Raw genomic sequence first — 53110 nt, forward strand, 5'->3', positions numbered from 1 at the left:
AAGCAAGGCTTCAATTTACGCATCTTGCAGTGAACCTACTCACGTTTGGTATATGCTATGAGCATACAAACTTGGGAGGGATTTTACACTATGCTTGAAGGATCTTTCATGGTGTACATGATACAAGAGGGCGTAAGTGCATACACGACAACTCTCTCTCATGTAGCAGAATTGGCTGGGAGCCACATTCGAACGAGTTTTCCTTTGGAAGTTCAACACAATTGGTGACAGTCAAATGACCAGGTTAGCCAAGCTTAAGTTTTTCTTATTTTTTCCATGTTTACACTTTACTTGGCAAATTACTATCATTGTGCAAAGCAAAGTGCTTTGGCAATTTTATACGAAGCAAGGCTTCTCCCTTGTGCCGAGATACTGCCCATTGATTTGGAATCAAGGGCATTGGCACCCAAGTTTGGGGAACTGACCAAATAGGGAATGTCAGCTCACAGAATCCCTACCAGTTTATTATGTGCAAGGCACTTATGGTTTTGGTTCTCACACTTGAGACTGTCCTAGTAGCCAAGGGCTTACGCTTTTGCATGCAAGGCATGCTAAGCAGGTGGCATGGAGTCCACCACTTCATGGATTACGCTTCCGCTGTCACACTCGCAACTCTGTCAAGGACAGACTAAGTGATGGATTGTTGAACATGATGGTTGGTTGCTATCAACACCCAAAAACACTAAAAGGAACCTAAATCTAGAACTTATTTCACTGGCAAAGTGCCAATGCTAAGTCATTTTCATACAATCACGACCCTGCAAGGCAGGTAGGTCAAAATGTGGTTGTGTTTTTCTGTTACCTCTCTCAATGAGAGAGTCATACCTGAAAACTGTGGAATGCTTATAGGATAAGCTACACGTCAAGCATAAGATGTGTAAAAGCACACAGATTGGGCACACACTCTAGAAATTTAAGAAAAATTCCTCAGCCCAGCATGTTTTTCTTCTCTCTCTCCCTCTCTTTAAGGGAAAAATAAAAAATCTTCTAAGAAGATTTTGATACGTGTTTTGCTCGTGAGTCAGCCTGAGCCAAGGTGCTCTAAGTCTCAGCTAGCACGTGGCTAAGATGCTACTCAAATTAGTCTTCATCGGTTCGTCCATTGAACACTAATTTGCATAAGGGCTATGAGCCACACCGGCTAAGAGCCATTGTCATGCCAAGGGTAAGACCCAACTATTGGCATTCTTTGGGGTGATTGTTTTCAAGATTGAACAGATCTACCCAGGGAAGTATACATCGATGTTAATGCACAAGCAAGAGTCTTGTCATTACGGATGTTTAGGGTGTCATTTTTGCACTACATGTTTTCAGTGCGACACTCAAGCTGAGTTTTTGATAATCTTCAACTCACAGCAGTTGATCTCTACAAGGAAGTATAGATGCAGCAATCAGTGATGACAGCATGGCTGTCCACACGAGCTAGGCAGTTCACTTGTGTGGATTTCCTGCTCTCTCTATAGCACTACGGAGTGTCTATGGACGTATTGTTTTGGGGTACGACCCGACAGGTGACTGCTACATCACCCCATAGGTATTGAGGATCATAGTTGATCTGCATTGAGGATCACAATTGATCTGCATTGAGGATCACAGTTTGATCTCTCTCAGTTAGACTTTCAAGGAAAGAATTCCGCAATCTACCACGCAGTAGCGGACAAACTCAACTTTTCATGTTGATTCCAATCATTATGTACACGGTTAACTATGTTGGTTGTCGTTACCTGCTAGTTGAGCAGTTTCTACAAAGGGTCTTACCAAGGGGTTTGACTACGTAGATTTTAACCAAAGGGGTTGGATTGCGAAGGCAACACCCACGGTTCCCATTGCAATGTTGTTTGTTTTTCAGGTAGGAGATGTGCTCCTCTCCGTTTGAATACTGGTAAGTGAACACTACGTTCAAACCTCCAGGTACACATCTATTAATTTGGTGTTATTCCATTTTTTGTATGCTTTGCTTGTTTTTTTTTCAAGACGTATAAGTACGCTTGAATGTTACAGAGCCATGCCAAGGGCATGTCGGCACAATGTATTTTGGGCCAAGTGTCCAATCTACTTTTTTGCCTTATTCTGTTATGAACCTACTTGTAGGGTTCGATTTGGCACATGTTGTCACATGGGATACAACATGGTCTAGGAACTCAAGGAGTTTGGTTTAGCCAGTGTGGAGCATGATAATGAGGGTCCCTCTCACTCGCGTCGCAGAGTGTTTGTAGTTACCTCCACACACAAGTACAGCTCGTACTTGATGGATGTCACTTTTCCTTGCATCCTTACTTGAGACATATTCCACATGTGGAGAATATGAGTCTCTGGGACTGACACTGGTGCCCAATTCGAAATGATGTGTCGCGACGAAGTCCCTAGGGGATGGTCGCATCCGTTCATTAGACCAATTGACACACACAGTATCAGGAACAATTTCAGTGGCCAAAAATTGTCGGGTACTAAGTACAAACTTGTTGTGATTACAAGTGCTGTGAAACCACCTTAACGGAGGGTCGTTTCTACATATAGCAAAGTATGCTACGTTCATGAGAATGTCTCATGGTTGGTTCCTAGGTGTGACCGGGTTGTCACATTCTATTATGGTCCAACTTTTGCTGCAAAGTATGCTACGTTCATGAGAAGGTCTCATGGTTGGTTCCTAGGTGTGACCGGGTTGTCACATTCTATTATGGTCCAACTTTGTTGCAAGATTTTCACGTAAGTATCATGGAAAGTCTCGTCATGGAATTGTGGTTTGGATATGTTTTTGTTAAATGCATGCACACTAGGTGTTATGGGCCCTAGTGTTTAACACAAATTTATTTGGAGCGGCATGCAAATCCATGGACTTTATTCTTTCTACACCCTTTTGCACTGCTAGTGCAATCTCTCTTGCAGATTTAGTATGAGTTTACACCCTGCCATACAAGGTGATGGCTGAGTATGGATGTTAGTGATTGGTTGCTGGAACCTCCAATCTACCTTCAACCTAGTTGGTTGTCTCCATTCCATATCGAGTATATGGCTGGATACTCAATGGTTGAGTCATAGTTTGTCGTCAGTCGTGGAAGACTGTCTGTAAGTGGTTGGGGAAAGTACCTCACTCTTACTGCTGTTATTCATCCCACGTTGGATGGGCATCTTAAAAGTATTCTATTTAGTACTAAAGGATATGCTAAGCGCATACGTTATTAAACCGTGCTAAAGAATCTGCTAAGAGCATACGTTAGCACAATGCATTCTGAATAGGTGATTCTCTCCTTATTCTAGAATTTGCTTAGGTTAGGTTTTCAACTTTGAACACCTGTTGTGGTGGGGTTGGATACCGATAGTTTCATAAGTCAAGGACTTAGTAGGTGTGCTGACAGAGTATGTTGGCATGTAACCTTTGTTAGGGGTGAACATGTGGTTCTGTGTGTTCCAAAATGTTCAGAAGTCTGACATGAGGACACTCCCTATTCTATCTTTTAGTAGCTATGAGATTTTCAAGATACTCACATGAGGTATCATGAGTTACCATTTAGATACGGGTGGTTGCAAAAGGACAACAATATTGAAAATCAAGATGTTGCTCTTGGTTTCATTGAACCTCCTCACTGCACCAGGTATCGGTCATATGGACAATTGGCCCGTGTAGAGGATGCCAATAAGGAAAACATCAGTGTTCTTATGAAGATACGACCACTTGTGTTTTCGAGGACGAAAACGCTTCTCCAAGGGGGGAGTAATGTCAGGCCAAGGGCAGGGCCAAGGGCCAGGACAGACATGCGGTCAAGGGGCGCTATCTTTAGAGGCTAGGAGTCTATAAATAGCACGGTTGGGTGGAGAGTTGAATGGTCCAGTCCCCCGCGGTCTCACAACTTCTCTTCAGCCTATCACCCACAAACGGATGGCCAAAGTGAGATAGCTAACCTTACGATTCTTGATCTACTAAAGCCTATGTCACGGAAGTAGATCAATGATCCCAATGGAAGAAGTACTTACCTCTTGTAGAGTATGCCTACAACAACACTGTACATACTTCTACGGGAAAAACACCTTTCGAGGTTATAGAGGAAAGATCAAAAAGTCCTTTGCTACTCAAGGTACATGGGAAGATCTTTGCTGCAGATGAGTATAGCCGGTACATGGGAAGATCTTTCACAATTACTATTGGTGATTACACAGAACAATGTGATTTTTTAATTGCACCATTACAATCCACCAATATCATTTTGGGCATGCTTTTTCGTCACCAACATAATCCACAAATTGATTACAGCACACACACAATGAATCTCACTTACAATGGCAAATATATTTTACTTTCTGTTGATGCATCACTTGCTATGTTTTCACTCATATCACACACACAAGCAAAACGTGCACTACAAAAGCATGACAAAGCATACATGATATTTGTTATTGAAGTCGAGCACACACAATCGTCTGTCTCTCACATGCATAATGATTTGATTTTTCTGATTGCTTTGTGAATGATTACCCCCCTTCTCTCCCACCCTCTTGAGGTAAATTAGATCCTCAAATTGAAATTTTTCCAGGATCACAACCTCCACACAGAGCACCATATAGGCATAGTCCCTTACATCAGCAAGAAATCCAAAAAACAAATCACCGAACTCCTAAACAAAGGCCTTATCCACCTTAGTGCATCCCCTTTTGGTGCCCCAGTCCTCCTAGTCCAAAAAACAAACAACACTTTTTGCATGTGCATAGACTACGGAGCATTGAACAAAGTCATTGTAAAAAACCGCTACCCCATCCCACGTGTAGATGACCTCCTCGATCGCCTACAAGAAGCCAAAATGTTTAGAAAAATTGACCTCAAATCTGCATACCATCAGATCCGTATGCACCTTAATGACATTTTTAAAACTACCTTTCGTACTCAGTGTAGTCATTATGAATTTCTTGTTTTATCGTTTGGTTTCACAAATGCACGTGCCACATTTGCTAGAATGATGCACAATATATTTCTTGATAATCAAAACTTTATTATTGTATTCTTTGATGACATTTTAATTTTCAGTCATGATGAGCACGAACACAAAACTCACATGCATATTGTCTTTAAGCTATTGCTTGAGCACCAACTATTTGTAAACCCTGACAAAAGTACATTTTTCCAAATACACATAGACTATTTGGGGCATATCGTCTCTACAAAGGACGTATCGGTCCACCCTCAAAAGATTAACATTATTAAAACATGGCCTACTCCCAAGTCTGTGCATGACATTAAATCCTTTTTAGGCTTAGCAGGCTTTTATCGAAAATTGTCCAAAACTTCTCCCACATTCCGATGACTTCCTTGCTTCACCAAAAAAAAAAACACCATTCAATTGGGGTCACAAATAGCAAAATCAATTGACACCCTCAAACTCCTACTCACCCATGCTCCCGTCCTACAACTACTATACTTCTCTCAATCCTTCTTTGTAGTTATCACAGACGCTAGTGACTCAGGTATACACGTAGTTTTAATGCAAAACGATCACCCACTCACTTTTGAAAGTCAAAAACTCAAACCATCTGGAACCAACTATAGCACATACGATAAAGAATTGCTAGCATTAATTCAATTATTTTACTCACCTTATTAGCATTGTATTTATAAGTAGGAAATCCTTTTAAACAAAATCCACAAGCTAAATTCTATTTGCTAATACCTCAAAATATTCTATTTTTGTTACGCTATCTTCCATGACTTTTTTACAACACTTGTAAATGTTAGGAACAAAATCCACAAGCTAAATTCTATTTGCTAATACCTCAAAATATTCTATTTTTGTTACGCTATCTTCCATGACTTTTTTACAACACTTGTAAATGTTAGGCACACATCTGTATAAATTAACTGCAACTTTGTGCAGTTTTACTTGCTTTTATTATACTTTGATAAATCATTGTTCTAATCTCTTTGTTGTTTTTTTTAATCAATTGCATTAACAGTACTTAAGGTTATTCTGTTTACACAAATTTTACGAGGTTACAAGTGCCTATCTTGCATGAACTTTACCACATAATTTTGATAATGATCTTCAAATTTTTAATTGTTCTCCTAACGTTTCTGATGTCGATTCACAAAGAGCTATGACGACCATAACATGGTATTTTCAGTGCAGCAGAGAGTAAGTCCTCTCCTTTTCCTTTTAGAAATTTGTGTGTTGATACATTCACCACATTATCAAATTACATGTGAACTATTTTGCTTGTTACCAATCAAATATCAACACTTATCTATAATTTAGTACTTCGTTACTTGAGTGTACTAACCCTCTCATATAGGACTCGGCCAAAAAACTCTTACCTCTGTCTACCGCCCCTATTCCAACAGAACAATACTACTATTCCACTTAGCATTAATACCCCTCATTCTTATTGTCACTCTTGTTTTTCTTTTAAAATTATTCACAAGTCATACCCCCCATCACAATACATGTTTGCCACTATCTTTAAAATTTCTTTTTTTCATTGTGTCGTATATAATCTTAAGCAAGACAAGTACTCGATGTGTAATTAAAACTCACTATTTAATCTTGAATCTCTGGTATACTCATATCACATTGTAGTTTACATAACACTACTACTCTGTTCTAGCATTTTTGGATGTATACTAATTTTCATTTCACCGCAGGGCATATTGTTTTCTTTCATACAAATGATACATTTTCATTGCATATACTTTGGTGCAAGTTTACTAACTACAACTCTCTCTTACTCTCATACGATTAATGTTTACAAAACCCCCTGATTCAAATTCTATTAGGCTATGCCCGTTCCACATACACAGGTCTACATATTTTCAAATGCAAAATCGCCCCCAGGTATGTACATCAAATACTTCACCTTTTTTTCTTTTACATTTTATGTATCTTTGTTGTCTTATAATTGAACAATCACACATTCATTGCTAACGTGAAAGCTTCTACTTGTACTGAATGGAATTTTTATGAGATAATTTCTCATTGAGCTATGCAACTACTCATATGAACTGAGGTGATCTCGGATAAATAGTCAATACCAGTTTGTAAGTACCTTGCTAGTCAAGCATGCTATAATTTGGTATCACATAAGAACTAAATGTTATGTATTTTATGCCTTGCCTTGTCCATTGGTCACGTGCGCACAGATTCGTTGGTTTAGGCAGTGTGTTAATGCTCATCCAGGTGTAGATCCGCTGATTTAGGCAACACCAATCACTAGTGCAGATCCGCCAGTTTAGGCAGCACATGGGCACACACCATCTTCATTACTTTCAATAACATTAGTGCAGATCCACCAATTTAGGCAGAACGACTCATTGGTGTCGATTCGTCAATTTAGGCAAAACCGATTACAAAATCATGTTGTAGTGACTGGCCACCACTGCACTTTGTATGATTTTGGTACCCGGGTACAGAAATGAAAGTGATTGGAATTTGAACTTGGATTTGGATTTGGATATGGTTTGTGATAATTGATTGGACTTGATATTTTGAGAATTGAGTGATTAATGATGACTGTGACCAATGATATCTTGATACATCACAGTATGACACATACTGCTTATTCTCGTGGTATGGGACACTAGAATATGCAATATGTGGATGACGGCAAGCATAAGCACATTTTTCTATTTAACTTTACAAGTTCTTCTTTTGACAAAAGTTAATTTTCAAACATTATTTTAACCTCTCTCTTTTGATAAGTGTGATTTATACGCATAAGCAAAGTTGTTTAATTTTATAACTTTTTCTTTCAATGTATGATACCTGAATACTAACCATTGCTTTTGACAAGTATGGTTTGCAGATTTTTTTTTTTAATCTTTGCAACTGAGGACAGTTGCTTTCCAACGGAGAGGTATGTAATGGAAATGATAATTGTAAATGATAAATTGTATTTCATGCAGCTGACAGGTGGATAAAGCATGACCGAGCTATGGGCTCTGCAAGGAAACATCACATCTATGTACATTTTATTATTCAAGTGCTCTTTATGAGCTATGGTCAATTATTGTCCAATCGACCAATGTGTATTCATTTTGAGCATTCAAGAAATTTATAAGTAAATACGTGCAAGAGGAAAATGCTCACTCTTGCACGGAGGGGAGATTGCACCCAGTGTCTGTGTTCTTCTTTTTCTCCTCTCCTCTCTCTTCTCTCTCGCCGTGCCTATGTAGCACTCCGCTCTAGGAGGTGCATCCGCACGTGCTTTCTTACTCTCTCTCGCTCTTTGTCTCTCTTTGTTAGCATACGATTTGGTTATATGCGCACACGATTGTGCAGGTATGTAGATTTATGATTATGTTGCTTGTAGTATGTTAGTTTGTGCATATTTTGCAGGGACACCACGCATCTGTTTGTAGCAATATCCGCAAGTCTAATGCGTACCTAATGATACCCTGATCGTAAATCAATCTTCGTAAATATTTGAGCATGGGTGAGCTTATCAAATAACTCATCCACTCATGGCAATGGATACTTGTTCTTAACAATAACCGCATTCAAGCCATGATAGTCTATGCACATGTCCATACTACTGCCTTTTTTCTTCACCAATAAGATGGGAGAGGCCCACGGTGCAGAACTGGGTTGGATAAAACCTCTATTGAGATAGTCAACAAGCTGACATTCCGCCTCAGCAGCCTCAAAATGACTCATTCTATAGGGTGGCTTAGTACTTACGGGCTTATTGCCTGCAACCACGTCTATGCTATGTTGCACAGCCTGTGCCGGTGATAACCCTAGTGGCAAATCATCTGGGAATACGTCTTTGTATTCCATTAATAAATCTTTTAACTTATTAAAAAAAAACTTGTTCAAAAGAGAGAGTAGTAGCCATAGGTGGAAGAGAAGAGAGAGTAACATGCGGCATTGAGGAATTTTCATTCAAAACATTATCAACATTTGAAAGAAAATGACACATGGAGTAACACAAAAAGAGCTTCTATTTCATCTTGAGAAGAGAGCTTCATAAGCTCGGCTGTACAAATGAGTGGAGAGGAAGTCACATCCTTCTCTCCCAACAGTACCACATGCACACCATTGGATTCGAATATCAAATTATTGTGCTCATAGATACGTTTAAGTGATGATCCTAGACTATGTAACCACTCTCGACTAAGGACCACATCTGCCCGCTCCATATTCATGAGTTTAAAACTCAAGGATGTGTGATATCTTTGAATCTCCAATCATACATCCTTTACTTGAGTAGCCCACACCTCGGCATCATGGCCGTTCATCATCGCTACCTTGTAATGGTGGGAACTAATTCTGGGGCAACTTGAGCCGCTTCACTAACTTATCGTTAATGAAATTATACAAAGCACCATTGTCCACCAATATCTGCACCTTGTGCCCTTGGATAGCCCCATGCATACGTACCAACTCATGTGGACCAAAGGTCGACTACCACATTAAGGCCGTGGTGATGTCAATGTCGATGTCTGAAAACTGCTCGACAACAAGCCTTGGTGAGAAGCTGTTAAATTCGATAGCAATTCCAATTTTTTTTTAAATCAAGCAAGCTCCACAAAAAAATAGGGCTTTCCGAAAAAGGTGCAGCAACTGCTGTTAATACGTGCAACGTGACCTTGTTTGTAGTCGTCTAGAGAGTGTGTGGCTTCGGATTGCCGAGCTTGGGTAGGGGAGATTGTTTGGGGTGTGCATGCCCCTTAAGAAACTTAAGAGTCACCACCCCTTGTGACTATGGGCGGCCACAAGTGGGGAAAAAAGATACAAAAACTTCAAGCAGCTATGGCGTGCTCTGTTGCTTGTGCTACTGCAGAGCATCATAGCCGGGTAGCCTAGGAGGCATATCTCCAGTGCCTACAGAATCAAAAGTTGTTATCCGTGCCAACTCGAATCCGTAGACACCCTCTGCAACCGGTTTAGCAATGGTCAAGTTCGACCTCCCCCCTATCCAAGGGCTCCTGCACACAGATTCTTCCGCTTCATCCTCGTGCTCCTTGCTCTCCACGACCAAGAGCATGCAAAAGCTTTCTAAATTTAGGACCACGCCTTCCTTTTCCAAGAATAGCCTGAAGCTTTGATACCAATATGAGACCTAGGGGACTGACATGGTGATCCACCTCCTTGCCACCCTTTATATAGGCCCTTTGGCTCCTAGTCCTAGCCCGTTTTAGGACCCCACTCCACATTGACAGTCCAGGCCCTTGGCTTAGGTCCATGACCCCCTAGGTTGGCCCTTGGCACGACAAGATTTTAGCGTGGAGAAATGCGAACAAAAATTTGGACCACTAACCTCGTAAACAAGTAGACGTCACCCCCAAGTGTGCAAAGAATGATGCTTTATCTACATGAAAACCATGTAAGTAGTTACACTTTTTGTCATGCAATGAAAAAATGACACAAACTACATACCATATATAATGCACACTATATAAAGGTGCCATACAGAAGTATGGTGGAGAGTCGGCTCTGTGGTCTCCTCATAAATTGAAAGGAATGGAAGTCATTCCCTTCCCAGACACCAAGCAAACACATACGCATGGAGATTTGGATGCAAATAAATAACCTTTACGACATGTTGATGTAGATTTTTCTTCATCAGTTTGTAGACGCTCTGGTTGTCGATTTGCAAAGTTTGTTGTGAATGTTGATAAAGTATGTTGTGGCACAAAGGGCAAGAGGTCAATGCAAGAAGCATTGCATTTATTGTGCTTGTATGGATCATATTGAATAGTAAAAATGTCAATAAAAAAAGTACCTTGACAACGTTTCAGCATTATGTGTATTTGACGTGACTTATATAAAACGCAAATATTTTTGATGCCTTACTAAAGTCTTTAGTAGCCCAAATTCTTTCATGTGCTTCATCAAGCATGATGATAGAATACGTTGAGAGCTAGCTATCCACAAGCACTTCACTTAAAGGCATTGTCATATGTAGTATAGAATCCTACACCACGAGATCCCTATGTGAGATGTTGCGCTTCTTGCTCTCGCAACTCTCTCCTCTCTTTGCCTAAAACAGCACTCTGAAATGAACCATCTAGATTTTTAACGATTTTCATCGGTGACACCTTGTTTGTCCTCTTGAGAAAGCTGGCTCACCCTCATTGGGCTCAACTTCAAGCTCCTCTTGATACAAGAGTCTAGATCCATCAGCATCATAATTGGGGTAATCCCTCACATATGAGACCCTTGATGCTATTAGCTGCTTAGCTTCCCATCTCTCAGATGGACTCATTCTCTTTAGTGGTTGTCTGAAAGTGGCCATCCTCCTCTGTGATGATAATCCCTTTTAATCCTTTGCAACATGTTAAAGGCTGATTCATAGTAGAACGATTAGATTCCTTGTCCAATTAAGAGCTTCTATTTATCAGTAGAAGATCCTTGTCTTTTGGTCCACATCCCTCATGGAAGGCCAATGTTATTCCAAGTCATGGAAACAGCCTTAATCCATACCTCTTGACAAGATCTTTTGCATTAACAATCATATGTGTGGCAATTTGTGACACATACACAAGCCCTTGCTTTTGATCACAATGCCCACAAGCTGCACAAAGCGACCATGATCCATGGCATGCAAAACCCTACTTCAGTAAAAATTGAAAGCTCAAGTTCCTATGGCTGATGCCCTTTGAAGAGCTAGGGTATCTATCATCTCTATTTCTCCTGCTTCAGTCTTTGCGCTCATCATCGTCGTCACTGGCAGCATATCCATTATATCTATTTGTGTAATCATCATGCTCTCTGTGAGTCCTTTGATGAGCATCATGTCATGGTCTTTTTGTCTTTCATACTTTCTCTCATGTCGCGCGTATCTATCATGACTTCCATCATTGTGTCGATGATGTCTATTGTGATCATCATCATCACTTCTGTGATTTCTACCGTCATGTTCACTTCATCTATCATGTTTACCATCGCCACTTCTTTTTGTTGTTCCTCTTATTTCTACTTAGCATCATGCTCAAGCTCCTCTTGTTGATCTTTGATTCTCTCGCTATCATCAGGGACAAAAAGCCTAGGGAAGCCAAATCTGTTGTTTGCTATCCACTACAAGACCAGCCTTGCTAACTACACTCAACTGACAAGGAGCAAGGTGATTACTATTTCACGCGATAATCAAAGCTTTGTTGGAGCACAACAAAAGCCTTCGCTGGAGCGTAGCCACTACTTGCTTTTAAGTGGCATATAGCTACGTTAAAATCATGGGCTGCCATAATAATCAACAATTCACACAAGGCCAAGTGGCTCATTCCATGACTGAAACCGCTTGCACATGAATTACTATGGTACTTCAAAACATCGCTTTTTTTGATGTGGTGTGGAATCTTCAGTAGACTGCCCTCCTCCCATAAATCCACCCATAAAAGCTGTGTTAGTGGTGCATCCTCTCATTCAACTCCAGAGTGAGGCTATTAAAGGAAAGTCTTGCTCTAAAAGTAGCGTTGTTAATGAACTTTGGCGTTACTATTCATGTGCGTTTCAGAGTAGCCATGGTAATCTTGTCTCTCACCTCGACTGTTTTACCACAGTTGCTCATGCGCGAGGGCTTTGAGAAAGTGAACTAGTCTTACGTGGTTGGCCTTGGCAAGGGTCTTTACAACGATGTTAACAATAAAGCAAGAACAAATTGTAAAACTACCTGTGAGCAACAAGCAATGGAAAACTGTAAAGATTGAAATGTACTACTAACCTGGATAACGAGCAATGGTATCGTCTGACTTTGAAACACTGAGGATTCCACTATGGTTGAGCTACAACAAAACAACATGAGTAGTTAAACTTATGTGTCATGCAATAAGAAAAAGAGAAACAATATAGATCAAATATGCGCGTCACACAGAAGTGCCATACAGCAATTTGGTGGAGAGTCGGCACTACGTCTCCCCAAAAATCATAAGGAACAGAAGCCGTGCCCTTCCCCGTAGACTAGTTGTGTCGACCAAGCAAGCACATAGACATGGAGGTTTAGAAGCAGGTTACAAACCTCGAAGTTTGCTTGTATCTCCGGAATGTACAATGCTATCATATCCTTGCATGACTATCCCCACCTTCATCCCCTCATTTTAATCACGACCATGAAAGTCTGCAAGCTGCACAAAGTAGCCATGATCCATGTCACATGAAACCCTATCTACGTAAACATTGAATGGCTCAATTTTTCTGTGATGGATGTCCCTTTGAAGAGCTATTATATTGATCCCTCCTACTTTGCATCCATCATCATCATCATCTTTACTAGCATATCCATTGTATCTATCCCTACGATCATAATGTTCTCAGTCATCGTGTCAATCGTGTCTACTGTGAGCTCCATCATCATCTCTTTTGTGACTTTTCTCTTATGTTGACTATTGCACTCACTTCTGCTTTCATGTCTACCATCATTATAGCTTCTATGTTATTCCACTCCTTTAAAAATAGTTGACTATTGTGCTCACTTCTGCTTTCATGTTAACCATCATTACAACTTCTATGCTATTCCACTTCTTTAAAAACAGTTCAAATGACTTGGACTGCCTAGAGCGTATGGCCGTGTAACAATAGATGCCGACTTCACTCATATTGACCTCGGTGGCGACGACCATAATGTGCTGAGAATAAGGCAGAGCGAGAGGATATCAAGCTCTTGCTTCACAATGAGAGAGAGAGAGAGAGAGAGAGAGCACGTTCCTGAGAAGGCGTTGAATGATGTGTGAGATGTGCTTCATTTGATCGACCAAAATCAGAGAGAGCCGCTTTCAGCTCACACGAGAGGATTATTTCTAAAAGCGATCCTGTCCACATCGATGCTAAACACCAACCCTTCACAAAGAGTCCGTCCCCCCCCCCCCCCCGCCCCCCAAGGCCAAAAAAGGCCTTAGGCCAACCAAGTAAAAAGCATCGTAGGCTTACCAAGTAAAAAGCATCGTAGGCCTTAGGCCAACCAAGTAAAAAGCATCGTAGGCTTACCAAGTAAAAATTGGCTCGTCCGGCAGTGTGAATTGGCTGCAGCGTGGAAAAGGGATGTCCAGGCGAGGTGTGCGCCAGTCTAAACCAATTGGCAACAAGAAAGGCGAGAAGTGGACCATGGCAACCAGTGGCGGTAAGCCTCCTGCCATTCTACATGCATTGCATGATGCCATTCACGGCAAGGTTTTGCTTCATGCTCTCTCTCTTCACACACGCACACGATCAAATTTCTGATTGGAAGACGGCCAGTCCAGGAAAATTTCTGTGCAAATAGGCCAAGTTATGAATTCATGGACGCATGCTTTCCCGGAGTATGTATTGAGATGTGGCTCTCTTGCATGGCACCCCGCTGAGCCATGGCCTCAGCTATGTGCAAACAATTAGACACCAAGCCTAAGATGCTGTAGACTCATCTATCAACTGCATCATGTGTGTGAGTTAGATTTCTTGACAGGGGGTTTTGAGGTACATAGATTTGTCCAAATGACTTGAAATTTTGCATGCAAGCTTAATAGGGCTAGATGATTCTATACCCAAGAGGGTTTGCCAAAATAAAGCTCCTAAGTGCACTATGTGACTTATAGCGCGATATAAGACATAAGTTGCACACTTTCAGTGATTTTACAACTGTCTTTAGTTCCTTGCCCTCCCCTTAGTCTAAAAAGCTTAAGTATCAAGTTTCACTTCAATTGGAATTTGTTTGACCTCAGTTGGACACTTAGTTCCGTTTCAGATAGCAGGTTTGAACTGACTCTCCACCTTTTATGCATCCAAATGTTCCCAAATTTGATGTGCAACCTTCTTTTTGTTTGTTTAATGCAATGGTAATGCTCAGCTCTCAGTTTGCACCCAACTGGTAGTTTCCTGTCTTATAGCGCGCTATAAGATGAACATAATAGTTTTGGCACAGTTTTCCACTCTGTCTTGCTCCAGGTGTCTTCACAAGGTTATGAAAAGTCCATATGTCAAGTTTCATGCAGATATGATTTTATTTGCTATCCCCTTTTTGGCTTTGAACTATTTTGACATAACACTTGGAGTTTCTTTGTTGGTAACTGTATTTGTTGATTCCCAAATTCTTCAACACTTGATTTTTAAGGTTCAAAGATCATGTAGAAGACTCACTAACAACTCTTAGCACTCAATTGCCTGTCAGGTAGCCTAAAAGACATATAGCGCGCTATAAGTGTTTTTGGCTATCTGGCTCCTGTTTCTTACTTTTATTGGTTGCTGTGAGTTCCCCTGGTCTCCCTGATCCCCAATATGAGTTCAAGTATCAATACCCCTTTCTTTCACTCTTGTTTGGACAGGTTCTCCCTTATGGTTGTTTCAACTCTTTTTGTTTCCGTTTCGTCGCAATTGTCTGCGTTGTTTCAAGCGCTGGATCCAAATCCAAATATATGGTCAATGTGCATCCTCTAGGGATGTGTAGGGTGGGTTTTGCTTTCAAGGCAAGCAAAAAGCCTTGTTGTTTTCCTTTTTTGTTACTTTGCGTTTTTCTTAGTGTTTTTTCCACATGAGCACTTCACAACCTTAACCAAACAACCACAACTCAAAACCAAAACTCTAAACTACAATACCTAACTAATCCTATCTAGTCGCAGACCCTTGGCAAGACGCTGGCTTCCTGGCTATCTACTAGACCTCAAGATACCCTCTCCTGGATCTTCTCTAAAGGTTTCAAGCTCTCTCTAGCCTAAGCTAAAGCAAGCTTCCATCACGCAAGTGTCGTAGGCTTCCTACTTATGGTCTTGTGTCCCCGGCAACGGCGTCAATGTTGCGGGAGCAACTCACACCCGAATAGTACAAAACACACCTCTCAACAAAATGTCAATCGAGGCCACAAGTGACACGGTAGGTGCACGTAGACAATCCCGTTAGCTTGTCAGGCTAGGACCAGCCCACACATACACACTTACAAATGGTTCAACTTCTGAACTAATCATAGATCTCTTAACTGCACCAAATGTCTTGCGGATGCCTAATCACTGTCAAACACCTTAAACGAGGTCGGAATTGCACGAAACTCAAGACACACCATCCCCTCACTAGGACAATACTATCCTGAAGTCCTTAAGTCAAAACCCTAACCCTAACCCTAACCCTCTCAAATACAGTCACACTATAAGACAGGTCAGAATTCTGGAACTCCGCAAAACCTAACTCTGAAGCTATCTACACGAAGATAATCTCGCCGTGGTTCTAACAAGTACTTGATCATCGAAAACGGAGTTCGTATGAGGTACTTACGACCGTTTGAAGCTCGTAGCCGACGGACTCTTTCTGTGCGCTTCGCGTGCAATGTTGGCTATAGGTGCGTAGCTCTCGGCGAGGCTACAGCGTTGATGTGGTCGGCTCGTCAATCGGATGAGGTAGTGGCGCGTAGCATCAAGATGAAGATACACAAACTCTCACTCTCTCACTCACGACACAGAGTTCTCGTAATCCACTTATCAATTCAAAAGTTATTGTTTACAAATGACCTAAGTGCCTTATATACTAAGGTCACTTGGTTTCTCAAAAGAGATAAAAAATGTAAGGTTAACCTACTCAATATTTACAAGTTGGAAATGCTTTTAGCATCCCGGCTTCCGTAAGATCAAAATGAAAAGGATTACAAGGTTCTCCCATAATTCTAGAACACGTCTTTGATTAAAAGAGAGTTCAAAAGTAGACGAGGCTTATTACAAGAGAAATTGAAGTTACATATGGCGTAGTTGTCCTAGGCTGCCAACACCAACCAACCTTTCTACGTGGCTGATGCAAGAGCTAGAGAAAATCCAGCAAGATGTAACGTACCACATAGTAGCCAAGAGCACCTGGTTGGCCACTACGACCCTGCCAGCAAGAGAAAGCCGCGCTGAGCTCAAATGCAATAACTTCCTCCGAATAGAGAGGAGGAGAGGAGCAATCTGTTGCTCTGGTGTCAAATCCAAGCCAACCTAACAACCAAGATATTGTATAGGTGTCCCAGGGGGATCCACCTAAAACCCTCTCTTGTTGACCAGTCTGGCGTGGGAGCACTGCCAACCCAGAAAGCCACTGTCTTCCTCCAGTTGATCAATGCCCCCGACGCACAACAGAACACCTCAAGAGCCTGCTCACACCTATGTAGATTTGCCTCTTGGCCCTCCAAGTACAACCTTGAGTCATCTGCAAACTCTGCATCCAAAAGCTCCTCTTCCTTGGTGGGCAGCTGTAGGCCTCTCATACCCACCTCCTGTGAAGTCAAATATCTGCTCATTGCCTCAGCGTAGAAAAGAAAGAAGAAGGGGGCAAGAGGACATCCCTGTCGAACCGATCGCGCGAGCAAAAAACGATCCCCTCTTCCCCCTGCCAAAAGCATTTGACTGTGAGCACGTCTGTATAGAGCTGACACCCCCCTGATCCAAGCATCCGAGAACCCCGTGCGATGTAGAGTGCCCTCTAAGAAATCCCAATCCACTTTGTCATACGGCTTCTCAAAGTCGAGAAAAAGTACGATGAGGTCCTCTCCCTTGAGCTGAGCCAAGGCTGTCGCCTCCCAGAAAGTGAAGATGTTGTCAAGGATGCTATGCTCCTTGACAAAGCCTGTCTACGTCCCATGTATCAGGCTCTCTAGCAGCGGCTGGATTCTCAAACTTAGAGCCTTCGCCAAAATTTTGTAGGCTGAGTTGAGAATGGTGATGGGTCGCCACTGCCTCATCTCGTCCAGTGATCCTCCCTCCTTGGGGATGAGAAAGATCAATCCTTTGCTCAGATTGTCAGGCATCTCACCAGTGTGCAGAATGTACTGATAAGCGCTACACAAATCGTGACCAAGCACCTCCCAATACTCCAAAAAGAAGCCCGGAGTCAAGCCATCCTCCCCTGGGCAACCGCCACGTGAGCATCATGAATCTCATCCGGCTGGAGGGGTAGCTCAAGCCTATGGCGCATCTCCTCAGTGACCAAACAAGGCATCTGTGTCCACACCTGCTCTCTGCATGCATCTCTGCTCTCTGGCTGAGGCTCAGCTGACAACAACACGCGGTAAAAGTCAATAGCAACTGCACGCATATCCTTCGGCTCAGTAGCCAATGACCCATCGGGCCTCCTCAATTCGCTAGTACTGGTGCGCGCATGTCTAGGGCCCACAGTCTCGAAGAACTCACTAGTAACTCTGTCTCCCACCACAGTCCATTGAGCTGTCTGACGATGGTATGCAAAGTCATGGCGCCTCTCCTCCACTGCAATGAGCTCCTGTCGAACCTGCTGCATCTGCTCCTCCATCCAGGGGCTGCCAGGGTGACGCTCTTGCATCCTCTGCAAGGATGCAATGCCCCGACGGAGCTGCCTCTCCTCTCTGGTCGCAGCCAAGCGAGCGGCAACCTCCTAGAGAAAGAAACAGCTAATCTCTGTAAGACCCATGGCCACCCTATCAGCTGGGGTGCCCTGCCTGTCCAAGCTCTCTGTCCAAAGCGTCTCAACCTGCTCTCGTAGCTCCAGTAAGATCCTCTCAGGGATGTGCAGTGTGGTACTACCACTTCTCTGTGTGTTTGCCACTGTAAGGATCACTGGTGCATGGTCAGAGAAGGCAGTGCCTGCCAGAATGCAAACTGCTCCTCCACTGTCACAAAAGTGGTCACTAGCATAAAAACGGTCGATCCTCGACAGATTCACCCCTCCTACTCTCCTGTCTGATCGAGAGAAGGAGAGGTTGTCTGTTGGTGGTATAAATCCTGCATGTTGCCATACATCGGATATCCCCATGGTCATACATAACTTCTCCCAAGCTGCCAACTCAGCTCCATGCACTGTAACATGGCTGCCTCCCATCCTGTCTGAGGGGTCCTCCAACATGTTGAAGTCCCCCCAGCACACCACTGCTCTGCGTGAGGCAAGGACCCCACTATCTGTGCCCAAAACTCGGCCCGACCACTCGCATGGTTGGGCGCATAGATGTTAAAGAAGCCCATAAGACAGCCCTGCACCTGCAAGGTCATCCATTGTGCCTTGCCTGGCACTATAATGCCCTTGCCCACAATGGCCGGCTTCCATGAATCCGCAATAGTCATACATACCCTGCCCTAAATGCCCCCTAACCCAAAGCCAGCTGACCAAAAAGTCCCAGAGTGGCCCCGCAAAATCTGACCACAACGCCAAATATGGCTATCACATAGATGGTACTCTGCAGCATGAGAATGTCAATCTTGCCTCCCACAAGGCATCTCTGTAACTCTTGTCGTAATCCCACATGGGCTTGGATGGGGAGTAATCCGCATCCGAGTGACCCCGAGAAAGGGTGTATGCATGTGCTGTACAACCCAAGCCCATGTAGAGCGTGCAGTCCGTAAAGCAACATCCGCAGACCAAGAGTCCTCATAGGCATATACATAGCTCGAAGTGCTCTGAGTGTCGGCAAAGAGGTAAGCCAGAATATGCCTACATCCCGATGTATCCGGGGGTGTCACACAAAACTTGGCCAGTGGCCAGAGTGTCTGCAACATGTCTGTCACCCCTAGATCCGCTGTATGATGTGAGAACTCAATAGCCTGGGCCTGCAACCAATCCAGGACTGCCTGCAGTGTCCACTCAGTGTGATCCTGGCCCCACACTGGAAAGTAAAAGCCAGCAGCTGTGTCCAGCGCCTTTGTGCCTCTGGCTGCCAACAAGACCACATGTGCTCGGAAGCACGCTGCCTCGTAGTCAGCAGAGGGGTCACCGAGGAACCGGGTAAAGCCGTAGTCGAAAAAATCCCAGCATCGACGAATGTCAAAACAGGGACGTCCTAGCGGGACTGCTGCAAAAGGTGAGGCCTGTACCAAGAGCGGTCTCCTCAAGTAAGGCTGTCCCTCGAGCTGCACGGCTCGTAGCGAAGGTACTACCCAAAGAGCGCCGGGCTGTCGATTAGTGTCCAGTCCCTTGTGTAGAAGGAGGCTCTCGAATCGGGTCAGGTGAAGAGCCCGCAGTCTTAGTGGAGGGTGACGGGTCGGCAGGAGGAGGGGGAGGTGGAGGTGGATGTGCTGCCGAAGAGGTGTGGGGGGAAGGCAAGGGTGGGGGGGCTGTTGGTGGTGAGGCTGAGATGGAGGCAGGCTCCTCTGTATCCTTTTCCTGCAGAGGGTCAAAATGGTTCCCTGTCGGGACCCACTGCTGCTGAACTGGCGCAGGGCGGCCACCAGGTGGGGCAGCATGGCGAGCTCCTCCCTGTCGACGGCGGCCGTGGACCTACTACCAGCCCTCTGCTGCCTGGGCACTCGCCTCTGCAGAGGTGCTAGCCTGTGTGCCCTGTGTACCTGTATGCTGTGAGCACTACCTTCGGGAGAGAGTGGGTGTCCCGAACCAAAACGCATACTGTGGGAATGCCTGCTGCCTTGGTAGCAACTGAAGCTGCCTTGCGTGGAGTCTCCAAGACTGTTCCGATCTCGGAACCAATCCTGGACAGAAGCGGGAGGTATTCTTTCCTCAAGCTAGGGAAGCAAACCGAGATGGGTAAATCTGCTTCCCCGACAAGAACGTCTGTAGCTGGGTCGAAACCATGGCGCCACTGTCGAAAATGAGCCCTCACTGCACGAATGGCCAGTGGGCTCATCGAAATGACCTTGGCAGCCGTCTCGGAAGTCTCCAACTCAATCTGGTAGTACACGCGCCCGAGAAGCTGAATCTCGACGATCTTTCCCACCTCTGCAACGAGATGGGCCTGAAGGAGGACTTGCACCTCCCCTCTGCTGGGACGACTGCCAATGATCTTGCAGATGACGGAGGTAGCCTGAAGGCGCTCCACCTCTGCTGCGAGGCTCGCTTGCTCTGCTGGCGATAGAGCAAGTCGGATGGAGGGCTCGGCGGGGTCGGACGAGGGGGCTTCATCAGAGTCCCTCTGTGGTGGAGCACGAGCGTCCATCTGTGTCTGCTGCTGCAAGTGAAGTGGAAGCTTGCTGCCAATCGAGTCGTCTTCAGACGGAATAGCTGAAGAAGACCCAAGAAACACTCAAGCAGGGCGGGGACGGGGGTTTCTGGTATGGCGAAGCGGGGACGAAAAAACCCCAAAAAAGGGGGGGCTGTGGACTGTAAGCGACGCGCGGGGGGGGGGGGGGGATGGGGGGTGGCTGCAGGCTAAGGGCGCTGCGGGAAAGGGGGCTGCGGGCTGCGAGCGAGGGGGGCTGAGGGGAGAGGCTGCAAGCGACGAGGGGGGGGGGGGCGCCTGCTGCAGGCTAAGGGCGCTGTGGGAAAGGGGGCTGCGGGCTGCGAGCGAGGGGGGCTGAGGGGAGAGGCTGCAAGTGACGAGGGGGGGGGGGGGGGGCGCTGAGCGGGGCTGAGGGCAGCGAGGAGGGCGGCGTGCAGGGAAGGGGCAGCGATGGCGTGCAAGGAGCAGCAGCAGGGAGCGCCTGGTGGGCTGACAGTGCTGTGAAACAAATCTTTAATTGCACTATGATAGATCAGATGCCTCCACTGTTACCTTGACTGCTGCTTCAGTTCTAGGTATTTGTCTTGACTATCTTTGAGTGTTGTATATTATGATAGCATAGAGTTTAAATTTGTTTGATCAATAGTCCCAAGTGGTTACAACCCAAAATAGCCTTTGAAACCTACAATTTGAATTCAGGTCTGCATGCACTAGATAGTGGCCTCAATAGGCTTGCAAATTCAAGCATGTGTGCACCTAACGATGGCCTTATTATGCTTGCATTGAAGTCTAAATTTGAATTCAGGTCTATATGCCAATTGCCTTTGAAAATGATTGTGTTCTGAGGCTCATATCTCAATATGCTTATGTTTCTGGCATTTCATTTCAGAAAATGATGGTGTTTTGAATTCCAATTCAATTGATCATGGGTCCATGAATGCGGACCAGCTTGCCCATGGCCAGCCAAAGGTTTTTCTTGATGTTGCAGTCCTACATGACGATTCACAGCCAGTACGCAAGTTTGTACTCCTAGAAGAAACTGGCATGGTGGAAGAGCCGTACGTGGCAGAGCGGGCATGCATGGATGACAATTCCACCAATGGAAGCATCCAATTTTGTAGGTTATACGAGGTGTCAGAAAGATCAAAAAGCTTGTTGATACCACCCACGCAGCTGGAGCCAAAGAAAAGCAGCCCTACAAAACCCTTTTTCAACAATCCGAGCTTGGGTGTGGAATCCATCCTCAAGACACTATTTAGAGCACGAGGAAGATCAACCTCAACCAAAGGGGTAAAGGCCTTTACATGATGGGTTGCATGTCCATCAAGCTCTAACAATGAAGCTCTATCCTTTACAACAGGGCATAGCTTTTGTGAGAATGATATAAACTTAACCTACGATAACCATGGCAATCTCGACTTTGGACAACATAATTTTTCAGAGTTGAGAGGTTGTTTTGGCAAGGCTGTGAACAGATCAGAGTTTGATACTTTCAGCTTTAAGTGTTCGTCGAAGCCATTGGCCATAGTCAAAAGTGACGATGAAGATCTGGCACTGTTTGAAGCCACAGATGTAGCAGTGGATTGTGTGCTACTTCCATGCAGTGCAGGGGTGGAAATGGCTGAAAACAAGAAATTTATGGCAGCATTTTCGTATCCGTGTACTCAGACAAGTATTACCGAGGCTTACGAGGAGCTGATTGAGGGCAAGGCTGACCATGGCATAAAGAAGTTATATGCTCTTCTCAATTTGGAAGATGGTGCTCTCTACCAGAAATTGTTTGAAGTCTTCCGAGCATTTCATGATGGGACTTTGCTGTGCTCCCCAGGAGCCCTTGGGATGTTTGATGATGTCAAGTGCTATTACAAGTGTACCACTGGAAAAGGCTCTAGTGGTGGGCCAATAATACCCACTCACTTGCCAGGGTATGTGGTTGGTATCCATGAGGGTGGGGTTGTTGATAAAGATTATAATCAGGCCACCTCTACCGATTCACCTGCCTTTGTCAAGGTGTACTCAGAATTTGTACTACCAAGACTTCCACCTAGAGAGAGTATTTTCTGGACTGGCTGGGACCTTCAACCATTTCTTAGATGGCTAGAGAAGCACCACTTGATGTGGGGAGAGCCAATCAAAGAGTATAACTTGATGGAGAGGCTAACAAAGCTGATGCAAGGATGGAGCAGCTGGAGCTTGCTGAACGGAGGAAAGATCGAGGAGGAGGTGAACATGACAGTTGAGACCACACCACCACCAACTTTAAAAGGGCCAATTCATTATTGATTGTTTACAGAGGTGGCTGTTTTATACATACACACACAGGAGTTTGTTGTAATTTTATGCCAAGAAACATGGGAGTCTAGTGTACAAGAGTTAGTACCTCTCACTACCCCTTGTGTAGGGGCTACCCCTTGAGTAGGGGCCATGTAGTTTTTCATCTAGCCCTATTAAGCTTGCATGCAAAATTTCAAGTCATTTGGACAAATCTAAGTACCTCAAAACCCCTGTCAAGAAATTGCGTTACTGAAACGAAACACTAAAATTGACCCAGAAACCAAAGAAAAAGTTCAAATTGAGTGAAACTTGACAAGAGGTGCTAAAAGAGCAAGTTGAACCAAGAATTGGTGTAATGTGCAGCGGATGTGAATGATGGTGCAGCTCAGGATGTGTGCTCAAGTCACGCTTAAGGTTCCTTTTAATGAGATGAAGGGAGAGCCTTCACCTATTGCAATGAGAGAATGTTGTGCAATGACCAAAACAAGAAGGCAATGAAATACTGTGCGTACAAGTGCATGAGAGTGCTAAGGAGAGAGAGAAAGACACGACACCAGATTGGGTCCCAAACCCCCCTCCAAGGGCCCCCCACACCGTTATCGATGTGGTATTTGCTTTAGATTGCACAAATGTTTGGTACAATGACTGAATGCTGTGAGTACTAAATGATGCTATGTCGAGGCCAACGGTGGTGCCGACGATGATGAGACTAGGGCTGAAAACTGAATGCTTTGAATGCGATGCAAATCTGCAACTGTCGTCGATGACGGGTTGATCTGCTGCCGATGCCAAGGACGGTGAATGCATGCAAAGTCAAGGGCTGAAATGAGGCTAAATCTGAGACTGAATGGACTGTCGTGATGGCTGAAAATTGTCCGTGCCGATCCGGGTCGTGGCAAGCTCTCGTGGCGAGGATCTGCTACGGAATGATGAGGTTCTGCGTGGCGAATGGGCTGAAAACTGAGATCAACGACAGATTTGCAATGGCTTGCAAAATTGATGTAGATCTGGTACTTCGTCGCGGTGACTCCGATGTGGCAAGGCTGCAGCAAAGGGGAAAACGCTGGCTGTTCTTGCGGGCTGAATCTGGTGCTAATCCCCAAGCGGCAGGGCTGATGCACAAACGCTGGCAGATCTGAGGTTCTTCGGCTGTCCTTATCCAAAAACGCTGGGCTGATGCATAAGGGCACAACCGCCAGGGCTACTTCAATTGCAGAAACACTGGAAGCTCCTGCTGGGTTGAGAACGCTAGAAGGACTTGGCCTCTCTCTTGCGATCTGGGCTGAAGTGTGGCGCTGGCGTTGAGCAGTGGCTTTTAGGTGCACCACGATCTCAATAATTAATTAAATGGAATGTGAACAGTCACTCAATGCTTATAAGAGGCCGTTCACACGGTAAATGATCCAGTGACTTGGGTAAGGGTAAAATGGCTTGCAGAGGTTCTACTGCTCATGCTATGCTACTAGATGGATGATATCATGCTGTGGGTGTGCAATCAGAGGGTATGCAACTAAATCTAGTGCATTGGTGATGCATGGCCGGAACGGCTACAGGTTGCCAGATGCACTGCCTAGGCTGTCCTAAACCCTAGAAATGGTGTGTCAGCATGTTCATGTACACATAGGGTTAGATGTGCACATGACAAGTGGAGTCAAAGGTCAAAAATCACCCCAGGAATAGACTTAAATTCTTATAGCGCGCTATAAGTCTTTGAAGCTAGAAAATGGGCCAAAATCAACATTGAACCTCACAGCAAGGATCTAGACACTCTTAAGGAGTTTATAGAAACTTTCAGAGCGGAATTTTTGGGACTAACTTTCCAGAAACAGGAACAGAGGAGCAGACAGACCAAACTTATGTATACAACGGATAATTGCCATACAACGGGAGCTCACAGGAGAAATCCAGGTAAGCTTCAAGTTTGCAATACAGCTTTGAGTCTCTTATGTATTTAAGATCAGGAGCCTTTTTTAAGTCAGGAGCTAAAAGTGTCAAAAGTCAAGTAAGCACAACGTCTACTGAGGAGAGTGTAAACCAACTTGACTTAGAACCCTTAACCGCTATACAAGAAGGATCTAGTACGTCCTCTGACTACTCATCCTCCGACATGGCTTCTGAAGGAAAGGGCAGGAGTGTTTTAAGTGGTGACATGGGAGGAGGGACATCTAATCTCTTCGAGGAACAAAACAAGATAGAGTTAGTCTTTAAGTACCCTAACCGACATGGAGCAGCCATATATCATGACAGCAATGGTAATTACTATTACCGCTGTGGTGATGTTCCTGGAATGGCCCCTGAGTTTGTAGGCGCTTACTACAATGCTGATTGTTATGTGGACTTGAAAGGTTCCCAGTACCGAGTTGTAGGAGATCCGGACCTAGTGGACGAGTTTGGAAACATAGTGGTGAATGAGGAAGAGTTTGACGTTGCTGAAAAGCAACCGGAACTTCCTATGACCTTATTCAAAACCGCTATTTGGGTAAAAAGAATCTTTACCGACCACTTAGGAGATGGGTTATACCGAGGACAACCAGAATTGGGAAGCACTTTTTACAAGTGCATGGACCCTGTACTAAGAGAATTGACGGAAGAGAAGTATTTGTATATCTTTGAGGATAGGAGTAAACCAGGATATCCTAGTCTCATAGTAGACAAGTACGAGAGAAGGTATTGTAAGACCATCCAAATAGATCTTCATAACTTTAAGATCAATGGAGTATCGGTGTCAACACTTGACCCAGACGCTATAAAGCCTAAGAGTGTAGAAAAGGTTGATATAGATTTCATGGATGAGTCCGTAAGAGAGACAGAGCATACAAAATGTGAGAAAAGCATTCCGAAGGAGTCTACTAGAGGAAAAGAAGGAGTTGTGATAGCAGGAATTGATTTTGCTAGAAGTGCAGTAGCTATCACTTGTGGTTTAATCTTGTCAAGCCCTTCTAAGCCCAATTTCGTGGCCGCATCAGCAGATATGTTTAATGTTTCAATCTTTCACTTTTCATTGTGTATTTCAGTAGATAATATGATATTGAAGAGTTTGTGACACGTTGAATATTCATATGAGCTCCCCAAAGGAAAAGAATCGTGGCATGGTAAGGAACCACGTTTCGAGCTTCATAACTTGGGCGGTAGTACATCCACTTCAAAGAATGAGGGTTTAGAACTGGGTGGGGGTTTGCTTGGACATCATACGGAAACCCATACTTGCACTTTTTATTGTTGTGTATGCGACATGCGTCATGTCACACGTACATTTGCTTCTTGAGGACGAGTTCACGAAGCATCTTTGCATGTGTGTCATTGTCAACCACAACAGGGATATGAGCACAAATCTATGATGCTGCTTGGTCAATGTTATTTGCATCCACCCACAGAATGATATGTGCATGGAGGGATCCTCTGTTTTGGATCTCATATCGCACAAAGTGGTGGTGAACACGACCAAGGATTTGGTTTCCTTGCAAGATATAGCGATTCATGAAATGTTTTAATCGATTATGAAAGAGCAACACACATTCAACTGGGCAATCTTTCCAAGAGAAGTCAAAGTTGAACATTTTAGCTATTTTCTCGATTGTGTTGACTTCACTCCACCTAGTAGTAGTGACTTCGTTTGCCGTGAATGTAATGAATAAGTTTGGTAAACCCCATGCATCAACCATACTTTCGTTTGCCGTGAATGTAACAAATAAGTTTGGTAAACCCAATGCATCAACCATACTTATCAAGTCCTTCAAAGAGCGTTTATGCCAGGATGGAGTGCCAACAATTATTGCAGGATGGTTGAAGTGAAGTATGTTCCGAATGGCCTCTTTGTCGTTCGCATTCCTGTGTGCTTTCTTCTACTTGTCAATATCTCGTTGCAAAACAGTAGTGGTTGTGTTGTTCGTGATTAGAATCGCTTGTTTGAGTTGATATATTAACAGGAGATATGGCTTGTGTAATGTATACAAAGAGAATAGGGTGTGGATCCTCATTCTGATGTAGTCGTTGAATCGAATCCGTCCATTGTATTAATCATGTCCAAATGAAAATAAAAAAGGAAAGACGGTATACTCTATCGTGATGTCTTTGAAAGTTGAGTTTCGGCTTGGTAAACCATTGTACATGAAGGATACAACACGATGGAGAAGCATATCTTCATTGCAAAGCTGTATAGAGCCAAACTCATGACTCAGTCAATGTTTGCAAAATTGAGAAATTGTTCTCGTTTTGTACCTGATCCATGAGATCAAATGGTTGCAATTCTGCATGACGTCAGATCATTTCACCAAGATCATCTTCAGAGAGTACGCACAATCCTATTCTCTTGTGCGAGCGTTTGACCATACACTTGTATCGTTGCAGTATAGGGTTGTTTGTGATATTGTAAGCAAGGACATCTGAAATGACTGAGGTAAAAAGGTCATGAGCTGTAGATTGCAAACTAGCACCATACGACCAAGATATTAATGGATTGTCCAGCAGTGACCTGCGCTCTAGTAGTCATCATGCTATAGCGTTTGTAGATTTGGCCACACTGATTGAGATGTCGATAATGTTGAGCAATTGGGTGTGCAATTGTTGTGTAGAGAGAAGTCGATGTATGTAGTCTGGGACATGGATGACAATATACTGTGAATGTGAATTGGATTTTTTACAAGAAGTGCATGTCATCCATGAGTATTTGACTTTTGCATGTTCGAAAGTGCCAAGTAACAAAACTGAAGTGAGGCCTGCAGGACTTTCCATTTCGTTTCTTTGGCGGGATCGTTTATCATCATATGTGAAGTCTATCGCCGCGCATAACGGACATATTTCTATATTGTGGACAAGAATGCCCCATTGTATTGTCCAATCTGTGTCTAGGGCAATAATTTTGAACCATGACTTAGCATATGAACGGTGAGCTAGTTTCAATCTGATTGCAGCTCGGTCCCTAGCTTTCTGATGCTCGAACTGTAGTCTCGCCCTCCTTGAGATCCTCATACTGAGATCTAGCATGGGAAAAACCAAGACATAGGTAGATTGACATTAAGATTTTAGGAAAGAATGAAACATGTACAAATTACATTGACTATTGCAATACATAGCTAGCTTGCATTGATGAACTATAAGAAAAGTAGTGTGGTTCTATTTTTAACATATTCAGACAATGATCAAGTTTCTGTTCAATCAAGATCAATCATCCGCAACATTTAAATCGTCCTCTGTAATGCATCTATTAAAAAATATCAAAACTTTTAAAAATATAAAATATTTATAAATTAATTAAATTCAAGTAACTTTGGATTATAAAAATCTAAAGTAATTTCTCTTTTTTTCTGGTCAATCGCACTCATCCGGTGTGCGAGGTGACAAATAACGTCCTTACGAGCGCTCAAGGTTGCTGGCCGCACTCGAACGCATGACCTGGGTCACGGAGGTCGAGTACTCAACCAACCAAGCTAGCTCCTTTGGACTAAGAGAAATTATCTTACTTAAGTCCTCATTGTGCCACCTCCCGTCTTTGCTTTGCGAGCTTTGTCAAGTACACATTAGTGTATGATCCTCCTCCTTGAGAAAAAACTCCCTCTCAAAGTGGTCGTCCACTCTTTGTAGAGGAGACGACCAAAGAGTCCTTGCACACCCCTTATTCTCGATTGATACAAGAAAATATGACCCCCTTTTAATGCTTCTATGATTTGAGGTGAGAAGAATTATTAAATGCCTTCCTTACATGTAAGGTTTTGCATGATTTCTATAAAATCAATTATTGTACTCTTTCAAATACATCGTTACTTAGTCTATAATATCTTCCTTATTACTTTAGCAGCCTAAGATCACTAAAAAAACACAAGACCAAGAAGAAATAAAAATACCAACGTGGTAGTGCATGGTTAGGCGTGCATTTTAGAATAATCTTCCAACTTTCTCATTGGGCGAGGGCTTGGCATGGGAGGTGTGTGGATACTCATGTAGGTTGAGATGGGGGCGAAAGTTGCATTCAAAGACGTGGTGTGTACAAAAGGCAAGGACATATCCAATGCGATATGATGGGTTGCGGTTACTAGGAATTGCTCATTGAAAATCAATGATATAATCTCACTATCCTACTTCTTACTACTACTACTACTACTACTAATGCTCACAAGTTTTATTAATAGGAATCTTTTTAGATTCCTCCTCCTCCACTTTCGCAAGTAAAATCTATCCCAATTCCTAGCAACGCCCACCCCTCTGTCGTTCCTTCGGTGCCATCTCTCATCCCCTCAATCCTCTTTCCTGTTATACAAGAGCTTGTAGCGTGCACTCTCTGCGCCCTCCTCGAACTCCGTTGCCTCTATCTGTTCCCTTCGGCTCTGTCCCCTCACCAACACCAAAACCTCTCCCATTCACTCTACACCCTCCGCAGCTCTCAGCGATGGCTCCTGTTGAAAACGATGCTTGTCATGTTGTGGGTAGCACTGCCCACTCCCCAAAAAACGATGCCTGTTGTTGAAAAGAAAACAATGCTCGTTGTTGCCTCCCTGGATCTTGCAACTAACCCTGGCGCACGCACATAGCGCTGCTCAGCCCGGGCCCCCATGTCCCTGCGCAGCTGGCTGCCTAGCCTCCCACCACGTGCCCATTTCTTTTGCCAATTATGGTCTGTCGTTTGTAGACGCTCTTCTCTTGTTTAGTGCTTATCTAGTAGCGAGAGAGAGATTGTCTCTGCTGTGCTGCACCGCATCAACCTTGAGCGCACAGAGAGAGAGAGAGGGAGTGACCCATACATTTGCCCACGTGGAAAGAGCAGAGCAGAGAGAAAGAGGAGGAGGGTGACCCACGCGAAAAGAGAGAGACAGAGAGAGGGAGAGATTCTTTTCTTTTTCAATGATCAAGGCATCTCCTTAGATTCAGCTTCAGGGTCCTCCCCTACTCTCATCACAATAAAATTTCAAAAAACTAACTCATTGAATTCATTAGTGTAGAGCGCATGTGCCTAGACAACATAGTACCTCTAAGAAATGGTTCATGAAGAGGATCATTTGTCTAGAAATTTAGTGGGGTGAGGTCTCACTTATCACCATAATCCATTAACTAGAAAAATCACCCCACCAACCATGTGCCACCATAATCAAGAAAGAGCTCTCAAAATGTCAATCTTTACCACGTCTAGACTAGGTAATTATTCCCATGTTGGTAAGTGCACTGTCATTTTAACAAATGCATGGAAGTCATGCAACCAACACGTTGCCTGAGCTTGCTCTTCCATCATCTCGACTAAACCAGAGTGAATTTTAACTTCTTAAAATAAAACCAATAGGCCCACCTTTTTGACCGGCCAATGGCAAAGGCTTTAGTGATCTATTGAAACTTTTACCTTAGGTCAAAGGTTCTTGGGTGACCCACTGAGCTTCTTCAAATGACAAGCCACAAAAGAAAAAAAAGACTCTCTCCTTCACACTGCCTTAAACTTTGTGTTTTAGTTTTTAGTTTTCTTGGGCTACCTTACTAATCATTCAAGAGGGGGGGCGTTGCGGCTTTAATCTTCCCATTTTTTTCTCTGTCTTTAGAAAAAATGTATTTATTTATTGCTAATCATTCCACGGTGAGTGTCATGGGTAGTTGAGATTGGCTTTTGAAGACTGACATAGAAGACTCGAAAAGAGAAACATCCCCCATCATCCCCCCCCCGGGCCGCGCGACGCGACGAGAGAGAGAGAGAGAGAGATTGAGATTTCATTATCGACCTCAAAGGTCAAATATAACCCATGGGACCAAACGAAACATATCATGAGGTCAAATATGACCTATGGCTTAAACTCGCAAGCTTGTGTGGGGGGCATATAGTGTAGAATCGATGAGACTTCTCACCGGTGCCCCAACGTCCCATTTTGCATTCTAGCGAATAAGAGTTGAGCCGGATGGAAGTGATAGTGCATATGACACTCAAAAGGGATGGGCTCAAGCATATAAGGGCGGGTGTAGTTTCCTTGCTCGAAGAAGAAGATACAGGGACAAAGACATGTACATATATGCTAACGAGTCAGGTAACACTATACCTCTTGTACATAAGCAAGCTTTTGATAAGTCAATAAAGAGATAGAATGTACATGATATTCGTAAAAGACTCTCAAATTGAACCTAATGTTTTGTCAAATAAAAATAAAGAAATAAAAAGGAATTAGAGTTATCTAGCTTCCTAAATGGATTCCAAGATATTTTTATTGACGACATCCCTAATGAACTGCCTCCAAAACGAGGGGATGATGACCATGCAATTGAGCTTCTGCCACCACTAATAAACCTCCTTATCGAGTTTCTCAAGCTCAACAAGAGGAGATTATGCGGCAACTGCATGACTTGGTTGAGAAAGGAATGGTTGGACCTAGCTCATCTTCATTTTGTTCACCAGTTTTATTAGTGCAAAAGAAAGATGGAGGCTATGCGTTACTAACTCACTACGTGAGAAAGTAATGTATGAATTTCATGCTCCTCCTTATGCAGGGCATAGAGGAATTAAAGCTACCTGTTGGCAGGACATTTGGTGCAGTTAAGAGATCTGTGATTAATTCGAAAGTTGAACCATCTGTAAGTGTGTATGTGTGGGTTGGTCCCAGCCTGACAAGCTAACAGGGTTGTCTATGTGCACCTACCGTGTCACTTGTGGCCTCGATTAACATTTTGTTGAGAGGTGTGTTTTGCACTATTCGGGTGTGAGTTGCTCCCGCAACATTGGCGCCGTTGCCGGAGACACAAGACCATAAGTATGAAGCCTACGACACTTGCGTGATGGAAGCTTGCTTTAGCTTAGGCTAGAGAGAGCTTGAAACCTTTAGAGAAGATCCAGGAGAGGATATCCTGAGGTCTAGTAGATAGCCAGGAAGCCAGCGTCTTGCCAAGGGTCTACGACAAGATAGGATTAGTTAGGTATTGTAGTTTAGAGTTTTGGTTTTGAGTTGTGGTTGTTTGGTTATGGTCGTGAAGTGCTGATGTGAAAAAAACGCTAAGAAAAACGCAAAGTAACAAAAAAGGAAAACAACAAGGCTTTTTGCTTGCCTTGAAAGCAAAACCCACCCTACACATCACTAGAGGATGCACATTGACCATATATTTAGATTTGGATCCAGCGCTTGAAACAACGCAGACAATTGCAACGAAACGGAAACAAAAAGGGTTGAAACAACCGTAAGGGAGAATCTGTCCAAACAAGAGTGAAAGAAAGGGGTATTGATACTTGAACTCATATTGGGGATCAAGGAGACCAGGGGAACTCACAGTAACCAATAAAAGTAAGAAACAGGAGCCAGATAGTCATAAACACTTATAGCGCTATATGTCTTTTAGGCTACCTGACAGGCAATTGAGTGCTAAGAGTTGTTGGTGAGTCTTCTACATGATCTTTGAACCTTAAAAATCAAGTGTTGAAGAATTTGGGAATCAACAAATATAGTTACCAACACATAAACTCTGGGTCGTGGCAAGCTCTCGTGGCGAGGATCTGCTACGGAATGATGAGGTTCTGCGTGGCGAATGGGCTGAAAACTGAGATCAACGACAGATTTGCAATGGCTTGCAAAATTGATGTAGATCTGGTACTTCGTCGCGGTGACTCCGATGCGGCAAGGCTGCAGCAAAGGGGAAAACGCTGGCTGTTCTTGCGGGCTGAATCTGGTGCTAATCCCCAAGCGGCAGGGCTGATGCACAAACGCTGGCAGATCTGAGGTTCTTCGGCTGTCCTTATCCAAAAACGCTGGGCTGATGCATAAGGGCACAACCGCCAGGGCTACTTCAATTGCAGAAACACTAGAAGGACTTGGCTTCTCTCTTGCGATCTGGGCTGAAGTGTGGCGCTGGGCTCTCCAATTATACCCCTTGCTGTAGGTCGAGCAGTGGCTTTTAGGTGCTCCACGATCTCAATATTAATTAAATGGAATGTGAACAGTCACTCAATGCTTATAAGAGGCCGTTCACACGGTAAATGATCCAGTGACTTGGGTAAGGGTAAAATGGCTTGCAGAGGTTCTACTGCTCATGCTATGCTACTAGATGGATGATATCATGCTGTGGGTGTGCAATCGGAGGGTATGCAACTAAATCTAGTGCATTGGCGATGCATGGCCGGAACGGCTACAGGTTGCCAGATGCACTGCCTAGGCTGTCCTAAACCCTAGAAATGGTGTGTCAGCATGTTCATGTACACATAGGGTTAGATGTGCACATGACATCCCCTCCTTTTCAAGGTGAGGTACTGGTACCGATCTGTACGGCCACCAGTGAGTCAGCCAAAAACTGCTCAGAATCTTCGAAGTAGACTTCGCCTGCCCACTCTGCTGCGTGGGTGTCGCGTTACTTGAACTTCATAAAGGTTTGCAATGCTTGCTTCTTTGGGCCGCACTGAAAGCGATGCCAAATACTCGGAGTCTGGACCTTGTCTTCAATGCCGTCTATGATCTCGCGTCCATCTGCGTCCAGGAGCTCCATTGAGGGTCCATCCCGAAAAATTGCTAAACACAAAACCATAAACGCATCTGTCCAATACAATAAATGAGTGCGAAACTGAATCTTTTGACCTACACCTATCCACTGTGGCAAACCACAAAGGGAATACCAATGCTTGTTGGACAAGCGTGCTAATGCTTCGACTGTGAATGTGTCACAAAATGCACTTATCTTTTCTAAAGTGAGAGACACAAACAACGCAAAAAGACTAAACAAGAGAGAGAAAAATACTCCCTGATGGGGTACTATTGACCTCGACTTGGGAGTCAAGATCGGTCCTGCGTGACTGATCGAATCTGCAATAGGGTTAGCTTTTCGAGATACATTCAAACCACCAAATTGCTCACAAAACTGGAACCATCTAGCTTGACGGTCACCCCAAGTTGTACTCGGTACAGCCTGGAGCAACTTGAAGGCTTGATGCTCCTTTCGAACAATCACTTCTTTCTGGTGCAAAACATGTATGTCGTGCTCAGAGAGAGACTTTTTCATGATGCTTTTCTTGTTCTTTTCCATGCAATGATTGGTTCTTTTCTAAGTGTTGAAAATGTTTGCAAATTGAAGCTATGCACGTACGTGTTTTCACCTTGTGCAACACACTAGAGTGAGAAATGACTGGCACAGATGGAATGCTCGTGTCACAGCGAAGAACCACATGAGGTGATCTATTCACTGGAAGAGAGAGAGTGTTTTCTTTCCAATTAATCTGTGGGTTATACTCCTTAAACCACTTAATGCCAAAAATCACATCACGTCCAGTGAGAGGCGAAATCACAAAATTTCGTTTAATGCAGACATTTTGAATAGCCACGGTCACATTCATACATTCATGTGTAAACGAAGTGTGCATGCCAAGAGCAAAACCGTAGACCTCGATGGGATCTATAGCACTAACTTCTAGGTCTGCACTCTTCACAAGAGAGTCACTAATCACATCATGCATACTGCCAGGATCAAACAAGATGACAATGCGTTCGTTTTTCACACGACCATAACACTGCATGAGAGACTCATCTAGATGATCATGAGAAACTGTGGACACATTAGTTTCTCGTTGTATGACACTAACAAAAGATGTGGGTTCTGTGGGTTCTCTAGGTGCCTTAGGTTCTTTCTTTGGACAATCTTGTTTCATATGAACCTTAGTGTGACATTCAAAACATCGACCTTCTTTCTTATATTCAGTAATCTCCTCTAGAGTTAACCTACCTCCTACGATACCTTGAGCAGATTTTTCATCAGGCGTCAACTTAGGGGTGTCCTGAGTTTAACCTTTCCCTTAGGTTCATTGTGAGTGTTTTGTGCTCATGAAGTAGAAGAAGATGGAGAAGAAGAAGAATTACCGTTCTTACCATTGTTCTTACCAGTCTGTTGGTTCTGAGAATTCTGCGGGGTACTTGACACTTTGATCTTACGGAAGCCGGGAGGCTAAAAGCATTTCCAACTTGTAAATATTGAGTAGGTTAACCTTACATTTTTTATCTCTTTTGAGAAACCAAGTGACCTTAGTATATAAGGCACTTAGGTCATTTGTAAACAATAACTTTTGAATTGATAAGTGGATTACGAGAACTCTGTGTCGTGAGTGAGAGAGTGAGAGTCTGTGTATCTTCATCTTGATGCTACGCGCCACTACCTCATCCGATTGACGAGCCGACCACGCCAACGCTGTAACCTCGTCGAGAGCTACGTGGCTATAGCCAACATTCCACGCGAAGCGCACAGAAAGAGTCCGGCTGCTACGAGCTTCAAACGGTCGTAAGTACCTCACACGAACTCCGTTTTTGATGATCAAGTACTTGTTGAAACAACCGTAAGGTAGAATCTGTCCAAACAAGAGTGAAAGAAAGGGGTATTGATACTTGAACTCATATTGGGGATCAGGGAGAACAGGGGAACTCACAGCAACCAATAAAAGTAAGAAACAGGAGCCAGATAGCCAAAAACAGTTATAGCGTGCTAAATGTCTTTTAGCCAGAGATGCATACAGAGAGCAGGTGTGGACACAGATACCTTGTTTGGTCACTGAGGAGATGCGCCATAGACTTGAGCTACCCCTCCAGCCGGATGAGATTCATGATGCTCACGTGGCGGTTGCCTAGGGGAGGATGGCTTGACTCCGAGCTTCTTTTTGGAGTACTGGGAGGTGCTTGGTCACGATTTGTGTAGCGCTTATCAGTACATTCTGCACACTGGTGAGATGCCTGACAATCTGAGCAAAGGATTGATCTTTCTCATCCCCAAGGAGGGAGGATCACTGGACGAGATGAGGCAGTGGCGACCCATCACCATTCTCAACTCAGCCTACAAAATTTTGGCGAAGGCTCTGAGTTGAGAATCCAGCCACTGCTACAGAGCCTCATACATGGGACGTAGAAAGGCTTTGTCAAGGAGCGTAGCATCCTTGACAACATCTTCACTTTCTGGGAGGCGACGGCCTTAGCTCAGCTCAAGGGAGAGGACCTCGTCGTACTTCTTCTCGACTTTGAGAAGGCGTATGACAGAGTGGATTGGGATTTCTTAGAGGGCACTCTACATCGCATGGGGTTCTCAGATGCTTGGATCAGGGGGTGTCAGCTCTATACAGGCGTGCTCACAGTCAAATGCTTTTGGCAGGGGGAAGAGGGGATCGCTTTTTGCTCACGCGATCGGTTCAACAGGGATGTTCTCTTGGTCCCTTCTTCTTTCTTTTCTACGCTGAGGCGATAAGCAGATATTTGACTACACAGGAGGTGGGTCTGAGAGGCCTCCAATTGCCCATCAAGGAAGAGGAGCTTTTGGATGTAGAGTTTGCAGATGACTCAGGGTTGTACTTGGAGGGCCAAGAGGCAAATCTACATAGGTGTGAGCAGGCTCTTGAGGTGTTCTGTTGTGCGTCGGGGGCATTGATCAACTGGAGGAAGATAGTGGCTTTCTGGGTTGGCAGTGCTCCCACATCAGACTGGTCAACAAGAGAGGGTTTTAGGTGGCTTCCCCTGGGACACCTATAAGATATCTTGGTTGTCAGGTTGGCTTGGATTTGACACCAGAGCAACAGATTGCTCCTCTCCTCCTCTCTATTCGGAGGAAGTTACTGCATTTCAGCTCAGTGCGGCTTTCTCTTGCTGGCAGGGTCGTAGTGGCCAACCAGGTGCTCTTGGCTACTATGTGGTACGTTACATCTTGCTGGATTTTCTCTAGCTCTTGCATCAGCCACGTAGAGAGGTTGGTTGGTGTTGGCAGCCTAGGCCAACTACGCCATATGTAACTTCAATTTCCCTTGTAATAAGCTTGGTCTACTTTTGAACTCTCGTTTATTCAAAGACGTGTTATGGAATTATGGGAGAACCTTGTAATCCTTTTCATTTTGATCTTACGGAAGCTGGGATGCTAAAAGCATTTCCAACTTGTAAATATTGAGTAGGTTAACCTTACATTTTTTATCTCTTTTGAGAAACCAAGTGACCTTAGTATATAAGGCACTCAAGTCATTTGTAAACAATAACTTTTGAATTGATAAGTGGATTACGAGAACTCTGTGTCGTGAGTGAGAGAGTGAGAGTTTGTGTATCTTCATCTTGATGCTACGCGCCACTACCTCATCCGATTGACGAGCCGACCACATCAACGCTGTAGCCTCGCCGAGAGCTACGCACCTATAGCCAACATTGCACGCGAAGCGCACAGAAAGAGTCCGTCGGCTACGAGCTTCAAACGGTCGTAAGTACCTCATACGAACTCCGTTTTCGATGATCAAGTACTTGTTAGAACCAGGGCGAGATTATCTTCGTGTAGATAGCTTCAGAGTTAGGTTTTGCAGAGTTCCAGAATTTTGACCTGTCTTATAGTGCGAGTGTATTTGAGAGGGTTAGGGTTAGGGTTTTGACTTAGGGACTTCAGGATAGTATTGTCCTAGTGAGGGGATGGTGTGTCTTGAGTTTCGTGCAATTCGGACCTCGTTTAAGGTGTTTGACAGTGATTAGGAATCCGCAGGACATTTGGTGCAGTTAAGAGATCTGTGATTAGTTCAGAAGTTGAACCATTTGTAAGTGTGTATGTGTGGGTTGGTCCCAGCCTGACAAGCTAACGGGATTGTCTACGTGCACCTACCGTGTCACTTATGGCCTCGATTGACATTTTGTTGAGAGGTGTGTTTTGCACTATTCGGGTGTGAGTTGCTCGCGCAACATTGGCGCCGTTGCCGGGGACACAAGACCATAAGTAGGAACCCTACGACACTTGCGTGATGGAAGCTTGCTTTAGCTTAGGCTAGAGAGAGCTTATAACCTTTAGAGAAGATCGAGGAGAGGGTATCCTGAGGTCTAGTAGATAGCCAATAAGCTAGCGTCTTGCCGAGAGTTTGCGACAAGATAGGATTAGTTAGGTATTCTAGTTTAGAGGTTTGGTTTTGAGTTGTGGTTGTTTGGTTATGGTTGTGAAGTGCTGATGTGGAAAAAACGCTAAGAAAAATGCAAAGTAACAAAAAAGGGAAACAACAAGGCTTTTTGCCTGCCTTGAAAGCAAAACCCACCCTACACATCCTTAGAGGATGCACATTGACCATATATTTGGATTTGGATCCAGCGCTTGAGACAACGCAGACAATTGCGACGAAACGGAAACAAAAAGGGTTGAAACAATCGTAAGGGAGAATCTGTCCAAACAAGAGTGAAAGAAAGGGGTATTGATACTTGAACTCATATTGGGGATCAGGGAGAATAGGGGAACTCATAGCAACCAATAAAAGTAAGAAATAGGAGCCAGATAGCCAAAAACACTTATAGCGCTATATGTCTTTTAGGCTACCTGACAGGCAATTGAGTGCTAAGAGTTGTTGGTGAGTCTTCTACATGATCTTTGAACCTTAAAAATCAAGTGTTAAGAATTTGGGAATCAACAAATACAGTTACCAACACAGAAACTCCAAGTGTTATGTCAAATTAGTTCAAAGCCAAAAAGGGGATAGCAAATAAAATCATATTTGCATGAAACTTGACATATGGACTTTTCATAACCTTGTGAAGACACCTGGAGCAAGACAGAGTGGAAAACTGTGCCAAAACTATTATGTTCATCTTATAGCGCGCTATACGACAAGAAACTACCAGTTGGGTGCAAACTGAGAGCTTGAGCATTACCATTGCATTAAACAAACAAAAAGAGGGTTGCACATCAAATTTGGGAAAATTTGGATGCATAAAAGGTGGAGAGTCAGTTCAAACCTGCTATCTGAAACGGAACTAAGTGTCCAACTGAGGTCAAACAAACTCCAATTGAAGTGAAACTTGACACTTAAAATCACTGAAAGTGTACAACTTATGTCTTATAGCGCGCTATAAGACAATTGAAAAATCACTGAAAGTGTACAACTTATGTCTTATAGCGCGCTATAAGTCCCATAGCGCACTTAGGAGCTTTATTTTGGCAAACCCTCTTAAGTGTAGAATCATCTAGCCCTATTAAGCTTGCATGCAAAATTTCAAGTCATTTGGACAAATCTAAGTACCTCAAAACCCCTGTCAAGAAATTGCGTTACTGAAACGAAACACTAAAATTGACCCAGAAACCAAAGAAAAAGTTCAAATTGAGTGAAACTTGACAAGAGGTGCTAAAAGAGCAAGTTGAACCAAGAATTGGTGTAATGTGCAGCGGATGTGAATGATGGTGCAGCTCAGGATGTGTGCTCAAGTCACGCTTAAGGTTCCTTTTAATGAGATGAAGGGAGAGCCTTCACCTATTGCAATGAGAGAATGTTGTGCAATGACCAAAACAAGAAGGCAATGAAATACTGTGCGTACAAGTGCATGAGAGTGCTAAGGAGAGAGAGAAAGACACGACACCAGATTGGGTCCCAAACCCCCCTCCAAGGGCCCCCCACACCGTTATCGATGTGGTATTTGCTTTAGATTGCACAAATGTTTGGTACAATGACTGAATGCTGTGAGTACTAAATGATGCTATGTCGAGGCCAACGGTGGTGCCGACGATGACGAGACTAGGGCTGAAAACTGAATGCTTTGAATGCGATGCAAATCTGCAACTGTCGTCGATGACGGGTTGATCTGCTGCCGATGCCAAGGACGGTGAATGCATGCAAAGTCAAGGGCTGAAATGAGGCTAAATCTGAGACTGAATGGACTGTCGTGATGGCTGAAAATTGTCCGTGCCGATCCGGGTCGTGGCAAGCTCTCGTGGCGAGGATCTGCTACGGAATGATGAGGTTCTGCGTGGCGAATGGGCTGAAAACTGAGATCAACGACAGATTTGCAATGGCTTGCAAAATTGATGTAGATCTGGTACTTCGTCGCGGTGACTCCGATGTGGCAAGGCTGCAGCAAAGGGGAAAACGCTGGCTGTTCTTGCGGGCTGAATCTGGTGCTAATCCCCAAGCGGCAGGGCTGATGCACAAACGCTGGCAGATCTGAGGTTCTTCGGCTGTCCTTATCCAAAAACGCTGGGCTGATGCATAAGGGCACAACCGCCAGGGCTACTTCAATTGCAGAAACACTAGAAGCTCCTGCTGGGTTGAGAACGCTAGAAGGACTTGGCCTCTCTCTTGCGATCTGGGCTGAAGTGTGGCGCTGGCGTTGAGCAGTGGCTTTTAGGTGCACCACGATCTCAATAATTAATTAAATGGAATGTGAACAGTCACTCAATGCTTATAAGAGGCCGTTCACACGGTAAATGATCCAGTGACTTGGGTAAGGGTAAAATGGCTTGCAGAGGTTCTACTGCTCATGCTATGCTACTAGATGGATGATATCATGCTGTGGGTGTGCAATCAGAGGGTATGCAACTAAATCTAGTGCATTGGTGATGCATGGCCGGAACAGCTACAGGTTGCTAGATGCACTGCCTAGGCTGTCCTAAACCCTAGAAATGGTGTGTCAGCATGTTCATGTACACATAGGGGTTAGATGTGCACATGACAAGTGGAGTCAAAGGTCAAAAATCACCCCAGGAATAGACTTAAATTCTTATAGCGCGCTATAAGTCTTTGAAGCTAGAAAATGGGCCAAAATCAACATTGAACCTCACAGCAAGGATCTAGACACTCTAAGGAGTTTATAGAAACTTTCAGAGCGGAATTTTTGGGACTAACTTTCCAGAAACAGGAACAGAGGAGCAGACATACCAAACTTATGTATACAACGGATAATTGCCATACAACGGGAGCTCACAGGAGAAATCCAGGTAAGCTTCAAGTTTGCAATACAGCTTTGAGTCTCTTATGTATTTAAGATCAGGAGCCTTTTTTAAGTCAGGAGCTAAAAGTGTCAAAAGTCAAGTAAGCACAACGTCTACTGAGGAGAGTGTAAACCAACTTGACTTAGAACCCTTAACCGCTATACAAGAAGGATCTAGTACGTCCTCTGACTACTCATCCTCCGACATGGCTTCTGAAGGAAAGGGCAGGAGTGTTTTAAGTGGTGACATGGGAGGAGGGATATCTAATCTCTTCGAGGAACAAAACAAGATAGAGTTAGTCTTTAAGTACCCTAACCGACATGGAGCAGCCATATATCATGACAGCAATGGTAATTACTATTACCGCTGTGGTGATGTTCCTGGAATGGCCCCCGAGTTTGTAGGCGCTTACTACAATGCTGATTGTTATGTGGACTTGAAAGGTTCCCAGTACCGAGTTGTAGGAGATCCGGACCTAGTGGACGAGTTTGGAAACATAGTGGTGAATGAGGAAGAGTTTGACGTTGCTGAAAAGCAACCGGAACTTCCTATGACCTTATTCAAAACCGCTATTTGGGTAAAAAGAATCTTTACCGACCACTTAGGAGATGGGTTATACCGAGGACAACCAGAATTGGGAAGCACTTTTTACAAGTGCATGGACCCTGTACTAAGAGAATTGACGGAAGAGAAGTATTTGTATATCTTTGAGGATAGGAGTAAACCAGGATATCCTAGTCTCATAGTAGACAAGTACGAGAGAAGGTATTGTAAGACCATCCAAATAGATCTTCATAACTTTAAGATCAATGGAGTATCGGTGTCAACACTTGACCCAGACGCTATAAAGCCTAAGAGTGTAGAAAAGGTTGATATAGATTTCATGGATGAGTCCGTAAGAGAGACAGAGCATACAAAATGTGAGAAAAGCATTCCGAAGGAGTCTACTAGAGGAAAAGAAGGAGTTGTGATAGCAGGAACTACGATGAGAGCTGCAGTAAAGACTCCTAGTACAAGTATGGTAGCAGAAAGGCCAGAAACGAGACATTTGGTCTATACAAGACCAACACATCCACCATCACATGGAGTGACTGTCAGAGCACCGGCAAGAAGAGCACTTGTAGTAGGAGCTCCAGCAGAAGAGTGCATGGGAGGTATGGCTCCAGATAGAATGTTTGGAGATCGATGAGTCAGACCATCCTAGGTAGCGAAGTGGGTGAACAAGAAATTTTCTGGTTCAGGAGACCCCTTTGGACATGTGGCCAGCTTTATGCAGGTCATCGAGGCTGAGAATATCACCGATGCTAGGACGCAGTTTCAAGGATTTGGTATGACCCTAGAGGGAGACGTAGCGGATTGGTTTCAATCCTTGAAAAACGTAGAATTCACAAGCACGGAAGAGTTCTATGACGAGTTCACGGGTGAGTTTTCCGAAAGAGGTTTAGAGCATAACTCTTACTCTCAAATTATAAACTTCGAGCAGGAAAACAAGGAGTTTGTAAGAGGCGCTTCCAGAAGAATGAAGAGGTATGTAAAAAGATGTCCAGTAGATGAACTTCCGACGGAAGCCAGAATAGTCAGTCGATTTATTCGAGGGTTACGGAGTGAGGTACTGAAAAAGGACTTGTACCTAAAGAAGTGTGGTACGTTAGACGAAGTGACCAAGGTAGCAATAGACATGGTCGATAATTGTAAAATTTTTGAGGATGAAGCAGAAAAGAGTGGTGACAGAAAGAGTTTTACTTAGAGCGATACATCTTCAGTTAGAACTGCTAAAAAGACGGATGTTGTGGTCAACTATGAACAATTGACTGAAGAGCTCTTGAGACAAGTCAATGCAGCAGCAACGGCAACCGTACCAAAGCCAAGGAGATGCTATAGCTATGGAGGGGACCATTTATCGAGAGATTGTCCAACCATACCGCAGAGAGCCCCTAAGTGGTGTGATATCGAGAAGAAATTCACAAACCACACAACATACGAGTTTTTTTACAATAAGGGCTATATGAGAGAACGACCACAAGAACAACAAGTACAACCAAGACCCAGATACATGCCAGGGCCAACTCATTATCTGGCAGGAGTTGAGAAGCCCATGCCAGTGCTTGGAGCTCAACCACCCTTGCCAGGAGAAACACAGGTAGCTGTTAGATACGCTGCATCTGCGGAGGAAACACAGGAAAGAGCGCTAGTGCCAGCATCATACTATGAGGAACAAGGAGGTTATAACCATCCGAGTTATCCACATTACGAGGAGGCACCTCAACCTGAAGGTTGGAAAGAGGAAGGTGGAAACATCTCTGAAGTGCCAACATCAAGAAGAGAAGGATCCCATAACTGGGAACCACAACCTGTAATGTTTATAGCTCCAGGAGGACCCAAGCCTAGACCTTCGTATCCTCAAAAACCTTATGCTAATGTGCCTATGCCTCGAGGACCTTGTTACAAATGTAATGGAGATCACCTTATGAAAGACTGTCCAAGGACGGATATCGTAAGGGTAAATGCTTATTGTAACGATTGTGGCATCACTCATTTTATTGTCGATTGTTCGAATCATCCTGAAAAGAGAGAAAAAACTTCGTTAAACATGGTAAATTCAATACCATCGCCGGTAGGTTCAGAAAATGAAACTACAATTCTTGTCAAGGTCATGACGAGAACCCAAGCAAGGAAAGATGTTAATCAGCCCAAGAGTAACGACGAAAACCAAGAGGAAATCAAAACTGACAAGTCTAGCGTCAGTCGTGATAATCCTTGGAAAGAACGAAGAGCTAAAATGAAAGCTAAACGTGAACGAAAGCAGAAGGCTGTAGAAGCTGAGCTGGCGACGGCTCGAGAGCAACTTAAATAGCAAAGGGAGTCTGACTCTCTAAAATCAACCGAGGGACCTAGGATAGCGAGCTCAAGAGGGTCTGTATTGGTAGATAAGATAAACGAACCATTGGATGCAATCTTGCAAGCATATGAAGCGAGATTGAAAAACAGACAAACTCTAGAGCAAAGGTGGATGACACATCCATATCCAGAATTGAAGAAACAAAGACTGGAGATGTGCAAGCGGTCGATTGAGACTGCACAAGCCTTACTAGAGCCTCCACCTGTGGAATTGACGAATAGGATAATCAAACCACCGAGCACAGAGACACCTGTTCAAACTAAACAAAGGGTACCCGAAAAAGTAAATAGCATTGAGAAATCTTTGCCTGATGTAGAGGACACAAGAGTCGTGCCCAATAGCACGGATGAATCACTGAGGGGTTTTCCACCATATGTACCTATTGTGGAAGAAAAATGGCTTGAAGAGTTATGGGAAACGGTGAGAAAAGCTCAAGAAAAATATGAGACAAAAACAGTTAAGTCAGCGCCTTTCTCTGAATTAAACTTGAATAAATCACCCTGGGATTTAGACACCAAATCGTTTCAAGGGAATGTTGGTTCTGTTGCATCAGAAGATAGCAGACCAGCGTCACTCAGAAGATAGCAGACCAGCATCGGAAGATAGCAGACCAGCGTCACTCAGAACTTTACCACCCTACATGGGAGATTACGAGGCAAAGTCGGAGATTAGGAGGTTATCTTCTCAACGAATAGGAGGATCAAATCAATTGGATACTAAAATTTTGATGGATTTGTTGTCTACTCCAGTCAAGTGCACAATCACATTGGCAGAATTGTTGAAAATTAGGCCAAGCATGTGGACTGAAGTAGTTAAATGTCTTGAGAAATTTGGTATAAGGACGCCTCTTAAGTTCTTTGAAAGTGAGCTTAATGACACATAACCAATGAGAGCAAACACTAAACCAGTGCCTCTAAACAAGGTTGGAGAGTATTGTGAGGGCAAAGACGGCAACACTCTCACGTCAATCTTTATCAAACTGCTATTGGATGCCTTATTTATGTATGCAATACGAGGCCATATATTCAGTTTGCAGTCTCACAGTTCAACAAATTTATGCATAGCCTAGGGTCTAAGCATTGGCAGGATGTTAAGAGGATCTTTTGCTACTTGAGTGGCACTCTACATCTTGGGTTGTTTTATCCCAAGGGGAGATCATTGCCGCTAGATTTGCATGCTTTTTTGGACTCAGATTGGGCTGGCTGTTATAACACGCGAGTGCCCACGAGTGGTTTTTGTTTCATGCCCAACAGTTCATGCATATCATTGTTGAGCAAGAAGCAACCTACTATGGCCACTTCCAGTTGTGAAGCTGAGTACATGGCAGTTTTCACAACTACGGTTGAGTGTGTATGGCTTAGACGCCTTATGGCTGATTTGGGTGTTGGATAGAACATTGCCAACATCATCTACACTGACAGTCAAAGCGCATTGGCAGTTGTGAGAAACCCAATTTTTCATGTTCGCACAAAGCACATCGAGGTGCATTACCACTATGTCAGGGAGAGACTCTCAGCAGGAGAGATCAGCTTGGCTTACCACTATGTCAGGGAGAGACTCTCAGCAGGAGAGATCAGCTTGGCTTATGTGCCAACACAGGACAACCTCGCAGATCTTTTCACAAAGGCTCTACCTCGTGAGAAGTTTGAAGCTTTTTGCAAAGCTTTGGGCTTGCTTCCCTTTGTCGATTGATCATGTCCGTAGGGCATGGCACTCCCCTATACACCATGTGCCAGCTCTCGTTCACCGCATCACTCCCAGGGGGGATTTGTTACCATATATGAGGTAGTGATGTGTGTGAACACACTTAGGACCGCCGGGGCACTTTTTCCCTCACTAGGAGGTTTTTCCCCCCGTACGCCCACTTCCAAGCTGTGTGTGTGCATCCTTGCAATCCTAATTCCAACAACTTGGTTTACATTTAGATTGGAGGCATACTCAGATATAGTTTTTCACTACCCCTTGTGTAGGTGCCATGTAGTCACGGGGTATTCACTAAGGGTTATTGTATGGTATCACGTGAGTGTACAATAAGGAGGTTTTCTAAGGCCAAAAGGATAGATTTTACATAGGAAGGTCCCGTATGTAGGGGTTAAAAAAGAAATTTTATTGCACGCAAGTGGCATCCCCCTATTAGTACTAGTGAATCCCCCCGTGCATGTAGTTTTGATACACTAGAGTGTATATTTTCCCTGGTTTACACTCAAGGTGGTGGCATACTCAAAGATAGTTTACATTCAAGGTCAAATATAGTTTTTCATGATCATATCAACCTTCCAAATTCTTATACATGGTTGCTTTAGTGGTAGTATACTAGAATAAAATATTTTAATTGGAAAAAAAAATCTAGACTATAGATATGTGACCTTCATGTATTCAGTATGTACCTGCTTGAGTTGAACTTTGGCATGTAAGTTTTTAACATATTTTGGATGTCTTTGCACGATTTCACGTACCTTAGTTCTTTCCCCCCTTTCATGTCAAATGCAAGAATAGATTCGACACAGGAAATGAAGGTTTTGAAAGGGAAAAAAAGAAGACATTATGTGAACTATGTTTCTTTTCCCCCCTTTCATGTTAGATGTAGGGACCCATTTGACAAAGGAAACGATGGTTTTGAAGAAAAAGGAGGTTGTAGATAGAAATACCTATCTTGGACTGCCAGCATCAATTATTTTTTGTAATTGCTTGCACCTCATAAGGGAAACAAGGAGGTCATAGTGGTGTGGTCATCTCATGTTTTGCAAGCATAACCGTTGTTTGTCTAGTGTGCATGGTTGTGTGTATTTTTTCTTTTGTAAAATCTTTTTGGTTTTTCCTTTGGATTGCATCTGAATCTAAGACTTAAACTTGAGGACTTAGGCTTGGTTTACTATGTATTAAGTGTTAGAGAAAAATTTAATTAAGAGTGATTTAGGGGTCATTGGAGTTGTAGCAAAGACGTGGGATAGTGTTTGTGTGAAAAGAGGCTCGATTCCTAGTAGCACACAAATGCTCAAGTTATTCATAAGCAGCAATGTTCAGGGAAAGTGTCTCAACTTACAATCGTGCCACTTTGAAATCCAAAAACACTGATTGAGAGGAAGAGAAAAAGGGAAATAGTATAAAATTAGTAAAAATTAGCTCAAAATTTCCTTTCAATAAGTTTACAAAAAGGAAATGTGTATGATTGCAAAAATGAATCTTCTCGAACACTGGCAAGCATTGAGGTAAAGGTCACATGTTGTCAAAGTATTACAAGATTGCATTGAAGATGGTAGTGTTTTCATTCTAGGTCACATGTTGTCAAAGTATTTCAAGATTGCATTGAAGATGGTAGTGTTTTCTTTCTAGGTTTACATGTTGTAGAATATCATTTTAGTCTGGAGCATAGATTAGGATCTAAAATTTTGCTTTGTTGTCCTATGTCTATTTTGTCGGGAGAACTTGAAACTTAGGAATCAAGTGTGTTTGACTCTATCTTCTATCTATACATATATAATGCAGCTTAAATTTTTTCTAGATGGAGAAGGCCTCCACGTGTCGATCTCCCATGCCGTTGCACAAATTTTTGCCTTCCTCGCTGCTGGTCGCTGCTGGCTTCAGTGAAGCGTCATCATGGTTCTCGAATTTGCTCTGAGGCGTGTGCTCTGAGCCGCCTGGATTGGGGGGGGGGGGGGGGGGGGGGGGGGGGGAGAGAGAGCGCTCTCAAAGCGCTTTCTCTCTCCGTCTCACAGACGAGAGAGAGAGAGAGAGAGAGAGAGAGAGAGAGAGAGAGGCCGTTGCCTCTCTCTCTCTCTCTCTCTCCCCTGTTGACGAGACAGTCGTTGTCAGAGAGAGAGGAGAGAGAGGCGCTGCCTCTCTCTCTCTCTCTCTCTCTCTCTCTCTCTCTCTCTCCTATGAGACAGTCGTTGTCAGAGAGAGAGAGAGAGAGAGAGAGAGGCAGCGCCTCTCTCTCCTATGTGTGGGAGGTAGCCCTCTCTCTCTCTCTCGTTGCTCGTATAGAGAGAGAGAGAGAGGGCTACCTCCCACACGAGCAACGAGAGAGAGAGAGCTACCTCTCACACGAGCTCGAGAGCTCGTGTGGGAGGTAGCTCTCTCTCTCTCGTTGCTCGTGTGGGAGAGCTCGTGTGGGAGGTAGCTCTCTCTCTCGTTGCTCGTGTGGGAGCTAGCTCTCTCTCTCGTTGCTCGTGTGGGAGGTAGCCCTCTCTCTCTCTCTCTCTACACGAGCAACGAGAGAGAGAGAGAGAGAGAGAGAGAGAGAGAGAGAGAGAGAGGGCTACCTCCCACACATAGGAGAGAGAGGCGTTGTCTCTCTCTCTCTCTCTCTCTCTCTCTCTCTCTCTCTCCTCTGTGTGGGGAGAGAGAGAGAGGCGGTGCCTCTCTCTATGACAACGAGACGACGAGAGAGAGAGAGAGAGAGAGAGAGAGAGAGAGAGAAATGAAATGTTATATTAACGTCCTCAAAAGGTGTTTCTTTTGTGAGCTCACTTAAAGACTGTGCTAAGAAGAAGGATTTGTACCAAGGCAGTAGGATACCTAATGATACAGTCTAAGTGTTTCTTTTGTGAGCTCACTTAAAGACTGATCTAATATAGTCTAAGTGTTTCTTTTGTGAGCTCACTTAAAGAGTGTGCTAAGAAGAAGGATTTGTACCAAGGCAGTAGGATACCTATTGATATTAATTCGCGATAGTGGGTTATTTGAAAAGAACACATACTTAGGCAACACGTTAGTCAGCATGTATGTCAAGCATGACAGGTCCTCGACTAGCTTCCTATCCGCAATGTTGTCTCATGTATGTCAAATGTGGTGCACTTCATAAAGCACAAAACGTGCTCGAGGAGCTTCCTGTCCAGGATGTCGTCTCTTGGAATGCAATGATTGCGGGATATGCCCAACCTAGGCGGATGCAAAACGAGGGTTTCTCTCTAGATGCAATCACATACGCTTGCATCTTGAAGGCAAGGTTCAGGAAGCTCTGGGCTGTTTTCAGCAGATGCAAAGAGAGGGCATCTCTCCAAATGCAATCATGTACACTTGAACGTTGAAGGCATGTGGCATTACACAAGATGCTGATATGGGCAAAAGAATTCACGATGATATTGTTAGTCAGAGGTTGTTGAAAAAAAACGCCGTGCTTGGCATTGCCTTGGTCGACATGTATGCCAAATGTGGTGCACTTCATAAAGCATAAAAATTGCTCGAGGACTTGCCTGTCTGGGATGTCGTCTCTTGAAATGCATCGATTGTGGGATATGCCCAACTTGGACAGGGCCAAGAAGCTTTGGGCTGTTTTCGACGGATCCGAAGCGAGGGTGTCTCTCCAGCTGTGCAATCACATACGCTTGCAGCTTGAAGGCAAGGGTTAGGGTCACGAAGCTCTGGGCTGTTTTCTAGAGATGCAAAGAGAGGGCATCTCTCCAAATGCAATCACTTACACTTGCACCTTGAATGCATGTGGCATTACACAAGATGCTAATATGGGAAAAAGAAATCATGATCATATATAGTTAGTCAGGGGTTAGTAAAAGAAAACGTTGTGCTTGCACTGCCTTGGTCGAGATGTATGCCAAATGTGGTGCGCTCCATAAAGCACAAAAAGTGCTTGAGGAACTTCCTATCTTGGATGTCGTCTCTTGGAATGCATTGATTGCGGGATATACCCAATTTGGGCTGTTTTTGGCGGATACGAAGCGAGGGTGTCTCTCCAGATTGGCAAGGGTCAGGGTCAAGAAGCTCTACGCTGTTTTCAGCATTTGCACAAAGAGGGCATCTCTCCAAATGCAATCACGTACACTAAGCACTTGCACCTTGAAAACATATGGCATTACATAAGATGCTGATATGGGCAGAGGAATTCACATTGGCATCAATGGCTTCATCATCTCTGCATAGGCTACCTCACCTTCCTCTATTTGCAATGATGGCGAGCTTCTTGGCAGGATCGTCATCGGGCTTTACAGCAAGCAGGTCCTTCAAAGAGTTACAAATTTCAAGGCCAGGCATACTCCCTTCTTGCGTCCTCAAAGAAGTATTGTGAGTGCATGGGAGTGATTGTCTTTTTCAATCTGAGCATATGGTCCTTTTGGGTCTTGATTTTGTGTGTGTAGTCGTCTCCGTCCCTCATTTTTCTCAGCGATGAACTTGGAAACAATGGGCTCACATTTAACATTTTGGAAACAACTGGCACAAATTGGAAGTTTTTTTTTACAAATGATGATTTATGTATGCTAATGGTTACAGATCTCTTGAGTTACTATATGCTTACAGGGAATATGATTCCTAAGTTGCTTTCATATTCCCTAAGTTGCTTGCTTTTTTTTTTTCCATCAATTTAGCCAAGTGTATTTCCAAAATGCAATATCAGCATCCGCCTACACAAGCAAATATAGAGGGGAAGAGAATATGTATTTCTTTTGTGAGCTCACTTAAAGACTGTGCTAATAAGAAGGATTTGTACCAAGGTAGTAGGATACCTGCTGATATTTATTCGTGATAGTGGGTTATTTGAAAAGAACACATACTTAGGCAACACGTTAGTCAGCATGTATGTCAAGCATGACAGGTCCTCGACTAGCTTCCTATCCGCAATGTTGTCTCATGTATGTCAAATGTGGTGCACTTCATAAAGCACAAAACGTGCTTGAGGAGCTTCCTATCCAGGATGTCATCTCTTGGAATGCAATGATTGCAGGATATGCCCAACCTAGGAGGATGCAAAACGAGGGTGTCTCTCTAGATGCAATCACATACGCTTGCATCTTGAAGGCAAGGTTCAAGAAGCTCTAGACTGTTTTCAGCAAATGCAGAGAGAGGGCATCTCTCCAAATGCAAATCATGTACACTTGAACCTTGAAGGCATGTGGCATTACACAAGATGCTGATATGGGCAAAAGAATTCACGATGATATTGTTAGTCAGGGGTTGTTGAAAAAAAACGTCATGCCAGGCATTGCCTTGGTCGACATGTATGCCGAATGTGGTGCACTTCGTAAAGCATAAAAAGTGCTCGAGGACCTTCCTGTCTGGGATGTCGTCTCTTGAAATGCATCGATTGTGGGATATGCCCAACTTGGGCAAGGCCAAGAAGCTTTGGGCTGTTTTCGATGGATCCAAAGCTAGGGTGTCTCTCCAATTGTGCAATCACATACCCTTGCAGCTTGAAGGCAAGGGTCAGGGTCACGAAGCTTTGGGCTGTTTTTTGGAGATGCAGAGAGAGGGCATCTCTCCAAATGCAATCACTTACACTTGCACCTTGAATGCATGTGGCATTACACCCGGCATTACACAAGATGATGATATGGGCAAAGAAATTCACGATGATATTGTTAGTTAGGGGTTGATGAGAGAAAACATCGTGCCAAATGTGTTGCACTTTATAAAGCACAAAAAGTGCTTAAGGAGCTTCCTGCTGGGATGTCGTCTCTTGGAATGCACTGGTTGCGGGATATGCCCAGCTTGGGTAGGGCCAAGAAGCTCTGGGCTGTTTTCGGCGGATGTGAAGTGACCGTGTCTCTGGAGGTGCAATCACATACGCTTGCATCTTGAAGGCAAGGGTCAAGCTCACGAAGCTTTGGGCTGTTTTCAACATCTGCAAAGGAGGGCATCTCTCCAAATGCTATCACGTACAAGCAAATCTTGAAGGCATGTGGCATTACACAAGATGTTGATATGGGCAAAAGAGTTCACGATGATATTGTTAGTGAGGGGTTGTTGAAAGAAAACGTCGTGCTTGGCACAGCCTTGGTCGACATGTATGCCAAATGTGGTGCACTTCATAAATCACAAAAAGTGCTTGAGGAGCTTCATGTTCGGAATGTCGTCTCTTGGAATGCACTGATTGCAGGATATGCCCAACTTGGTCAGTGCCAAGAAGCTGTGGGCTGTTTTTTGCGGATGCGAAGCAAGGGTCTATCTATACATATATAATGGACTTTAAATTTTTTGAGGATGGAGAAGGCCTCCACGTGTCGAGTGTAGACGAGAGAGCAGTTTTTGAATTTGATTCCATCATCATTCCACGAGTTGGCGACCTCTGGAATTTGCGCTTGAACTTCCTTCCCTGCAGCACCTACTCCTGCACGTGTCCGTGCTGTGTGTAAGAGAGAGAGAGAGAGAGAGAGAGAGAGAGAGAGAGAGAGAGAGAGAGAGAGAGAGAGAGAGAGAGAGAGAGAGAGAGAGAGCGCATCTGCTGCTGCTGCTGCACTGCAAGCAAGGTGGTGCAAGTATTCACGCGGCACTTTCATCTTCCCCGATGCACAGCCGTTTCCCTACACGTCATTCGATGTGTGTGTGTGTGTGTGTGTGTGTGTGTGTGTGTGTGTGAGAGAGAGAGAGAGAGAGAGAGAGAGAGAGAGAGAGAGAGAGAGAGAGCACGTGTGGGACTGTCTGTTCGATGTGTGTGTGTGTGTGTGTGTGTGTGTGTGAGAGAGAGAGAGAGAGAGAGAGAGAGAGAGAGCACGTGTGGGACTGTCTGTGTGTCACAGTGTGTGTATGCGAACCTCCACGCACACAGACAGTCCTGCACGTGCATGTCCGTTTGTGTCTGTGTCTGTGTGTTTGAACTGCGCCATTATTAAGTGTTTTAAGCGAGCTTGACAGGAGTCAAGTCTGCAGAGCTGTCCGTCGGCGTGTCCATTGTGTCAAAGAGAGAAGCGACTGGCCACTGCACACACACACACACACACACACACACACACACACACACACACACAGAAAATCCACTTGGTTACTCATTAATCATTATCCACCGCACCCTGACAGTGTGAGAAAGAGAGTCTTCGACTCTTCGAAGGCTGTGTGTGTGAGTGTGTATGAGAGAGAGAGAGAGAGAGAGAGAGAGAGAGAGAGACTTCGACTCTGGATCTATTATATTATAGGGAAAATTACCAAAATACCCCTCTAATTTGTTGAAATTTCCAAAATACCCCTCAAATTTGAAAATTTCTCAAAACATCCCCCATATTTTGTCATAATTTCCCAAAATGCCCTTCAAATTTTCCTAAATTCCCAAAATACCTCTGGTTGTGAGATTAAATATCTCCAAAGCTTCAAAAAATGATGGAGCTCTCATCTATACTATATATAATGGAGCTTAAAAATTTAGAGGAAGGAGAAGGTCTCCACGTGTTGGCTCTCACAAATTTGCACCTTCGAATGGAATAGGAACTTGCACTGAGTTATTTTGGATACAGACTTTTCACATGGCATACAGGCTACATCATTCGCCCACGTGTGTGTGTGTGTGTGTGTGTGTGTGTGAGAGAGAGAGAGAGAGAGAGAGAGAGAGAGAGAGAGAGAGAGAGAGAGAGAGAGAGAGAGAGAGAGAGACCCACAACGAGACTGGCGCCTCTGTGTGTGTGAGAAAAGACGTGCGTTGCAGACATGCACCAACTACCTCCTGCAATTTGAGAGAGAGAGAGAGAGAGAGAGAGAGAGAGAGAGAGAGAGAGAGAGAGAGAGAGAGAGTATGTCTGAGAGAGGGAGCCAGATGCGAGAACAAAGCACCGAGCATTGGACAGGGAGAGCCAAAAAAATTGGGCACTGCTATTGGATAGTCACGCATGCAAGGCTAGAAGC

At 44.1% G+C, this 53110-nt stretch overlaps 2 protein-coding genes and 1 pseudogene across 3 annotated transcripts; all 3 read left to right on the forward strand.

The window, feature by feature from the left end:
• Positions 1-14090: 14090 nt before the first annotated feature.
• On the forward strand, positions 14091-23238 carry LOC147434852 (uncharacterized; annotated as a pseudogene). Its single transcript, XR_015185394.1, has 2 exons — positions 14091-14366; positions 21653-23238. The product of XR_015185394.1 is annotated as an uncharacterized LOC147434852 (transcript).
• Positions 23239-23380: 142 nt separating this feature from the next.
• Positions 23381-25787, forward strand: LOC147434853 (uncharacterized). The gene is made up of 2 exons (XM_086491254.1): positions 23381-25704; positions 25745-25787. Exons 1-2 carry the CDS (start codon positions 24983-24985, stop codon positions 25785-25787), a joined length of 765 nt encoding a protein of 254 aa, XP_086347380.1. The 5' UTR covers positions 23381-24982.
• A 15110-nt stretch (positions 25788-40897) lies between these two features.
• LOC147434854 (uncharacterized) lies at positions 40898-41498 on the forward strand. The gene is made up of 2 exons (XM_086490040.1): positions 40898-41415; positions 41456-41498. Exons 1-2 carry the CDS (start codon positions 40898-40900, stop codon positions 41496-41498), a joined length of 561 nt encoding a protein of 186 aa, XP_086346166.1.
• Positions 41499-53110: the final 11612 nt, after the last annotated feature.

This window comes from Adiantum capillus-veneris, chromosome 19 (genome assembly GCF_014529385.1).
Source record: "Adiantum capillus-veneris isolate H3 chromosome 19, ASM1452938v2, whole genome shotgun sequence".
Lineage (NCBI taxonomy): Eukaryota > Viridiplantae > Streptophyta > Polypodiopsida > Polypodiales > Pteridaceae > Adiantum > Adiantum capillus-veneris.

Coding starts and splice junctions, on each gene's coding strand:
- LOC147434853 (XM_086491254.1), top strand. CDS start 24,983: ATGTATTTAAGATCAGGAGCCTTTTTTAAGTCAGGAGCTAAAAGTGTC. Junction 25,705..25,744: donor GTAGACAAGTACGAGAGAAG/GTATTGTAAGAC, acceptor CATAACTTTAAG/ATCAATGGAGTATCGGTGTC.
- LOC147434854 (XM_086490040.1), top strand. CDS start 40,898: ATGGGAGGAGGGATATCTAATCTCTTCGAGGAACAAAACAAGATAGAG. Junction 41,416..41,455: donor GTAGACAAGTACGAGAGAAG/GTATTGTAAGAC, acceptor CATAACTTTAAG/ATCAATGGAGTATCGGTGTC.